This window comes from Cornus florida, unplaced genomic scaffold (assembly GCF_030987335.1).
Source record: "Cornus florida cultivar Cherokee Brave unplaced genomic scaffold, ASM3098733v1 CherokeeBrave_3.0.0_Hap2_Chr11, whole genome shotgun sequence".
Taxonomy (NCBI): domain Eukaryota; kingdom Viridiplantae; phylum Streptophyta; class Magnoliopsida; order Cornales; family Cornaceae; genus Cornus; species Cornus florida.
In genome coordinates this window covers 86,347,937-86,420,025 of record NW_026775581.1, presented here as the reverse complement: position 1 = coordinate 86,420,025, position 72,089 = coordinate 86,347,937, and the positions used below count along the sequence as shown (strand labels likewise).

At 32.7% G+C, this 72,089-nt stretch overlaps 2 protein-coding genes across 2 annotated transcripts; one reads left to right on the top strand and one right to left on the bottom strand.

The window, feature by feature from the left end:
• The first annotated feature begins 32,133 nt into the window (after nucleotides 1–32,133).
• Nucleotides 32,134–33,022, top strand: LOC132281477 (transcriptional regulator SUPERMAN-like). The gene has a single exon (XM_059783176.1). The coding sequence runs from the start codon at nucleotides 32,300–32,302 to the stop codon at nucleotides 33,020–33,022; it is 723 nt and encodes a 240-aa protein (XP_059639159.1). The 5' UTR covers nucleotides 32,134–32,299.
• Nucleotides 33,023–54,306: 21,284 nt separating this feature from the next.
• LOC132287198 (uncharacterized) lies at nucleotides 54,307–58,994 on the bottom strand. Its single transcript, XM_059789732.1, has 9 exons — nucleotides 58,470–58,994; nucleotides 57,449–57,600; nucleotides 57,091–57,186; nucleotides 56,916–56,978; nucleotides 56,121–56,189; nucleotides 55,924–56,026; nucleotides 55,756–55,827; nucleotides 54,789–54,877; nucleotides 54,307–54,674 (listed from the first exon to the last, which is right to left on the bottom strand). Exons 1-9 carry the CDS (start codon nucleotides 58,801–58,803, stop codon nucleotides 54,522–54,524), a joined length of 1,131 nt encoding a protein of 376 aa, XP_059645715.1. The 5' UTR covers nucleotides 58,804–58,994; the 3' UTR covers nucleotides 54,307–54,521.
• Between the last annotated feature and the right edge of the window lie 13,095 nt (nucleotides 58,995–72,089).

Genomic DNA, 72,089 nt, shown 5'->3' with positions numbered 1-72,089 from the left:
ATCCATAAAAGAGCAGACTCAATTTTTTTAGAGCCTGCTCTAGTCCAGAACTCTCATAGTATGTTGTTTTTTTTTATTTTTCTGTGCGTAGTTTGAGTTGTATAGTGTATAGCATCTCTTTTAAACTATTTTAATTGATGTGTTGAGACTATAATAGACTTAATCTAATATGGAAAACATTAATCCATGATTGAGCTAAGGAATGGAGCAAAATAAATCTAAAGAAAAACGGTAGATTGCAAACTGGGTTTTTGTGCGTCGTTTTGATTATTCTAGTTATTTCTATTGTGTTTAAACTGTTTTAAATATTGGATGGAACTGTTTTAGACCTAAACCTAGTATGGAAGAGCATTAATCTATAACGGGGTTAATTGAAGGAGCAATATAAAGTTTAAGGAAAACTTAGACGATGCACACCGTTTTGCTAGTTTATGTTCTGGAACTTTGCAAAGTTTTTATTATATGATTTAATGATATATATAAATCATGTTCTTACAGTGTTTTAAGTATGGTGACTTAATTAAACTCAATTATACTTAGATTGTATTTATTGGTACTTAAATTGTTATGAAATTGTATCAATTCATGGACAAAGTCGGAGGATCTGCTAGGTTTATATACTGGAGTTTAGCTAGATTGTTATATATGGTTTAACTATAAATATAAATCATATTTCCATAGTATTATAAGTATAGTGAATTAACTAAAATTTCCTATGCTTAGCTTGGATGTAACTGATACTTATAATCCTATTAACGGTATCAATTCCTGGACTATGTTGGTGAATGTGATTGCTTAAATTTATTGTAGCAGTTTACATTATTGGATTTGGATTTTGGGCTCTATAATGAATGCCTAATATTTATGTACATGCATTAAATTTATCTTGCGCATATTCTGGAGTGTGGTTGATGACTATTTAATATTGTTTTATCAACTGTGTTTACTGGAGGATTGTATGTACCGGTATGGGACGGTGACATACTAGGTATGGATTAGTTCAAACACTAAGTTCTACCTAATTTGGATTAAGGTATGGATTAGTCATAAAGGTTAAGTCCATCACCTACATGTGTCATATCAATTGTGAATTGAATGACCTACTATGGTTTCAAAATGGAGTGTTTACATATATTAGACCACTATACAGATGGCTGATATTTTGTAATAGGAGTACAGACTTTATATATTTATTTTATGTGCCATGGTTTGGGCTTGAGTCTCAGGACCATGGTTAGGGTGCGTATATCGCCTAGGATGGATAACTAGACATAGGTGTTGTTCCATGGTAGGTCTAGGTATTCATGCCCACCTTGGTGTGCGATTTGCATGGTATCTCTACTCAGGCTGAGACAGACCTACTAGACTAGTGAACATCCTATAGTGTGCACTATATATACATATATGAATTATTCTAAATATTGTTGAGTCCTTCTAGGATATATTTGCGTATCGGATTATTGTTTGGATCGTAGTAGAATAGGACTTGCATGTGGGCCTGACCCACTCTTTATTTTTCAGGTGTTCGTCAATTCCAGGGTTAGAGCTTGGACGTGCAGAGCAGATACAGATATTCATTCCTCCGACTACGAAGGAATCTTCTCTATGTTAGCTTTAGATTTTATTTCAGTTATTTCAGTTTCGGTTTGAGAATTTTTAATAAGGGGTCCAATGAATGGATTCTCGAGTTGTAAACTTATGGAGGTTTTTGGAACATCGGATTTGATTAATTATGATACAAGGATTTTCTTTTAGTTTCTTTCCGCTTATTATATTATTTCTTATTTCACCTTATATTCCGTGTTCGTTCTAAAATATTAATTGTTTGATATCCCTCGGGTTTGGGCCTGGGCCTGATCAACCCGTGTCTCGGATCCGAAGGGTATCACAGTACCACCCTACCTACCACATTTGTCTCTTTCTCAAAAATATCTTCAAAATATCTTAGATTTGTCTTTATCCAAAAAGGTGCCGCCATAGAGAATCGATCCAGCTTAAGTTCGATAGATCTCAGCCATGTTCGATCGATTTCACCACAAGTTCGATCGATCGAACTTCCCAAAGCCTGAGAAAATCCAATTTCCAGCTTATTAAAAGTTGTCTCATATCTAATCATTGGAAGGAATATTGGTGTACGAGCCCAGCTCATTGGGGGTGATATTTAACCTACCTATAAAAGGAATATGAGTCATTCTTGACATAGACTTGAAATATACGCTATAGACACAAATTTCCATATTCTTAGAGAGGAAGAAAAGAAGAGAGGAGGTTAGAGACACAAGCTTGGAGTTCTTCCATCAACCAAAGAGAAGCAATCTCTACCATGGAGTTAGCACTTGAGGGTTGGAGGATGCCATCCATGAGTGGCTAGACATCCTCTTGGGGCTAGAGTTAGCTCTAAGCATGCTTTCTACATCTTGATTTATGTATTTTTGAGGGGATTTGTATTGTGATAGATGTTTTGACATATTTATATACATAGATCTTATTTATTCAATGATTTGTGTGGTTTAATACTTCCAATTGATCATTTCATTCTATTCATATGTCTATGTATGCTAGAATAGATGTTCATGTGTTTGTCTTAATTTCTTGTGTTATTGATGCATGTCTATGTGTATTAATTGTCAAGACATAGTGTCTAATAGAATGCTCTTGTGGTTTATTTGATGGTTCATACTCATTTCTTGTCGGTGCCTCTCCCTTAATTTAATTAGTTTAATTTCATGTCATTAGCTTAATTGTAGTGCAGTTGTAATTTAAATGTTAAATGGGAAAACAATCCATGCTTGTTGTTTCATGTTCCATACTTATGAAAGCAAGTAACATATTTCTCTAACCTTGTGATGTGTTTGGATTGTGAGCTTAAATAAATGATTAATGGCTTAGTTTGATATATTATGCTATCCACCATGTTGCTTAGACAATATATGCTTAATTTGTCATCCATACTTGTTGAAACAACCACATACACACACTATTATTGCAATACATGTTTATCCCCTCATTAATCATTCATTAAGGATATAGAAAATCTATACTTAGTGGTGATCTCTAAACCCCAAGATCTCTCTCATGTTTTCTCTCCATTACATTTAATCGTTTACTTTAGTTTAAATTGCATCTTAGTGTAATTCAACCACTAACCAATCTTTTAATCACTCGACCTACTAACCCTAATTCGATTCCACGACCTAATACGACTCACCAATCCCTTGGAACGATCCCTACTCGCCCTAACTATATTTTTAGTGAAAGGTATTAGTGACAATTTATAAATGTAAAACTTGGCCACATTCATCATAGCCCTACACCACTATCTTTTGGTTCAAGCTTTGGTGGGCTGCGACAAGCCCCACCAGCTACCGTGCAAAATGGACCGGTTCAAATATTATGGACCGGTCTACTTGGGTGTGTTGTAAATTATTTAGTCAAAATGAACCTGTACAACTTTTTTAGACCAATTCATTTTTGACAGTGATTTCATCAAGATGGACCGGTCCAACGTTTTTGGACTAGCAAGTTGCAAAAATTAGTTTTCTAAGTTGATTTTTTTACTCTCCAAAGGACTTAGACTTGTGGGGCAAGTTGTGACCAACCCTAATAAGACTTTAGGGGATGTGAAACATATGGTAATTTGTGTGCAAAAGTGATTAAAAGTTTTGTAAGAGACAATTGAGGGACAATTGTTTGAGAATTGTACCTTAATTGTTGAGAAATTTTGTGTCTAGAGAGAGCATTTGAACATTTAATATAATATCTATTTTTTTCAATCATCGTTTGTCTTTTCAACTTTAATGGTACTAGTTATCGGATTTCTCACCTTGCTCTTTACCCCCAAGTAACTTTCCAGTTATACAAAGTACTCAAAACTTCCATTATTTTACATAAAAACCTTTGCTAAAAAGGAGTTATACCAGTAATAGGTTGAACACTGTGTTATCTAACACTTCTCATTTTCTTTTATTTTGCATCTCCCTATTTCTACTCCTTGTATATATATTGTCAAAATCTAAGTTACACAAAGAGGGAGAGAGAGCACAAGAACGATAAAATCTTTTTTTTTACCCACCACTCACTCTTTTTTTTTTTTTTTTGATTTTATTTAACTGCATTAAATACTAAAACGAGGCCTCTAATTTTGAGATGAGGCCTTTGATTTTTTTCTTTTGAAATGTTTTTGCATTTGGAATACATATAATAATATGGTAGTTATTTATCAATTGTCTACTTAAATTGATTTTGGTGAAAAAAATAAAATAAAATAAAACAACAATAACAACAACTTGTACAATGATTTTTTTATAAAATAAGATAAATAAAGAGATATATATATGAGATACAAAAAATCAGTACCATGATTTTTCATAAAATTTAAAAGTAGAAGGCGTCCACCATAATACCAAAACAAACCCCCCCCCCCCCCCCCCCCAAAAAAAAAAAAAAAAAAAAGAAAAAAAAAACATATTTCACACTTGTTTTTTTATTTTTTATTTATTTATAGTCAAAAGATATTTCACTTAAATAACAAATATTTGTTTGGATTATTCAACATCATAAATTTTAATCCCAATATTTTTTTTATTAAATTGTGATATGCTACACAGTACACACACACACACATGCATACATTTATATATATATAATGAAAAAAGCCATTTCCTCCGCGATTCTAATTATTAGATGATTTCGTCACATAGTTTGATAAATTTTTACTTTTAAATTTTATAAAAAATCAAGGTACTGATATTTTTGGATCTCTCGTATATATATCTCTTTCTTTATCTTATTTTATAAAAAATCATGGTAAAAGTTTGTTTATTTTATTTTATTTTATTTACCAAAATCAATTTAAGTTGATATTTTATAAATAACTATCATATTACTATATATATTCCAAATGCAAGAACATTTGGAAAGAAAAAATCAAAGGCCTCGTTTCAAAATCAGATGCCTCATTTTAGTGTTTTATGCAATTAAAAAATAATAATAATAATAATAATGCGTGGCGGGTACTTTAGTTTTAAGGGTAATTTCGTCTAAAAATTTTATCACACAATCACTCAAACGTATGTTTCATATTAAGGGTAATTTTGTCATAAAATTTTTCTCACATAATCACTGTAACATAGGTTAGTTAAAATGACCTCATGATAATTGAGGGGGGTTAATTGTTAAAGATATTTATAAGGGATGTTTTTTGCAAACGGGTAAAAGTCGAATGGGGTTTTTTGCAATTCGCCCTAAATCTAATTAGACAAAGATATATTTATAAAAAATAAAATAATTTCTATAAAACTCTATCACAAATTACCAATTTTATTTTCAATAAAACTCTATCACACTAGACAAAGATATATTTAAAGAGTTTCTATTAAACTCTGACACAAATTACATATTTATCTATTTATTATGAGTTTTTTAATAAAAGGAAATTTATTTATCTATTTATTATGAATTTTTTAATAAAAAATATTTATTAATTGATATGGATATAATTCAATGTTTATTTAATAAATTGTTGAAAAATTCGAGGGAAAAAAAAAACGAAAAGGAAAAATTGCAAATATAGATATATTAGTATATGATATGTTATTTTTGTTAAAAATTCGGCACTAAATATGATTGTATATGTATCATTTCTCATTTTATCAATGAAAAGGGTTTAGGAAGATGATGAAATAAATTTTGTCATATTAATAGTTTTTATAAAAATAGTTTCTATAAAACTCTAAAAATTCCCTAATAAAATCAATCACAAAAAAATATTTATTAATTGATATAAAAAGAATAGTTATTTTTTATTAATAATTATCACAATATAACCGACTCGGCCCAATTATGATTATGTCATTATTAGGAAATGACACATGTCATCATCCTATTAATCCAAGAAGCCTATAAATAGAGGCATGGAGGAAGGAGAAAGCAGTACAGAAATCGAGAAATTCTAGAAACCCTGAATTTCAGAGTAAAATATGTAAGCTCTGTCAAATAGTTTATGTATTTATTTCTTTATATATAAAAATATTTATTAATTGATATAAAAAGAGTTTTTATCTATATAATTATTAAATGTGCAAATAGTTTAAGTATTTTAATTGATATAAAAAGAGTTTTATAAAAATAACAAAAAAAAATACTCTACAAAACTCTAAAATCTAACTAATAAAATTTAAATTAACCTATTTATCTATTTATTTTTTGAATTACTTAATAAAAGAAAATCTAATTAGACAAGAAATATTAAAATAAAAAATATTTATTAATTGATATATAAAATAAAATAATTTTTCTAAAACTCTATCACAGATTAGCTTTTATTATGAGTTTCTTAATAAAATTAAATTTAATTAGATAATGAAACTCTATCATACTAGACAAAGATATATTTAAAGAATTTCTATAAAACTCTAACACAAATTACATATTTATCTATTTATTATGAGTTTTTTAATAAAATAAAATCTAATTAGACAAGTATTATTAATTTAAAAAATTATTTATTAAATAATATAAAAAGAGCTTTTAAAAGAGTTTCTATAAAACTCTAACACAAATTACTTATTTATCTATTATTATGAGTTTTTCAATAAAAGGAAATTTAATTAGACAAGAATTATTAATATGAAAATATTTATTAATTAACATAAAAAGAGTTCCTAAAGGAGTTTCCATTAAACTCTATCACAAATTAACTATTTATTTATTTTTCATAAGTTTTTTAATAAAATCATATCTAATTAGACAAGAATTATTAATATAAAAAGTATTTTTTAATTAACATAAAAAAAATAAAATAATTTTTCTAAAATTCTACCACAAATTACCTTTTATTATGAGTTTTTTTTAATAAAAGGTAATCTATTTAGATAAGAATAATTAATATACAAAAATATTTATTACATCATATATAAAAAAAAATTTAAAGATTTTCTATAAAACTCTAACACACATATTACCTATTTATCTATTTATTATGAGTTGTTTTAATAAAAGAAAATATATTTAAGCAAGAATACATTTAAAGAAAATAAAAATTTTCTAAAAAATCTACCTCAAATTAGCTAACTCTAAAATCTACCTAATAAAATTCAAATTAACTTATTTATCTATTTATTATTATGAATTTTTTAAAAAAGGAAAATCTAATTAGACAAAAATTATTAATATAAAAAAAAATTATTAATTGATATATAAAATAAAATAATTTTTCTAAAACTCTACCAAAAATTAACTTTTATTATGAGTTTCTTAATAAAATGAAATCTAATTAGATAAGGATATATTTAAATAAAATAAAATAATTTCTATGAAACTCTATCACAAATTACTTATTATTTCTAAAACTCCACCACAAATTAATTTTATTATGAGTTTTTAAAAAATGGAAATCTAATTAGACAACTATTATTAATATAAAAAATTATTTATTAATTGATATAAAAAGAGATTTTTAAAGAGTTTTTACAAAACTCTAACACAAATTACCTATTTATCTATTTATTATGAGTTTTTTTTAAAAAAAGAAAATATAATTAGACAACAATTATTAATTCATAATATAGAAAATAAAATAATTTTTCTAAGACTCTACCACAAATTACCTTTTATTATAAGGTTTTAATAAAAGAAAATCTAATTAGATAAGGATATATATATTTAAAGAAAATAAATAATTTATATAAAATTCTACCACAAATTACCTATTTCATTTTCAATGAAACTCTATCACATTAGACAATGATATATTTAACGAGTTTCTATAAAACTCTAAATAAAGTCTACCACAAATTAATTATTTTATTTTCTTTAAAACTCTATCACATATAACCTGTATTTATCTATTTATTATGAGATTATTATTAAAAGGAAATATAATTAGAAAATGATATATTTAATGAAAATAAAATAATTTCTATAAAACTCTATCACATATTACCTATTTTATTTTCAATAAAACTCTATCACACTATAAATATTTCAGTATTAATATAAAAAGTTAAAAGAATTTATTACTTTATAAAACTCAAACTCTACCACCAATTTCAAAATATTTCAGTATTTATTTATTAATGTAAAAAAATATTCATTAATTAATATAAAAAGAGTTACAAAAAATTGTAATTTTTTATAAGGTTTATTGTTACAAGTTTCAAATCAACAATTGGAAAATATATATATATATATGAAAAAAAAATTCTTTAAGTTACAAAACATTCAACACATGCATCGCGCCTTTTATTATATGTATATATATATATATATATATATATATATATATATATATATATAATTACATTGCAATATTAAATGAGGAGGTAAAGAATATCTTACTTCTCGAGATTAATTTATCATTTATATAATGAATGGTATTAAATTGTGGTCGATCATCTGAAATTCTTCTAAGAGAAAGCTCGCACATATATATATATATATAGTGAAGAGGAAAAGTTGTCTTTGAAGGGGTTCAGCTAATAGGACTGTAAGAAAGTAACAAGAAAGCGAATTTAAGATAAACATCCTTATCAAATGGAAATAACATATATATCTATATCTATACTATTATTAAATGTGCAAAGAGCTTCAGTATTCAGTAGTTTAATATTTCAGTATTAATTTGTTAATATAAAAAAATATTTATTAATTGATTCATTAGTTCGATCAGTATTTATTTATTAATATAGAAAATATATTTATTAATTTATATAAAAAGAGCTTTTATAAAACTCTAATACAAATATAAAATTACAGTTACCTATTTTATTTTCTATAAAACTCTATCACATATAACCTATATATATATATATATATATATATATATATATATATATATATATATATATATATATATAAATTGCTTTAGGTTTTTTGTGCAGTATAATGAAGAATTCGACTAAAAAAAAAAAATTGTATATCTAATATCATAATATTAATAAACATGTTTATGTCATTTTTATGTTGTGTTAAATACTTAATCAAGTGACTTTAATAATTAAAGATATATTGAGTACCACTCATTGTGAAAAATATGGTACAAGAAAGAAAAAAAGATTGGTAAATTAGGCTCAATTGAATAATACCAAAGTTGCACTACTATAACTGTAATACCCGTATTTTTTTTTTTAATTAGGAACATATATATATATATATATATATATATATATATATATATATATATATATATATATATTTATCTAGCTGACTTTTTGAGGAATATTAATAATAATAGGTTTCCTTTTAAAAAGTTTGAAATTTTAAAAAAAGAATCCTAAATTATCTCACCTACCGGTTATTCTTACTCTTTATAAGTTTAAGTTGCTCTGTATATTAAATTACAATATTTTTTTTTAAATCGAAAGAGAGAAAAGATAAGAGGGTTATACAGAGTACGTGAGATCTGACGTCGCGTACCTGCCTGCAGTTTCTGGAAAGAAAGTCAGTAGTCGGAGATTCGTTTAGCAGAAGGGATTAGCGTTTTCAGGCAAGTTAATCTTGCTTTATATTTTTATATATGTTTACAACTTGATTTATAAAAAATTTCTTAAAGAATTAATCTAGCATGTTCTAGCGAATTTTAGCCAATTATTTGACTAAAATCTATGATCAGTGGATGTATGAAATTGATGAGCAGATTATTAGGTGAGTGTTAATTCACTGTTTGATATTTAAAATAATAATAAAAAATAAATAAATAAAATGCAATACAAAATTGTAGATGTAATTGTGGTGTATCTATATATATGTTCATGTAGGTTCTAATAAATGTAAACCCTGCACTGGATTGGAGCACTTGAGATATTTGTTGTCTAGGATAAATTATTCTGATTAATTAAATATTGATAGTAAGTATTTACATGTGTTGAATTGGTACTGGATTATGAAATTACTGCCCTTGAATAATGGAACCATTATTTGTGAATTGATTTATAATAGTTTAAGATCACTTGTATACAGGTTATATATATAGGTGCGGGTATTCATGTTTCCTTGGATGGAATTGTGTTGCTATATGCATCAAGATATATTCATTTATTATGAGTTTTGGCTTGGTGAGTAGTATTAATTTAAAGGACTCTTGCTTAATTAATTGGTTAAGGCATTTAATTAATGGAATTGGACTAGACAGAGACTGTATCTTCAATTCTTAAATTTTATTTGTATATATAAGAACTGGAAACCTTTTATGTACCAGCAAGCACTTGAATTAAATATTTAATTCACATATATATATATATATATATACACACACACCCACACATATATTTTAATATTAAATAACATAAATTAAAAATGTCTTAGCTTGGATTAAGTAATTGATTTACTAAAAAGATGGATATGTGGGTAATTATGTATCAGTAGTATAATCTCTTAATCCATGTATGAGCTTGTGATCTATATATATATTTTTCTTCATCAGTAAGCTTAGATAGATGTCATAAGGAAAGTGGGATTTTCTGTTATGATTGCATTAATTGGTCGATTACTGCATTCCTTTTAATTAGTTCAGTAGTTGATTTCTGCATGCCTTTTTAATTAGTTTAATTGCTAAATGATTAAGGGTTAGTCTAAAGTATGAGGTTATGAGTTGGAATTATTGAATATTAATGATCTTTATTAATTCGGTATATTTAGAGATTTATTTAATGGATAAGTTGGATTAGTCGGAGGGATAGTCAGGGACTGACCCTATGATGACTTTATGGGTATGGTCAGGGACCTGCCTAATTGGGAGTGCACTATCCTTTTATTATGGTCATGGGTCTAATGAGCCCTTATTGTGTGGACGTGATCAGGGATCATCTGGAGAGTAGACGTACAATCCAGCTATACGTGTGTTTTTGGTAGTCTGGGACTATACAATTCACACCACTTTATTGGATGGGAGCCCGGGGCTCATATGAGATATGCAGATTTATTAAAAATAAATGATGGTTATTTATTGAGTTTTTAATTAACTGGATTATGCATATTTAACTAATGCATTTATTGACTTGCTTTTATATATGGGAATATAAGGTAAGATTAGCTTGCTAAACGATGATTGTGTTTAGCATTTCTTGCTGAGCTTGTGAGCTCACCCCATTATCACATTTTAGGTGCTCGTAGAGTAGGAACGTGATGGAGACATATGACGGGAACGGATTTTTAGCTCGTTACATATTTATTTATTTGTTACTCAGTTTTCCTTATTATGATCATTGTAATGAAGATGGTGATTTGTGAGACCTTATTTAGTTGACTGAGTGGTTATTGGATTTTTATTATGTTAGAGGCAATTTTACCTCTATTCATTATTTGTATATGTTTGTCAGACACTCATGTTAACAAATTGGATGATGGATATTCATTATAGTTCTATTTATAATGGATGTATGTTGAGATTGGGTGGTAAAGCCAATCTATATGCCACTTCCCCAATTCTCTCTGTGATCTCAAAAGGTCCAATGAATCGAGGAGCTAGCTTCCCTTTCTTTCTACCAAATCTCGTAACCCCCTTCATTGGTGATACTTTTAAGAACACTAAGTCTCCCACACTAAACTCCAAAGCTCGACGGCGTTGATCTGCATAACTCTTCTGTCGACTCTGAGCTGGGCGAAGTCGATCTCAAATGATGGCAACCTTCTCCGTAGTCTCTTGCACCAACTCTGGCCCCAAAAAACTACTATCACCAACCTCGGCCCAACATACAGGTGAACGACAAGGTCTACCATAAAGTGCCTCATATGGTGCCATACCGATACTAGCCTGATAGCTGTTATTATAAGGAAACTCAACCAGTGGAATGTGATCCTCCCAACTGCCCCGAAAATCTAGTGTACAAGCATGAAGCATATTCTCTAACACCTGAATAACCCTCTCGGATTGGCCATCGGTCTGAGGATGAAAAGCAGTACTCAAACTCAAAGGAGTACCAAAAGCTGCATAGAAACTACCCCAAAACCGAGATGAAAAACGAGGATCACGATTTGAAACAATAGACACTGGCACTCCATGGAGCTTAACTATGTCTCTGATGTAGACCTTACACAATTCCTTTACAGTATCAGTAGCTCGAATGGGTAGAAAATGAGCTGATTTAGTCAATCGGTCCACTATCACCCACACTATGTCATGGTTATGTATCGACCTCGGTAACCCCACAACAAAATCCATCGTCACATGCTCCCATTTCCACTCAGGCACGGGCAAAGGCTGTAATAGTCCTGCTGGTCTCTGGTGCTCAACTTTCACTCGCTGACAAGTGAGATATCTAGACACAAACTCTGCCACATCACGTTTCATGCCTTCCCACCAGAACTGCCTCTTAAGATCATGATACATCTTAGTGCCACCTGGGTGCATTGTGTACCTAGAGTGGTGTGCCTCTTTTAAAATCTCTCTTTTGAGGTCTGTTAAGTCTGGAACACATACCCTACCTCGAAATCTTATACCACTATCAGCTCCATACGTCCAATCGACATTACTTTCATCATTAACCACGTCACCTGCTTGGTTCTGTAACATGTCATCCTGAGTCTGAGCATGAATGATCCGGCTAATCAAAGTAGGTTGTACTGTCAAACTACAAAGAAGAGCCCTTGTATTTTGAGAACTTGGCATGATAGAGAACTCTGCTAATGCCTCTAACATCATCCACTCTTGAATCATCATAAAGGCAACTAATCCTCTCGGTTTCCGACTCAAGGCATCTGCTACCACATTCGCATTTCCAGGATGATACTGAAGGGTCATATCAAAATCCTTCATCTTCTCCATCCACCTCCGTTGCCTCATATTCAACTCCTTATGAGTGTAGAGGTACTTGAGGCTCTTGTGATAAGAGAATAATTCAAATTTCTCGCCATACAAATAATGCCTCCACACCTTCAATGCAAGAACTACTGTTGCCAACTCCAGGTCATGTGTTGGGTAATTCTGCTCATGTGGCTTAAGTTGCCTAGAGGCATACACTACCACCTTATCATCTTGCATCAAAACACAGCCAAGACCCTGATGTGATGCATCTGTGTAGATAACAAATCTCTCACCACTAACAGGAATGGTAAGAACTGGTGCCGAAGTCAATCTCGTCTTCAGCTCCTCAAATGTCTGCTCACAGCGGTGATCCCAAACAAACTTCACATCCTTCCGCTTCAAACGAGTCAAAGGTGCAGCAATCTTGGAGAAACCCTCAATGAAACGCCTGTAGTATCCTGCAAGTCCCAAGAAGCTACGAATCTCAGTAACAGTAGTAGGCCATTTCCAACTCATCACAGCCTCCACCTTGGCAGAATCTACTGAAACTCCATCCTTAGAGATCACATGCCCCAAAAACTGAACCTGCTCCTGCCAAAATTCATACTTCTCAAACTTAACATAAAGTTGATGCTCACGTAGAGTTTAAAGTGTAATGCTCAAGTGTCTCTCATGCTCTTCCTTAGTCTTGGAATATATTAGAATGTCATCAACAAGTACCACAACATACTAATCCAAGTAAGGTCGAAACACTCGATTCATCAAATCCATAAAAGCTGCCGGGGCGTTAGTCAACCCAAAAGGCATGACTAAGAACTCATAAAGGCCCTAACGATTCCTGAAGGCAGTCTTAGGAATATCCTCCTCCCTAATCCTCAACTGATGGTAGCCAGTCCTCAAGTCAATCTTAGAGAACAACTGCGCCCCTCTGAGTTGATCAAACAAGTCATCAATGCGTGGCAATGGGTACTTGTTCTTAATAGTGACCTTATTCAGCGCACGGTAGTCAACACATAAGCGGAGTGACCCATCCTTCTTCTTGACAAATAGAACTGGTGCTCCCCAAGGTGATGTGCTAGGTGGAATAAACCCCCGATCTTGCAACTCTTGAGTCTGCTTCTTCAACTCACTCAATTCAACCGGCGTCATTCTATAAGGTGCCCTAGAGATAGGTGAAATACCAGGAGTGAGGTCGATGCAGAAATCCACTGCCCTCCTAGGAGGCAAACTTGAAATATCCTGAAATACATCTGCATATTCTGACACTGTAGGCAATTGCTCTATAGTCACACATTGCTCAACTACCTCAATATGGGCGAGAAATCCCATAGTCATAGTGCCATCGAACTCTCCACACTTATATCGAGAAGGTGACTGTCCCGGAATTGAGAATTGATAAGCACTGAAAAGTGCGCATTTAAACCCGTTAAGCTTAAGCATTCTAGTACCTTTATCTATCTTACTTTGCTGTTTTAGACTTAGTACGTGTTATTTATATTTTCAGGCACTAATCCCAAAATTGAGCTAACTCAACCAAATAAGAGCTTAATTGAAGCAATCCTAAGATAAACCAAAGGAGGGAGCAAAGTGGAGAAAGAAAGGAGCAAAAAGGAATCAAGTTGTGCAGCTGAAAAGTTCGATCGATCCAACTTAGAGTTCGATCGATCGAACATCTATGATCGATCACAGTACTTCTCGATAGATCCAACCTTGGCCTTTGCTGAAATTCCAAGTTCGATCGATCCAACATCACCTTCGATCGATCGAACCCTATTTTATCCTATTCAAATGATTGATCTTATCCACAGCTGTACGCCTACCAACCACTTTTGTCCTTTTCCCCATAAATATCTTCGAAATATCTCAGCCTTGTCCTTATCCGGAGGAGTCAGACCACTTCGATCGATCCAAGATGCAGTTCGATCGATCGAACCCACCTTCGATCGATCCAAATAAAGGTTCGATCGATCGAACTTCCTCCAGCGAGAAAAAGTTAAAGTCCAGCTCATTTATTCCGTCCTTCATCCAATCATTGGAGAATATGCCTTGCACGACCACAGCTCATCATGGGGTGTATTTGACCTACCTCTATAAGGAATATGATACACTTTTTGGAAAGGTCTCTAGAGTCTTTTGTCACACATTGAAAATCATCTTGGAGGCTATTCTTGGAGAGGAAGAAGGGAGGAAGCTAGAGCAACCATCGGAGGAGATCTTCACCAACAAGGAGCAACCATGGAGTTAGCCCTTGAGGGTTGGATCATCACTACCATGAGTGGCTAGACATCTTCTTGGGGCTAGAGTTAGCCCCAAGCATGTTTTCTATACTCTAATCTTGTGTATTATTGAGGGATTAGTGTTGTATGATACATCTTGATATTCATGTATATATAAATCTTGATTATTTCATGGTTTGTATGGTTTAATACTTCCAATTGACTATTCTATTCTATCCATATGTCTATGTATGCTAGAGTAGGATATTCATGTGCTTATCTCTAGATTTAGTGTTTTTGATGTATGTCTATGTGTATTGATGCTATAGATCTAGAGATTATCAAGATGATATGCTTAATGAATGCTATTTTAGTTCATTTGATGGTTTATGCCTATTCTTGATGCTTTGTGCATCTCCCCTAGTCTAGATAGCTTTATTTTCATGCTAGTAGTGTAGATTTAGTGTAGTGTAGTGTAATGCTAAATGGGAGGACAATCTACTCTTGATGTTTGATGTTCCATGCTTGTGAATGCAAGAAGCATATGCTCTAATATTGTGGTGTAATGGAATTTTGAGCTTAATGAAGGATTAATGATTAGTTATGATATGTTGTATCTTTCACATGTGTTTAGACAATTTATTCCTCTCCCAATAGATATTTTGTACCTCTCACATGATGTTTAGATAATGCATGTTTAACTAAGTCATCCTTATGGATTGCTTGGACTATGAGCTTAATGAAAAGTTCAATGACTTGAATTGTTATTTTGTTATCTCCACATGATGTTTAGACAATATATTCCTCTACCAATAGATGTATTGTGGCCTCACACATGTTGATTGAGACAATTTGTACTTGTTGAGTCACCCTTACCAATTGAATGTCTTTTACACACACAACATTGTTGTAACACATTCATTACCCTCATTAGTCACTTGTTAGTGGTTTGGAAAAATATTGCTTGGTGGTGATCTTTACACCCCAAGACCTTTCCTTCTCATCTCTTAAATCCCTATCTCTACTTAGTTTTATTTTTATTGCATTTTAATTAATTCTTTTCTAGAAGTAATCAACCAACCCAACTCTCTTTTGCAATCATTTGGTACGCTAGAGTCGAAGTTCAAATTCCAACACGTATAATCCCTTGGGACGATCCCTACTCACTCTTGCTACGTTAGTAGTGGTGTTGGTTTTTATAAATTTAAATTTGACATAAAAGGCTTTTCTTGAACCACACATTCACTACATTTAGTTTGGCGTATTGGAACGGCCGTCGTCAAGAATACAATAGTCCTCTCATGACAGGTCAACTGAGCATGACATTGAGCCAACCAATCCATACCCAGTATAGCATCAAAGTCTCTCATACGCAATACTATCAAATCAATAGGATACTCTAACTCCCCAAGTGTAATAGGACAAGCATAACATATTCTATCAAGTGTCGTCGCGCTCCCGAGTGGAGTTACAATAGATAAGGAATTACTCATATGTCCAAGTTCTAATCCTAGTGTCGCCACAAATGATAATGCAATAAAAGAATATGAAGAACCTAAATCAAATAGTGCTCTAACTACACTGCCATAAATAGTAAGTGTACCTTCCACTGCTGGTGGTGCACGGTCCTGTCTCCCATCTGGAACAACTGCATTAAACCTTGCACCTCCGTGCTGCTGTGGTGCCTGACCTCTTTGCTGGTTATTCTTGTGAGGCTTGGGACAATTACGAGCCAAATGTCCTTGCTCACAACAATTGTAGCAATGCTGTAATACCCCTAATTTTAAAAAGGATATTCCTTGTATTTAATGGTATTTAATTTATTATTTAAGTGCATTTTATTTGATTATGTGTCATTTTTTTTTTTATTAGGTGCTTAATTGTCTTCTTTTGTGGTGATTTAATTTATTTCTTTTGTGGTGATTTAATTTATTTAAATGATATTTATTTTTAGTTATTTGATTGGAATTACTTGTTAGTGTTTTAATTATTTAATTGGCATTAATGGTTTAAGTGTAATTGGTTTAGTTATTTGATTGGAATTACTAGTTAGTGTTTTAATTATTTAATTGGCATTAATGGTTTAAGTGTAATTGGTTTAATTATTTTATGTGTGTCTTATTTTATATGTGTCTTATTTGGTTTAATTGGGTTTACTAATTATTATTTTGTTCAATTAGATTATTTGTTAAGTATTTAATGGTGAATAGGGTAATTAGGTAAATACATCTAACTAGGGTTTTAATTACAGTATAAATTAGGGTTTTATATTATAGCCGTCGTAGGTTTCTACGTTAATTGGATGGGCCGGTTAGGATTGTGAGTTGGACTTAAATGAACCTAGGGTTTAGGAAAACTCTATAAGTATAAGGTAGACGTCTGTGTAGGGTTTTTTTTTAAACAAAGCACACGTTTTGTGGAAGTGGAGAAGGAAAAACGCAGTTTTTCACATTCTGCCAAGGTTTGATCAAAACTCCGATCCCGCTTCGTCCGTGGTCCGATCGAGCTGAATTTTGGAAGAGAGGTTCACGACTCAGTGACGCACAAATTGAACGGTGCAGATCAGAGTTGGACCTCGGGAACAGTGATTCGTACTCGTGAACAGTAACTGGGTCGCACAGGTTTTTTTCCATTCTGCCCAGATTTCATCAAACATCCGATCCCGCTTCGTCCATGGTCCGATCGAGTTGAATTTTGGAGGAGAGGTTCAAGACTCAGTGACGCATAATCTGAACGGTGAAGATCAGAGTTTGACCTCGGGAACAGTAATTCGTACTCGTGAACAGTAACTGGGTCGCACAGGTTTTTTTCCATTCTGCCTAGATTTCATCAAACGTCCGATCCTGCTTCGTCAGTTGTCCGATCGAGCTGAAATTTGGAGGATAGGTTCATGACTCAGTGTCGCATAATCTGAACGGTGGAGATCAGATTTTGAGTTCAGGAATAGTGTTTCGTACCCGTGAACAGTAACCGGGTTTTGGAACTCGCCGGGATTTTTTAAGAAGACGACGTTGAAACTTTGAACAAAAGTTTCTGAGGCAAGATTCTATCCTTACTCTTTCCCTTAGGCTTCATACTCTTTGCACTCTTAAATGATTTCAGGATTAATGAAGATTAAACCAAACTAAAATGATATCTGTTTTGCTATGAAACTGGTAGTTACAGTAGTGTTGTATGCTTGTTCAACCTAGACTAAGCATGTTTGTGGATGCATTGTGGTTCTGTGGTTCACGTTTTTCCTTACCACTGCTAGTATAAATTATTGGAAAGATGGGTCTAGATGATAGCTATCTTAACTTCTGTAATAACAACTGTTGGAACTTAAATACTAGGGGGATTTGAGTTTAACACTAGATCGGTTTTGTAGAACACTATAATTTGAGCATGTCTACATATATACTGTGAATATTGTTTTGATGCTTACATTATCACAGTTAGTATCAATTGTGGAGGTTAGGATTTTGTGATACATACCCTACATATCTGTATGTCATTTGTAAAGTGTTAAATGGAAGTTTTAATTAATTCTGTCTTTATATCAAACTAAAGGGAACAACTTAAATTGGGCATGTATATGTTGTTGTTGTGACCCTGTTTATCAATGCTTATTTTATCACTGCTAACATTGAATGTTGGATGTTAGAATTTAGTTGATATATACTTGATTTATTGGTATTATTGACTACTGGAGGATTGGAAAGTAGGCACCGGTATGGGACGGTGGCATACTAAGGATGGGTTTGGTTTTTTAAACAATACCATTACCCACCTACTTGGAATAAGGATGGAATTAACTAAAAGTTAAGTCCTGTGGATTTGTATTGTCATGGCAACTACTTGTTGAGCGACAATACCAGGGATTTTGGATGGATTTTATATATGTACTGTTATGGTACCTCGGTATGAGCTTGAGCCTTAGGACCGATGGCTAGGGAGCGTATATGCATCGGGACGTGTAGCTGGCTACGATGGTTGGAGGTGTACCCTGTTTAGGTATAGGTACATATGCCCACTTCGTGTGCATTTTAGCATGTTACCTTTATTCAGGTTGAGACCGGCCTGTAGTTCAGTAAGAGTCCTTTAGTGTGACTATATATATATTTACGAACTATTAGCTATTGTTGAATTGTTTAGGATGTACAAGCGTATCGGGCCTCTGTTTGGATTGTAGTAGTATAGAACTTGCGCGTGGGCCTGACCCACTTCTATTTTTCAGGTACACGACAGTTCCAGGCTTAGACGTATTCGTGCTGAGCAGAGGTCTCTATTCACTCTTCCGACGATGTAGGGCTCTCTATATAGTTTTATTTCTGGACGTTTATTACAGTTGTTCTATCTTCCGTTTGAATGTTTAATAGGGGTCCATTAGAGATGGATTCCCAAGTTGTAAACTGATGGAGTTTTGGAGTTTGGGTTTGATGGATTTTAATAATTATAATTTTTTGCGGATTCTATTTTTAGTTCCTTCCAGCTTTAATTTCATTTCTTAGTTTATTTTGTATTCCGTGTTCATTATAAAATATTAATTGTTTGATATTCCCTCGGGTTTGGGCCTGGTCCTGATCAACCCGTGTCTCGGATCCGAGGGGTATCACAAATGCCCACTGAACTGATATGGCTGTGCATCATGAGGTGTGGCTGGTACTAAAGCTGTGGATTGCTCACCTTCACCAACTCTCTGACGTTTCCCAGCTCGCCAATCTTGTCTACCTCTCTGCCAAGACTGACCCTGCCGGTTTCTTTGAGTCTGTTGCTGCTGACCCCTCTGATTCTGTTGAGAGCTGCTCTGATGCTGTTGAGAGCTGCTCTGATTCTGTTGAGAGCTGCTAGCCCCCTTACTTTTGTGTTCTGCTCTACGCTCCTTCTGTTTCTGAAAGGCAATGATATTATTCTTCTCTACCGCCATGGCACATTCCACCACTTTAGCATATGTATCACAATGATGACCTACCACAAACTTCTTCACATGAGAGATCAACCCTCGCTCAAACTTTCTAACCTTGTGCAACTCATTTGCAACAATGTGAGGAGCGAATCGGGATAGCTCTGTAAACTTCCTCTCGTACTCACTGACTGACATCTCATTATTCTGTTCCAACTGCATAAACTCAGTTGCCTTCTTCTCCCTCACTGATAGTGGAAAGTATTTGTCGTTGAACCGAGTTTTAAAATCATCCCAGGTCATAGCTGTAATGTCCACAACCATCCTAGTCTCTGACTGCCACCACTGGCGCGCCTCACCAGATAAAAGAAAAGCACCAATCTTCCTTTTCTACACCTCAATGCAGTCCATCATCTCAAAATACTTTTCCATATCTTCAATCCACTTCTCTGCATCAAGTGGATCGGTAGGTCCGACAAATTCAACAGCTCCCAATTTGCGTATATCTCTGATAAATCCAATCATAGGATTCGGCGCATAAGGTGCATCCTCTAATAGAACATTGTCATGGTCAACACTACCACGACCAGCACCTCCCTAACCTCTGCCTCTAGCAGGTCGTCCTCTGCCTCTTCTAGCTCCTAACATCCTATTTCCAATAAAGAATGTCAATGATAAGTCTCACAAGTAACTTATACTTTAAACTGGAGCATGGTAAGAGAGCAAATAATTCGTATAAATGTATGCTAGTATTCTTACTATCACTTTATTTAGCCAGGTAATTCTTAACCTAGGCTCTGATACCATTTGCAACGACCCACTCCACCACATGGTATGATATTGTCCGCTTTGGGCCTGAGCCCGCAAGGTTTTGCTCTTGGGCTTCACCCCAAAAGGCCTCATACCAATTGGAGATGACACACTTACATATAAGCATTTCACCTTTCTTCTACCCAGGCGATGTGGTACTATGCACCCGTAGCTCGCCAATGTGGTAGCCTGACAGTGTCTCTCGCACCTGCCCACGGCACACCCACCACAAGTTCATCACAATCCACCCCCCTTGGAGGCCTGACGTCCCCGTCGGCACACTTCCGGCTGAGTCAGGCTCTAATACCAAACTGTCACACCCCAAATTTTAATACAAAACTACTTGTTCTGCAAATAACTTTTAAAGTACCACTTCCACCCAATCTCAACATATATCCATTATAAATAGAACTATAATGAATCTCCATCATCCAATTTGTTAACATGAGTGTCTGACAAACATATACAAATAATGAATAGAGGTAAAATTGCCTCTAACATAATAAAAATTCAATAACCACTCAGTCAACTAAATAAGGTCTCACAAATCACCATCTTTATTACAATGATCATAATAAGGAAAACTGAGTAACAAATAAATAAATATGTAACGAGCTAAAATCCATTCCCGTCATATGTCTCTATCACGTTCCTATTCTACGAGAACCTGAAATGTGATAATGGGGTGAGCTCACAAGCTCAGCAAGAAATGCTAAACACAATCATCGTTCAGCAAGCTAACCTTACCTTGTATTCCCATATATATAAGCAAGTCAATAAATGCATTAGTTAAATATGCATAATCCAGTTAATTAAAAACTCAATAAATAACCATCATTTATTTTTAATTAATCTGCATATCTCATATGAGCCCCGGGCTCCCATCCAATAAAGTGGTGTGAATCGTATAGTTCCTAACTACCAAAAACACACGTGTGGCTGGATTGTACGTCTACTCTCCAGATGATCCCTGATCACGTCTACACAATAAGGGCTCATTAGACCCATGGCCATAATAAAAGGGTAGTGCACTCCCAATTAGGCAGGTCCCTGACCATACCCATAAAGTCATCATAGGGTCAGTCCCTGACTACCCCTCCGACTAATCCAACTTATCCATTAAATAAATCTCTAAATATACTGAATTAATAAAGATCATTAATATTCAATAATTCCAACTCATAACCTCATACTTTAGACTAACCCTTAATCATTTAGCAATTAAACTAATTAAAAAGGCATGCAGTAATCAACTACTGAACTAATTAAAAGGAATGCAGTAATCGACCAATTAAAGCAATCATAACAGAAAATCCCACTTTCCTTATGACATCTATCTAAGTTTACTGATGAAGAAAAATATATATATAGATTCCAAGCTCATACATGGATTAAGAGATTATACTACTGATACATAACTACCCACATCTCTTCGAATAAGGTACGCAAATTTCGAGGACGAAATTTTTTTTTAGGAGGGTAGAATGTAATACTCGTATTTTTTTTATTATTAGGAATATATATATATATATTAATTTATCTAGTTGACTTTTTGAGGAATATTAGTAATAATAGGTTTCCTTTTAAAAAGTTTGAAATTTTTTTTAAAAAATCCTAAATTATATCACCTACCGGTTATTGTTACTCTTTATAAGTTTATCTTGCTCTGTATATCAAATTACGATATTTTTTTTTAAATCGAAAGAGAGAAAAGATAAGAGGGTTATACAGAGTAAGTGAGATCTGACGTCGCGTACCTGCCTGCAGTTTCTAGAAAGAAAGTCGGTAGTCGGAGATTCGTTTAGTAGAAGGGATTAGCGTTTTCAGGCAAGTTAATCTTGCTTTATATTTTTATATATGTTTACAACTTGATTTATAAAAAATTTCTTAAAGAATTAATCTAGCATGTTCTAGCGAATTTTAGCCAATTATTTGACTAAAATCTATGATCAGTGGATGTATGAAATTGATGAGCAGATTATTAGGTGAGTGTTAATTCACTGTTTGATATTTAAAATAATAATAATAAATAAATAAATAAAATGCAATACAAAATTGTAGATGTAATTGTGGTGTATCTATATATATATTCATGTAGGTTCTAATAAATGTAAACCCTACACTGGATTGGAGCACTTGAGATATTTGTTGTCTAGGATATATTATTCTGATTAATTAAATATTGATAGTAAGTATTTACATGTATTGAATTGGTACTGGATTATGAAATTACTGCCCATGAATAATGGGAACCATTATTTGTGACTTGATTTATTATAGTTTAAGATCACTTGTATACAGGCTATATATATAGGTGCGGGTATTCATGTTTCCTTGGATGGAATTGTGTTGCTATATACATCAAGATATATTCATTTATTATGAGTTTTGGCTTGGTGAGTAGTATTAATTTAAAGGACTCTTGCTTAATTAATTGGTTAAGGTATTCAACTAATGGAATTAAACTAGACAGAGACTGTATCTTCAATTCTTAAATTTTATTTGTATATATAAGAACTGGAAACCTTTTATGTACCAGCAAGCACTTGAATTAAATATTTAATTCATATATATCTATATATATATATATATATATATATATATATATATATATATATATATATACACCCACACATATATTTTAATATTAAATAACATAAATTAAAAATGTCTTAGCTTGGATTAAGTAATTGATTTACTAAAAAGATGGATATGTGGGTAGTTATGTATCAGTAGTATAATCTCTTAATCTATGTATGAGCTTGTGATCTATATATATATTTTTCTTCATCAGTAAGCTTAGATAGATATCATAAGGAAAGTGGGATTTTCTGTTATGATTGCATTAATTGGTCGATTACTACATTCCTTTTAATTAGTTCAGTAGTTGATTACCGCATGCCTTTTTAATTAGTTTAATTGCTAAATGATTAAGGGTTAGTCTAAAGTATGAGGTTATGAGTTGGAATTATTGAATATTAATGATCTTTATTAATTCGGTATATTTAGAGATTTATTTAATGGATAAGTTGGATTAGTCGGAGGGGTAGTCAGGGACTGACCCTGTGATGACTTTATGGGTATGGTCAGGGACCTGCCTAATTGGGAGTGCACTACCCTTTTATTATGGCCATGGGTCTAATGAGCCCTTATTGTGTGGATGTGATCAGGGATCATCTGGAGAGTAAATGTACAATCCAGCCACACGTGTGTTTTTGGTAGTCAGGGACTATACGATTCACACCACTTTATTGGATGGGAGCCCGGGGCTCATATGAGATATGCAGATTTATTAAAAATAAATGATGGTTATTTATTGAGTTTTTAATTAACTGGATTATGCATATTTAACTAATGCATTTATTGACTTGCTTATATATATGGGAATACAAGGTAAGGTTAGCTTGCTGAACGATGATTGTGTTTAGCATTTCTTGCTGAGCTTGTGAGCTCACTCCATTATCACATTTCAGGTGCTCGTAGAATAGAAACGTGATGGAGACATATGACGGGAACGGATTTTAGCTCGTTGCATATTTATTTTTTTGTTACTCAATTTTCCTTATTATGATCATTGTAATAAAGATGGTGATTTGTGAGACCTTATTTAGTTGACTGAGTGGTTATTGGATTTTTATTGTGTTAGAGGCAATTTTACCTCTATTCATTATTTGTATATGTTTGTCAGACACTCATGTTAACAAATTGGATGATGGATATTCATTATAGTTCTATTTATAATGGATGTATGTTGAGATTGGGTGGAAGTTATACTTTAAATTTTATTTGCAGAACAAGTAGTTTTGTATTAAAATTTGGGGTGTGACAATAACTCCTCTACAAAGTTAGATTAAGAAAAAGAGGATAAATCATCAATAATGACTTCAAGGAGCCACGAAGGTCTTACCTAACTCATGCCACTTTATAGCATAATCTGAGACACCAAACCAACTAAAGACCCAAATTAACTTTCAACATAAATTTTATGTTTTCAACAACAATGGATCACATGTCTTGAGGTAACTTCTCTGTTTTTTATCACCTTTGCAATAAACCAACTAATAATTGAAATTTTTTTTCATTTTTTTATAAAGAAATGCTATCAAATTCAAACCACAAATTCTATTACAAACTTTAGATAATAAAGTTAAAAGGTATCTCCATAAACACCAGCATTAGAAAACTTGAATTACTCACCCTAAAAGTTTTTGATATAATTATGTACATGAATTATGATGTAAGGTGTGCCGGCTAATTGTAAAAAACCTATATACGCTTGAAATCCTTCTAATTACATGCATGTGAATCTAGCCCTTTAGTCATATCTAAATCTATGTCACTTCACAGCATGTGAATTTTCTTTTCTTTTCTTTTCTTTTTTTCTTTTTTCTTTTTTTCATAATCCTAATTTTTGGTATAAGAGGTGCTTGAATGTGAATGTAACTCCCTAATTGTTAAAACTTGGTATGAAACTTACATAGGTTTGAAGTTTTTCATTTATTATAATTAATTACACATGCCATGTCCAAAATTGTAAAATATGCTAACAATTTATATATACGGATAAAAATGGCACAACTATTGACTTTGATAATGAAAGATATATTATTGAATTGGTTATATCTACTATCATTTATTTTTATTGAAAAATAAAATTTCAATTCTAATTTCATTAGAGAGGTGATTTAATTAATTTAATTACGTAACCATCAATGTGAAGAACGAAGGAGAATAGGAATTTGGTTTAAAAGGTGTTTAAATGTAAAAGTGATTCTTTATCAACAATAATCTATCCAGTTTTAAAAAATATTAGGAATTTGTTTAGTTTACAAGGGTGTTAAAATGTATATAATACTTTCTCAAGTCCAATAGAAAGAGATATACAGGTGTGTGTGTGATAGTAAAAGAAAAAGAAGAAAAAAAAACCTGAAACTCATTGGGTGATGCATCATTGAGGCCCACCATCCATACTGTGTTAAATAACCCTAAAATTACAGACATTTAGTACAATAAGGAATACAGAGTTAGAGTTTTATATGAAGATTTCTAATGGTATTTTTGTGAAAGACGTCAATGATTGGATAATGTTTAATAGTGACGATCAAGGAGTGTTCTGCTCTTTTTTTTCTTTCTTTCTGAATGAATTCTGCAGCTCTTCATCAACAAGATTCAATCAACAATTCCCAAACTTCTCCTCTTTGTTAACAACCATCTCCAAACCTTGTTTTGTCTTTCTTCTATGTCAATGTTTTCGTGCCAAAACTTCCTATTGAATAAGTCATTTCCTAACTTATATATAATCGTAACACAATTCACTGATCGATGTGCAACTTTTGCTAAATATTTGTGTCCCTTAAAACAGGGGAACCATGAACGTATGTGACTTGAAAAAAGGAAGCAATGTGTAGTTAGATTAGTATAACGAAACGTTGCATGTTTCCAAATTAAATTATTAATAACAAAAATTTAATTCAAAATGTATTAATTCATTATTTTATTTGAAATACAAAGTAATATAAAATTGTTAAAAATATATATAAATAATAAAATATGTTTAAATTTGGTATCAAATATTTATCTTATTATAGAACCAATAGATGTAATAGTTTTGTCAAAATTTGTGTCCCTTGGTAAAAGGGAAGCGAAGAACAATTGTGTGCCTAAAAAAAAAAGGAAATAATGGTACGTGAAACCCATAATTTTTTTTTTTTATTAGTAGTATAGATATATATTAGGTTAGGCTTGTGGTGCGCATATTTTTTCTTTTCTCTTTATAATTGGTCTTGTCAGTTTTATCTTTATTTTTTTTTTTTTTATAAGCATTATTATTATGTTATTATTATTTTTTCTCTTTCTAATTGATGTTTATGTTTAGAAGTAGTTGATTTGTTTTATTTTTATTTTCTCTTTCTAATTGATGTTTCTAAATGATGTTTAGAAGTGGTTGATTTTTTTTCTTCATTTTCTTATTTTATTATTTTTGGTTCATTCTTACTTTATTGTTATTTTGAGTCATTATTGTTTTTTTTTTTTCTTTTTCAAAAGTATCAATCTTCTTTTTTCTTTAGTTTTTATTTTTATTTTACTCTTTGTAATTATACTTTGGATGGTTCAAAATTTATTATTCTTAATTTGTTGTATTGAGAAGATTGGATTGTTAATTTTTTTTCTTTACTTTTTCCTTTTAGAAGCATTATTATTATTATTATTTTCTTTTCTTTTCTTTTTATTTTTCTCTTTCTAATCGATGTTTAGAAGTAGTTGATTTGTTTTATTTTATTTTTCTGGTTCTAATTGATGTTTAGAAGTGGTTGATTTGGAAAGTTTACTTTGGATTGTGATTTTTTTTTCTTTTTTATTTTTGGTTCATTCATAATTTTTTATTATTTTGAGTCATTATTGTTATTTTTTTTTCTTTACTTTTTATTTTTCAGAAGTATCATTATTCTTTTTATTTTTATTTTACACTTTATAAGTTTACTTTGAATTATAATTTTTTTCTCAATTTCTATTTTTTATTTTTTGTTCATTTTTAATAGAGGTTTCAATGTTTTTTGGTTTTCGGTTGGACCTAATTTTGAATTTGATTTTGTATTGAATTTGCTGCTAAAATTTTTTACATGTTTTTCTTTTTCAATTTTTATTATTTTTTATTTTTTATCTTAGTTTTATTATTTGTTATTTTCAATAAAACTCTATCACATAATTCACATTAGAAAATAATATATTTAAAGAGTTTTTATAAAACTCAAACACAAATTACCTATTAATCTATTTATTATTAGTTTTTAAAGAAAGAAAATTTATTTTAAAAAAAATTATAAATATAAAAAGAGATTTTAAAAGGGTTTCTATAAAACTCTAACAGAAATTACTGATTTATCAATTTATGAGTTTTTAATAAAAAGAAATCTAATTAGACAAGAATTATTAATATAAAAAAATATTTATTAATTGAAATAAAAAGAGTTTTTAGAAGAGTTTCTATAAAACTCTAACACATATTACCTATTTATCTATTTATTATAAGATTTTTCAATAAAATGTAATCTAATTAGAAAATAATATATTTAAAGAAAATAAAATAATTTCTACAAAATTTACCACAAATTAGAAATTTTATTTTCTATAAAACTCTATCACATTATCTATTTATTATGAGTTTATTCAGAAAAAAAAATTATTATGAGTTTTATAGTAAAATAGAATCTAATTTGGCATAAATATATTAAAATAAAATAAAATAAAATAATTTCTATAAACTTTACCACAAATTAACTATTTTAAAATCTATAAAACTCTATTACATATGACCTGTGTTTACCTATTTATTATGAAAATATTTAAAGAAAATAAGATAATTTATATAAAACTCTACTACAAATTACCTATTTTATTTTCTTTAAAACTTTATCACATATAACTATATTTATCCATTTATTATGAGTTTTTTAATAAAAGGAAATCTAATTAGACAAGAATATATTTAAATAAAATAAAATAATTTGTTAAAAGAGTTTCAATAAAATTCAAAGAAAAATTACCTATTTATCTATTTATTATGAGTTTTTTAATAAAAGAAAATCTAATTAGACAAAAATTAATAATATAAAAAATATTTATTACCTAATAAAATTCAAATATGTGTTTCAGTATTTATTTATTAATGTAAAAAAAATATTTATTAATTGAAAAAAATATTACCTAATAAAATTCAAATTACCTAAAAAATTATTTCAAATTACCTAATAAAATACAAATTACAAATTACCTAATACTTTAATAAAAGAATTTTCATAAAATTTAAATTACAAATTACCTAAAAAAAATTCAAATAACCTAAAAATTTATTTCAAATTACATAATAAACTTCAAATTTAAAATTACCTAATAAAATTCAAATTATCTAAAAAATTATTTCAAAATATAAATAAATAAATATTCATTAATTAATATAAATGGAGTTTTTAAAAAAATTTCAATAAAATTCTAAAACAAATTACCTTTTTATCTATTTATTATAAGTTTTTTAATAAAATGAAATCTAATTATACAAAAATTACGAATATCAAAAAATATTTATTAATTGATATAAAAAATAATATAATTTCTCTAATACTCTACCACAAATTACCTTTTATTACGATTTTTTTTAATAAAAGGAAATCTAAACATACTAGGATATATTTAAAGAAATAAAATAATTTGTATAAAACTCTTTCACAAAGTAGCTATTTTATTTTCAATAAACTCTATCATATGATACAATAATATATATACAGAGTTTTTATAAAACTCTAACATAAATTAACTATTTATGTATTTATTATGAGTTTTTTAATTAAAGCAAATCTAATTAGATAAAAATTAATAATATAAAAAATATATTTATTAATTGATATAAAAAGAGATTTTAAAAGCGTTTCTATAAACTCTACCACAAATTACCAATTTATCAATTTATTATGTGTTTTCTAATAAAAGAAAGTCTAAATAGACAAGAATTATTAATATCAAAAATATTTACCAATTAATATATAAAATAAAATAATTTTATTAAAACTCTACCACAAATTACCATTTATTATGCGTTTTTTAATAAAAGAAAATCTAATTAGAGAATAATTACTAATATAAAAAATATTTATTAATTGATATCAAAAGAGTTTTTTAAAAAGTTTCTATAAAACTGTAACACATTTTACCTATTTATCAATTTATTATGAGTTTTTTTTTAATAAAAGAAAATCTAATTAGACAAAATTATATTTAAAGAAAATACAAAAATTTTTATAAAATTTAGCACAAATTATTTTCTATAAAACTCAATGACATTATCTATTTACTATTAGTTTTTTAACAAAATAAAATCCAATTAAACAAGAACATATTTAAAAATAATAATAATAATTTATATAAAACTCTACTGCAAATTAGCTATTTTATTTTCTATAAAACTTTATCACATATGACCTGTATTTACATATTTATTATAGATAACATTTAAAGAAAATAAAATAATTTCTATAAAAGTCCACCTCAAATTACCTATTTTATTTTCCTTAAAACTCTATCACATGTAACCTGTGTTTATTTATTTATTTGGAGTTTTTTTGTAAAAGAAAATCAAATTAAACAGGATATATCTTTAAAAAATAAAATAATTTTTTAACAGAGTTTCTATAAAACTCTAACACAAATTCATATTCATAATTTTTTTATAAAAGAAAATCTAATTAGATAAGAATTATAAATATAAAAAATTAAATAATTTCTCTAAAACTCTACCACAAATTACCTTTTATTATGTATTTTTTAATAAACGAAAATCTAATTAGACAATGATATACTTAAAGAAAATAAAATATTTTTTATAAAACTGTACCACAAATTACCTGTTTTATTTTCAATAAAACTGTATCACATTAGACAATGATATATTTTAAGAGTTTCAAAAAATTCTAACACAAATTACCTATTTATCTCTTTATTATGAGTTTTTTAATGAAAGGAAATATAATTAGACGAGAATTATTAATATAAAAATATTTATTAATTGAAATAAAAAGAGATTTTAAAAGAGTTTTTATAAAACTCTAACATAAATTATCTATATATCAATTTATTATAAGTTTTTTAATAAAAAAATCTAATTAGACAAGAATTATTAGTATAAAAAATATTTATTAATTGAAATAAAAAATAAAATAATTTTTCTAAAACTTTATCACATATAACCTATATATTATGAATCTATTTAAAGAAAATAAAATAATTTTTATAAAACTCTACCACAAATTACCTATTTTATTTTCCTTAAAACTTTATCACATATAACCTATATTTATCTACTTATTATGAGTTTTTAATAAAGAAAATATAATTTGACAAGGATATATTTTTAAAAAATAAAATAATTTTTTAAAAGTGTTTCTATAAAACTTTAACACAAATTACCTATTTATCTATTTATTATGAGTTTTTTAATAAAAGAAAATCTAATTAGACAATAATTATTTATTTAAAAAATATTTATTAATTGATATAAAAAATAAAATAATTTCTATAAACTCTAACACAAATTACCTATTTTATTTTTAATAAAACTCTATCACATTAGACAATGATATGTTTAAAGAGTTTCTATAAAATTGTAACACAAATTACATATTTATCTATTTATTATGAGTTTTTTAATTTCTAATTAGACAAAAATTATTAATATAAAAAAATATTTATTAATTGATATAAAAAATAGTTTTTAAAAAAGTTTCGGTAAAACTCGAACACAAATTAACTATTTATTTATTTATTATGAGTTTTTAATAAAAGGAAATCTAATTAGATAAGAATTATTAATATAAAAAATATTTATTAATTAATATAAAAAATTAAATAATTTTTCTAAAACTCTATCACAAATTACCTTTTATTATAAAATGAAATCTAATTAGAGAAGAATTATTAATATAAAAAATACTATATAAAACTCTATTACAAATACTCTATAAAAATACTCTATAAAAAATACTCTATAAAACTCTACCACAAAGCCGGGGTACATTTTACTTTCCTTCAAATGAAAACAAGAAGTTACTGAGTAAGAATTCCACAATAAGTCATTTTCCTTCATAATTGCATTGCATAATATATGTGTGTGTGTGTGTGTGTGTGAAGGGTTTTTCTTTAATTTAATATGTGGCATTATAATAAGATCGACCATAAGCACGCCTTGTATGTGAGATGAATTCAAGTTATATATATAGTTTTATGACATGAACAGATGAAATATTAATTATAGAACTTCAATAAACAAAAGTACGTACTTCAATTATTTCAAAGTTGTAACTCACTTTATAGTCCTACAGTGACATTTTCAGAAGTAGCAATTCAGTAAAGAGCCAGATAGAAAGTAGCAAATGCAAGAAAAGAACCATTAATAGGAACAACCCAAGGACACCTTCATAAATGCAATTACCCTGCCCTAGCTTTCTCATCTCTCTCACTCCCCACTTTTTCTGTGAAAAATAAAAATAAAAATAAAAATAAAATTTTTGAAGTAGTAGTCATGACACATAACTAGAGTATGGCAATGAAGGTCAGATATATAGCAAATTATAATAAACTTATTGCCTGAATTGAAGCAACCAGTACTTCACTATTTGTCTTCCAATGATTTTGAAATCATGCATATATTGACAATACTACTTTTGGGACTTCATTTTCAATTTTCTCGATCTAACCTTTTTTCACTCTATTTTCTTAATTAACATTCTCAATTTAATTATATCTAAATTTTTGCATTAAATTTCTTTATCACTTGTTTAATGTTTCCCTAGAAGATGCATGAGAGAGATATTTAATCAGTTACTAAGATGGGCGTTGAAGCCAATGTAGGTTATGGTTGTCTTTATATATAGATAACTAATTGGGTGGACAAGTACTTATTATATTATCAATCTCTCTTTCCTCTCTCTCTCTCCACTGCTAAAATCCAACTGCTTGCTTCAAAATTTTGGTGATATACACGGTGCTAGGGTTTTTTTTTTTGTCTCCATTTCCATTGCAAGCCCATCCCCTATTTAACCCTCTTCATCATTTCACTCCACATGCATCATCTTTATCACACCTATCTTAAATGTTATTAGTACCATGGGTGCTGAGCTTGGTTTTCTCTCCTTGACTCAGCTCCAAAAATTATCTGATCAATCTCTTCAACAACAACAATTGAATCCTAATTTGACCTCCACCGGCTCGTGGATGTGGAACCCAAAGCAAGAAACCAAAGAAGATGATGATTCATGGGAGGTGAGAGCCTTTGCAGAAGACACTGGCAACGTCATGGGGACCACTTGGCCGCCCCGGTCATATACTTGCACCTTCTGCAGAAGGGAGTTTCGGTCTGCCCAAGCCCTAGGCGGCCACATGAACGTGCACCGCCGCGACCGTGCCAGGCTCCACCAAACGCCGCCCGGTTCAACTAACCACCCCACCTCCTCCTCCTCCACCACTACTTCTTCCACTCTCATATTCCCAACCCAAGAATTCGTCGCCAATGGTGGTGGACTGTGCCTTCTCTACTCATTACCTAACCCTAACGGCGCGTGTATCGAATCACCCTCCACTCTTCTCTCTATCTCACCCTACCCTCCCAACGGATTGATGAATCCTTGCCCACCACCATCTATTAATTACCCGGTGGCGCCGCCTCCAACCATCAATTCCTCTCTCTATCACACTAGCAGCACTGAACCTACAGTGTCAGTTGAAAATGTTACTTATTATCAAAATAATAACGGCATCAAGAAGGAGTCATCAGCCATTGAAGATCTTGACCTAGAGCTTCGACTAGGACGCGGGTCCTCACCACCGTGACAGCTAGTCAAGATAACATAGTGTGTGTGTGTGTGTTTGATTTGTTTGTGCTTTTCGTTTGAGCAAGAGAGTGACAATTTAGTGTGTAACATACAGTCTAGCTAGTTTGATAGACTTGTGTGAGATTTGTTTTTTGTCTTTTTTGTTACATGCATGCTTTGATTTTTTCATTGGTGTGAGATAAAAGCTGCAATGGCACAAGAATGGAGGCTAAAAAACGCAGCTTGTAAATTAAAAGATAAAGAAGGATTAAGTTTGAGAAACAAAAATGAAAGAAAGAGACATTAGGGTTTGAGTGAAACAGTGGTAAAAGCCTGCAGTGCAGTGTCATTTCCGTGGGGATTATTATATCTATCTCATATGCTAGGGCATTTACACCTCCTGTCACTCCAAAACTACAAAAATACCATTCATCTCTAGAAAACTAAATAACTAGAATAATTGAAGTTGTGTTTGGTCGAGTTTTCTAAAACTCATAAAATAAAAAATTATTTTTAGATAATTATAAATATGTTTAGTTTAAATTTTTATCATAGTGGGTTTTTTTTTTTTTTTTTGAGAAATGAAAAATTAAAAACTTTAAAAATTATTTGGTTGATTGTTTTGTTTTTGAAAACTCGATAAAAAAAAAAAAAAAAAAAAAAAAAAAAAAAAAAAAAACATGTTATTATGATCCCCTCTTGTGTTGGAGGACGGGTACATTTGTGCAATGTACCTACTTTAGGGCAATATCCTTATATCACAATGCAACAGATGCGTATGACAAAATGCAATACTCATGCAAACACTTTTAAAAATTAAGTTGTGCAACACATTTACATTAAAAATACAACATATTAAATCAAGAATTTAACATATTTATATAGTTATAACATTCACAATTTAAAATTTTTGCATCCATGATGTAAAATTATTGCACCCGGCATAGGATGCACATAATATATTTGACATAAGAAATGATTGTGGTTCTTTTTTAGTTCTTTGAAAACAGTCCTTTTGTTTTTTTAAGTTATTGATAATTATTTTCAAAGAACTAATCAACTAAACAAACTCTAATATTTTATTTTGTTGGAAGATGGATTGAGGAAGGATGGGAGAAAGAAGGGCTGAATGAGCTTCTCATGTTTGGTTGGAAGGACCCTTCTTGCTTAAGTTTTCTTATAAAATTGAGTGGAATAGATTAGGAAATGATTGAATAACTACCTAAATATATAAAATACTAATTATTTTGACCTTTTAAAAATATATTTTGCGATAAGTGCTCAAAAGTTTAGCTAGCCTTCAAACATAAAGTTCTTTCATACGTGCTTAAATTTTGCTATAAGTGCTGAAAATTTTAGATAGCCTTTTAAGTGCATTAGGTGTGGAGTTTCCACAATTTTAGGTAACTTACTTTTGATGGACAAAGTAACAGGCTTTTGTATAACCAAACAAATAAAAGGACATAATTTCTGGAAAAAATGAATAAAATAAAAGGACATTATTGTAAAGTTACCAACAATATTCCTCTAATAAACAGACAACTTTTCTTCTTTTTTCTTTTAACAACTCTATATTAAACTTTATTCAGATAATGGCAAATACACACTTAGGTGTTGTTTATTAAAATTGAAAATTAAGTATTGAAAGTTTTAATAATTGAATATTAAGTATTGAAGTTTTCAAGTGATAATTAAAAAAAAAAAAAAATTGATATCTTTTTTTTAATTTTCAGAGTTCAGCATTGCGTGATAAGTGATGTCTCTGTCATTTAAAATTTTACTTCATTTTAAGTGGCGCTTACCGTTTTCAGTAATATTTAAATTGCATTATTAAATGCGCTTAATTGAATAAGCGTTAAATTTATTCAGCATTAAGCGATAAATTCAGTTATCAAATAGCAGCTTAATTCATATGCTAATATTTACAGAGGAGGAAAGACCAAGAAGAAAAAGTTTCTTTAGTCTTCATATTTCATTGTGAATAAGTAGGCCCGTGTAATTGTTTTATCTGATTTGGCTAATCCATGCGCTAATATTTATAATGGTTGCTCTCCAAAACCCTAAATTCTGGTGCAAACCCACGAATTTCCAACTCACACCGCAAGTCCAAAACCATAAAATTTTAGCAGCATGGTTTACTGGAACTACTATATTTATATTTTTTAGTTAATTAACAAATACTGGCCACCATTTTGGGGGGAAAAAAAGTAGTAATTTATTTTGAAGTGAATCCTGCCACTAGGGCTGTTCATGAACGAGTTGTTCATGAACAGTTCCGGCTCGGCTCATTCGTTAAAAAAATAAGTCGAACTCGATTTCTAAACTCATTTAGTAAACGAGCCAATCCCGAACATTGTTGGGTTCGGCTCGTGTAGGCTTGTGAACATGAGCTCGTGTAGGCTCGTTTATTTTCATGAACTTGAACTCGTGTATGCTCATTTGTATTCGTTAAATGTACACTCTTTTATAGGGCTCGTTTACATTTATTTTTATTTTTAATGAAATTCTTTAATTTTTGAAATTATAAGATAAATATACAATAATTTACTAAACAAGCTGGTCAATTTTATTTTCTTAAATGAGTCGAGCCCGAGCTTTTTAACACCATGACGAGCCCGAGCTCTGTTTTTTGTGCGTGTCACAAACTAACCCGAGCCCGAACAACCTAAGACTCGACTTGGCTCGGTTCGGTTCATTTGTAGCCCTACCTACCACTAATATCAATTCACGATATTGAATGTTTGGGATGCAAATTGATTGAATACAAGCAAATCGATCCTAATGTATCTAGGTACCACATATACAATACCTTGAATATATGATAGCAAACTCTATTTTTTTTATAAAAAAAAAGTCACCAGCTTGCAAATCTTCTATTTTGAAACACGAAAATTACCACCGGATTATAGCTTTTGGTATACAACAGTGAGACTAGTTTCACGAAACTTTCGATCTTGTTTCTATACTTGGGGCATTCGGAGTGCATACTTCAACAGCCAATTTGAATGTAAAGTGGAGAGAGAATCAGTTAGCATGCATATTAGATGGTCCTTAACACTTAGTGGACCAATTTAATCCCCACTATTCTATTGAGAAAATGACCCTACAAGAGTGTATTATTTTATTTTAAAAAAATTTGTACAATGGTCTGTGTTAAATTGGTCCACTAAATGTTAAATGGCTCAGGATTATCTAATAATTCTAATAATTTTTCAGCAAAATCAAGTGCAAGTGGCCCAGCGGTACCAGACTCCTACTTTCCAAATGATGGTCAGGGTTCGAGCCTCCGTGGAGGTATGTGTCACGCCCCGAATTTTCCAAATAAGATCTTCGATTTATTCAAATCAAAATACTCCAATTTACACCCAGGATCTCAAAAGAAAATACTCCTTTATTGATACAAATCAATTTCCTCAAAATAAAAATACATCTCTAAAATAATTTAAATAAATCCTCAAACACCAATTCTTCCACCTATGCCCGCAACTAACAATCCACAATACTTGAAACTGGAAGGGGGTGAGACGGGGAAAATCTCAGTAGAAAAAACCATAACAAGAATCTCAAAGAGTTTCATGAAAATTAGCTTCACAAAACAATACATATGTTTTTAAACAAAAATATATAATTTAATTTTAACAATATAGCATTTACAAAATATTGAAATAAAATCACCCAGACAATTCAAGGTATAAAAAACCCACACTGTAAAACAATAATTCATCTGTGCATCAAACGTTGGCCCTCTCTCTGTCATCTAACAATCTCGGCCTTCTCACTGTGAACCCTCGGTTCTCTCTATAATTTTTTTCTATCTGTGATTCCTCCAATTCCTTATTTGCTTCCTTACGAAACAGATACTGATATATATAAAGGCAAATTCTACAGACACCAAGAAAATATCAAGGAAAAGTCATGGACCCGTCACCAATTTTCTTTCCATCCTTATCATTTCATTCCATCAGATGCCAACAAACCTATGTGCAAAAAAAATCAAAGTCATGAAGGTTATGCCCAAATATCCTCCTAGTGGGTCCCACGAGTCATTTCAACTTTCTCTCTCCTTTCCCACTTTCAGTGGACCAGCCTACCTTTCCTATTTTTTTTTTCCTTTAATTCGGCTGCCCTTTTTCTTTTCCATCACATAAAACAGACATTAAATATATAAATATATCTCATATATATACAACAAAATCAAAATCCATTTTAAATATCTAAAGTGGGTCCCACACCAAAACACATTACCATAAAAAAAAAAAACAACTTTTCATTCTTTTTATCTTTTTCTTTTATCCTCGTTCGGCTGGTGCATCTCTTCCATCAATACACTTTATATATATATATATTGAAAGTATAAAGAATTTTCCCCCAATTGTAGAGAGAGAAATTTTACACTCCCAATAATCTCTAACCCCTTTTCCCTCTCCATTTTCTTTTTTTATAGACGGTTATAACCACCTCTGAGCTGGGCCTTACTTGTTCTCTTTTGTTTGGACTCGACTTCTTTCATCTTAACATGGGCTTCCGCAATGATTTCTTGGATCTAAGCCCATTCAGCGTAGACTTGCTCCATCCTAGCTATCTATACCCGACCCGTTCTTAACAATACGGATCATACCAAGCTCGGGTCATTTTTGGTGTCTTCATCTGCCCCCAATAATCTCTCCCCTCATTAATAAGGGTGAGATTATTGAAAAGACACAATCTTGGTTTGACAGCTCGGAGCGATGACACGAGGAATCGAACGGCTGGCACAAAAACCCAAACTTCGAGATCTGCTGCGCCACTTTTTGCCTTGACCTTTTGAATTCTGTGTCGCCTTCACCTCTTCTCTTTAAAAACCCCGATCCTTTCAACTTTTATCTTCCTTTAACATAACCTGTTTTTATTCTCCGTTGCCTTCCTGCACTTTCAGGTGATCCTTCTTCCATTTCTCCGGTGAGTTTTTCCTTCACGATTTTGGCTACTGTGATGTTGCTGTGTACATCACAAACTTTCAAGGTCAGTTTTTTTTTACTTCTCTCTTTGAAGAAGACACCTTTACTGCCAAGGACTCCTCCTCTTCTCTATGGCTCCCCCAAATCTAAACGCCATTAACTTCAAGAATAGCATTCCCAATGACGTCTCTCTCAAGGTCTATCCAACAAACTTAGATGGGAGACCTGGTGAGGGTCTCCTTCCTGAGGAGGTTTTATTCTCTGTCGTCCATTTGAACATCGTTAGGTTCCCCTTACACCCAATCTTTTGTTACGCTTTTAACAAATTGGGGCTCTGCCCTCTGCAAGTTAACCCTAACTTCGTTAGGGTAATTTCAGTCCTCCTGCTCTTGAATCATGACAGGGGTCTCAACATTGACATCATCGACCTTCTCTTCTGCTACCGAATTAATAAAATTAAACAAAATGATCTGCACTATCATTTCTTCCCTATTGACAAACGGTCGATCTGCACAGATAAGAACTCGTTTGAAAAAGGTTTAAGACAAAACTTGATTGTGGTTAGTGGGAATTGGCGGACTCCGCTCGGCCAATCTTTCTCTATCCCTTCTTTCTTTGGAGTATGCTCTGTCTTTGGCTACAAAAAACTGAAAACACATCCTACTGAATGCCATTGTGAAAGTTGCCTTCCCGTTTTTGTACTTTTCTTTGTAGATGCCTTCAAATTCCTCATGATGAACTGGTTTATAGCGCTTGCAGGGCCAGGCTAGACATCTTGCAAGAGAGTGTGTTGAACAACGTCCCTTCAGCTACAGATTTGCTTACATTTGACAATCTCTCTGACATTTCTCTTTTAGGGTCTGCAATGGAGAGCATTCAGATTCCATCTTTCAGCAGGAGAAGGCGTTCTTCTCCCACCCCTTGTAACGCTCCTGCTACTATACCATCCTCTACACCTGCTACCACATCATCCACCTCTGTTGTCTCTGCCCCAGAACAAGTTGTGATTACTCTAACTGTGACTCAAGTCACAAACTGTTATGCTGTTGGTCCCTCTAAGCTCACCCATGCTGAGAACCCTGCTGTGGATAATTCTATTGAAGTCCGTTCTGTTACTCCCATCATTACGCCTTCAAACATCTTGTCTGACACTTCTTCAGAGAGCACTCAGGATGCTGGAGATTCCTAGAACAATGGAGGACCAGCTAGTGTTAGTCTATCAGAAAAAAATTTAGGAAAAAGGCTAATACCCGAGGGCGGTCATGATCGGAGTGACGTCCCGCCAGCCCAGAAGGCCAGGATGGCTTCTTTCAGGATTACCGAACCATTGCCCCCAGCTCGATTTTTTATTCCAGAGGGTGAATCAGCCAGAACCTCTAGTCCAACATCATCAGTTCTTCCATGGTGACCTTTGCTCAGTCGTGAAGATGGCTCACCCATTGGCCCCACCAACTCCATGTACAAGGACCCCCTCACCTCTTTTGCTTTCTACAAGGGTTTTTGGACTCCCAAGGACCTTGAAATTCAGAACAAGCTGTCCTTTGGTGAGATATTCCAGCAGTTCCCAATTGCTGCCACGGAGGTAACTTTTCTTCTTACTGAAATATGTCTCTTTTTTACTTTAACTCTTTAGTGGCTAGACTGACCAGAATCTCCCTCCCTTTGTGCAGACTCTATTCAGGATGTTTACCTTCCAGAAGACCATTGAGGTTCTGAACAAGAAACTCAAGTCTTTCTCTGCAGGTCTTAAAAGATCCGTTGAAGCAGAAAACCGCCTTGAGGTCAAAGTTGCTGAGCTTGAGTCCAAGCTGAGCGAATCAGAGAAAGGGGTTGCCGCCTTAAAGGCAAAGAAAGACAGTTTGGCAAATGAGAGGGACACCCTCAGAGCCGAACGGGATTCCCTGAAGGCTGAACGGGACTCTCTTCAGGATGAAGTTGATGTTCAGAAGACTGAGAAGAACGTTACACTGACTGAAAGAGACTCACTGAAGGCTGAAAAGGGAGACCTTCAGCGTTCACTTATTGCTGACCGGTTGTCTCATGCCAACTTACAGGAAAAGCTCTTAAGCGAATGTTCTTCTTTGCTAAATATGATTGGCAAAGTTGAAGGGGGTATGAAAGCTCTCCTTGCTCGCTTCACCAGAACGTGCCCTCCGGTATGCTGAAGGGTATAGAGACGGCTTTATTGACCGTTCTCCCCCTAAAGGTGAATCAAGTTCTTGTGCTGGTCCGGATGAGTTGGACGCTTCTTTGGATATCTACCCACCAAATAATTACCAAAATCCACCCTGCGACCCTGCTGAGAATATCTTTATCGAGTGCAAAGAGGTTGTATCCTCAAGAGTTGTTCCACCCTTCCACCCTCTGAATATTCCTCACATTACTACTATCGTGCCCTCTTCTTCAGGTGAGGGGGTGATTCACCTTGATTCTCCCTCCACGAATGATAATGCAACTGAGAATGAAGAAGACCTCAATGGTTCAGAGGGTAATGATGGGGAGAACAACGAGTCACAGCCTGGAAAAGACCATGAGAACTGATATTCTGCTCTCTCTTTTTTTGTTAAAAAAAAAATGTACCTTCATGTATCCTCAGATCATCAAGCTATGTACCTCAGGATCATTTTGTAATGAATGACAATGCTTACTTTCAACACAACTTCCATTCTTCAAGTTTTCAATTTTCAACCTTGTTGTCAATTTTCATAAGTGTCTAGCGTTCGGCTTGATTGCCATTTTGCTTTATTTTATTTTGAGCAAGTGTTTGGCGTTCGGCTCATAGTGCTAGTTGTCACTGACTTTGTTGAATGTCTGGCGCTCGGCTTGAATGCCACTTGCCACTGAGCTTTATTTTATTTTGAGCAAGTGTTTGGCGTTCGGCTCATAGTGCCAGCTGCCACTGACTTTGCTGAATGCTTGGCACTCGGCTTGAACTCCACTTGCTATTTGGCTTTATTTTATTTTGAGCAAGTGTTTGGCGTTCGGCTCATAGTGCCAGCTGCCACTGACTTTTCTGAATGCCTGGCGCTCGGCTTGAACGCCACTTGCCACTTTGGCTTTATTTTATTTTGAGCAAGTGTTTGGCGTTCGGCTCATAGTGCCAGTTGCTACTGACTTTGCTGAATGCCTGGCGCTCGGCTTGAACGCCACTTGCCACTTGGCTTTATTTTATTTTGAGTAAGTGTTTGGCGTTCGGCTCATAGTGCCAACTGCCACTGACTTTGCTGAATGCCTGGCACTCGACTTGAACGCCACTTGCCACTTGGCTTTATTTTATTTTGAGCAAGTGTTTGGCGTTCGGCTCATAGTGCCAGCTGCCACTGACTTTGCTGAATGTCTGGCGCTCGGCTTGAACGCCACTTTCCACTTGGCTTTATTTTATTTTGAGCAAGTGTTTGGTATTCGGCTCATAGTACCGGCTGCCACTGACTTTGCTGAATGCTTGGGCTTGAACGCCACTTGCCACTTTGGCTTTATTTTATTTTAAGCAAGTGTTTAGCGTTGGGCTCATAATGCCAACTGCCACTGACTTTACTGAATGCCTGGCGCTCGGCTTGAACACCACTTGCCACTTGCCTTTATTTTATTTTGAGCAAGTGTTTAGCGTTCGGCTCATAGTGCCAGTTGCCACTGACTTTGCTGAATACTTAGCGCTCGGCTTGAACGCCACTTGCCACTTGGTTTTATTTTATTTTGAGTAAGTGTTTAGCGTTCGGCTCATAGTGCCAGCTACCACTGACTTTGCTGAATGCCTGGCGCTCGGCTTGAACGCCACTTGCCACTTTGGCTTTATTTTATTTTGAGCAAGTGTTTGGCGTTCGGCTCATAGTGCCAGCTACCACTGACTTTGCTGAATGTCTGGCGCTCGACTTGAACGCCACTTGCCACTTAGCTTTATTTTATTTTGAGCAAGTGTTTGACGTTCGGCTCATACTGCCAGCTGCCACTGACTTTGCTGAATGTCTGGCGTTCGGCTTGAACGCCACTTGCCACTTGACTTTATTTTATTTTGAGTAAGTGTTTGGCATTCGGCTCATAGTGCCAGCTGCCACTGACTTTGCTAAGTGGGAAGGATGTCAATTAATTTTTGAGCAAAGTAAACATCTTTCATAAAACTTGGAAATTTCATACACTTGCAAGTATGCAATTTAAAACGTGCATATTATTTGAAATTAAACTCTACTTCTACTGGTAGTACCTTTTCAGAGACGTAGCATTCCATGGCTTACTGACCACCCTTCCTGCCATGGTTTCCAGGACGTATGCCCCCTTTCCTATGACCTCTGCGATTCTGTACAAAACTTCTCACCGGGAAAACATCTTTTTGACTATCCCTACCTTTCTTTCAGAACCAGATCGCCACGGGCGAAGTCTCTGTGCTTTACCTTCTTGTATGGCTATTTACGAGTGTCTATTGATAAGAAGCAAGCCTTATTGCAGCTGCATCCCTTTTCTCCTCCAGCAAATCAAGATTAAACCTTAGCATTCTATCATTCTGCTCTTGATTCCACGCCAAACTTCTAACGGTTGGAACCAAGTGCTCGATTGGTATCACTGCCTTGGTGCCGTACGCCATAGCGAATGGGCTCTCCCCGGTCGGCCGTCTTGGGGTTGTTTTGTAAGCCCACAAGACGTTCGGAAGCTCATCTAACCATTTTCCTTTTTTATTTTCCAGCTTTTTCTTGATGCAGGCAAATATTGTCCTGTTTGTGATTTCAGCTTGACCATTAGCCTGGGGATGACTGACTGCTGCTAACTTTTGATTGATTCCATATTCTTCCAGCAGCTCTTTCACTTGCTTACTATCGAGATTGGTTCCATTATCCATAACGATTGACCTTGTTACACCAAAACGACAGATAATATTATTCCAGATGAAGCGTCTTACTTGAGTTTGGGTGACACTAGGGTACGGCTCTGCTTCCACCCATTTGGTGAAGTAATCAGTTGCTAGCAAAACGTACTTGTTCTGCGATCTTGCGGTCGGCAGAGGGCCAACCATATCCATCCCCCACTGCGCGAAAGGCCATGACGTAGCCATTACGTGCAAGTCTTCAGGTGGTTGGTGTATCAATGGCCCGAACCTCTAGCATTTATCGCATCTTCTAGAGAATTCTTCTGCATCTCGTGCCATGTTTGGCCAAAAGTACCCTTGTGTCATTATTTTGTGTGCCAAAGATCTTCCTCCTGAATGATTTCCGCATACATCTTCATGAATGGTTCGCATAATATGTCTAGCCTCTATTGGGGTAACACACTTCAAGTATAGACCCGAGAAGGACCGTCTATACAACTGATCACGCACAATGACATACTTTGCGGCGTTGGACCTGATTTTTCTTGTCTCATCTTTCTGTTCGGGTAGTACACCATTACGTATAAAAGCTATAATCGGATCAATCTAGCTCGGCTCATATGGTATAACATTAATGTGTTGAGCGCTCGGATCTGGCAGCTCGTCAAAAATGGATGGCTGGACCAACACGTCAATCGGGATGACCCTAGCCAAAGTCTCTCCAGAACTGGATGCACTATAATCCAAGCGATCGGCATCTTCGTTATACTCCCTCTGCAATTGGATGAACCTGATCTGATCAAAGCCTTTCGCCTCACGCAGAACCGTAGTTCAGTATGCTTCCATGGTCTTATCCTTGGTTCCATATTCCCCAGTGACTTACTGAATGATTAGTTGTGAATCACTATAAGCAATTAGATTCTTGATCTTCAGCTCTTTAGCCAACTTCAGCCCAGTTATTAACGCCTCGTATTCTGGCTCATTGTTGGTTGCGTTGAACTCAAGTCTTATTGCTTGGTTCAGCGTGGTGCCTTCTGGTGTTTACAATTGGATTCCAATCCCTGCCGCCATTTGATTTGAGGAGCCATCTACAAAGAGCTTCCATAACGAACAATTATAATCTTCCACCAAGTCTTCAACATCACACTCAAGTAGGAAGTCCGCCACCACTTGACCTTTGATTGCCGTCCTGGGTTCGTATGCAATATCAATTGAGCTCAATTCAATGGCCCATTTTGTCATTCTTCCTGATAGGTCCGGCTTGTGCAAGATCATTCTTAAAGGAAAGGTTGTTAAAACGACAATCGGATGGGATTCGAAATAATGTCTGAGCTTCCTTTTTGCATTGACCAACGACAAGATCATCCGTTCGGCCTTTGAGTACCTTCTTTCCGGCTCAGATATTGTTTTGATGACATAAAACACTGGGAATTGCTTTCCGTCTTTGCAACATATCAGAACGGCACTAGTCGCGATGCTGGATACCCCAAGATACAGAAAGAGCTTCTCATTTGGCTTGGGAGTAAATAGAACCGAAGGGTTGCGCATGTATTCTTTCAGGCTGATTAGTGTCTGTCGTTGTTCATCCCCCCAAGCTTACCTTCCATGGCCTCGAAATGTATCAAAGAATGGTTTACAACGGTCCGAAAGCTTGGAAATGAATCGGCTCAGCGCAGCTATTCGACCTGTGAGTGCCTGCACCTCCTTAGTTGTCTTTGGTTCTGCATTTCTGATCAGAGCTTCTGCCTGCGCTGGGCTAGCCTCAATTCCTCTATGATTGACCACATGTCCCAGAAATAAACCAGAGCTTACGCCGAATGAACATTTGGCCGGATTAAGCTTCATCCCATATTGCCTCAACACATCCAACAGATCCTGTAGGTGCGCTAAGTGATCATTCTTCTTCTTACTCTTGACCACCATATCATCAATGTAAGCCTCGACAGTTCTCCCAATTTGGCTTTTAAAAATCTTGCTGATCAGCCTCTGATAAGTAGCTCCAGCATTTTTTAATCCAAATGGCATGTCTTTGTAGCAGTAAGTCCCTCGTTCAGTAACAAAAGAAGTTTTCGCTTCATCGATTGGGTCCATGGGGATTTGATTATAACCGAAATAAGCATCCAGGAAGGTTAATCACTCGTATCTTGTGGTGGCATCCACCATTTGATCAATCCTTGGCAATGGGAAGCTATCCTTTGGGCAAGCTTTATTCAGATTAGTGAAGTTGATACATACTCTCCATTTCCTATTCTTTTTCTGCAGCACAACGACATTGGAGAGCTAGGCCGGGTACTGAACTTCTCTAATGAATCCTGCCTCGAGCAACCGATCAATCTCCTCAGCTATAATCCGATTTCGTTCTAGAGCAAATCTTCTCTGCTTCTGCTTCACTGGTTTTGTGTTCGGATCTACATTGAAGGAATAGCAGGACACAAAAGGATTTATCACTGGCATATCTAAATGGCTCCATGCGAATACTTCTGCGTTCCGAGTCAAGAAATCAGTCAACTCTAGTTTTTCCTCTTCAGTAAATCTAGATCCCACCCTTGTTGTTCGGTCCGGTTTCTTATGGTCGATCACTTTATGAAGAGGTTCTGTGGTTAGAATTGGTGGCTCCTCCTCCCCACCTTTGCTGAGTGGAGGCTCCTGTAATTGCTATCTTGGACTGACAGAACAGACGGGATTTTTTCCTTTTCCAGCAGATTTCAAAGTCACTGAATAACAATCTTTAGCTGCAACCTAGTCCCCCTGAATGTCAATCACCTTGGTCCCATCTGGACCCAAGCATCGCATCACTTGATGCAGGGTTGATGGGACACCCTGAACTCTGTGAATCCACCCTCTTCCCATCAAGAAGTTGTAGGATGGATGAATTTCCACGACCACAAAACTCTCAGTCAAAACTCGCTCAGCAGCTTGTACTGTCAATTCTACCATGCCAATGGGCTCCACCCGCTTCCCATCAAATCCGAGCAATGGATTTCCTATGGGTTTAAGTTTCTCAGGTTCGATCTCAAGTCGGTCGAACGTCACTCTGGGCATGACATTCGCACTACTTCCTGGATCAATCAAAACTCTTCGAACTAGGCATTCTGCAACTGTTAGACTGATGACTAGTGGATCTTCATGAGGAATCTGAATGCGTAGCAGGTCTGTTCTATCAAACTTTATCGGCACAGATGCGTTCTGCTAGTGCAAAGCATGTATACTGCCAATCTTTCTTTTCAACTGGGCCTGGCGTAACAGCGTTCTGAGCAACTCCTCTGACTCCGTTGTTTATTCAGGTCGGCCATGAATTGCATTTATAATCTGAACAGGCTGAGTGTTGTGGTGGCTCGACCTCTGATTTCGCTTGATCTGTTCAGTCGGTCGGTTCTACTCTTGTACCGGATCTTGAACATAGCCTGTAAATTCCCCTTTTGCGATTAGCATTTCCACTTGCCTCCTTAGGTTCCTGCATTCATTAGTCTGATGTCCAAAATCACTATGGAAAGCACAATGTTTAGTTTGATCCGTCTGTTCAAGAGGTTGTCTGATTGGTAAAGGAGGGCGAAACTTATCTTTGTTTTCTTGGTATAGCCTTGCCAAGGTGACTCTGAGTGGAGTTACTGATTCCTCTTCCCTAGGCTTTTTCTCTGCCTTCCATGAGGTATGATGTTGTGGCTGAGCTTGTTTTTACCGGATCTTGGCTTTGGACTTCTCTTCTGTCGAAATAATTGACATCTTCTTTGAATTAGCTGCCTCTTCTTTCTCAAGAAGAACAAAACCATCAGCTCTCTCATTCAGCTCGTCCATGGTCTTCGGCGTATTGACCACCAAGCTTGTGTGGAACGGTGTCCCCGGTTCATTGCGAGTTTAAATGCTTGGATCGTTGTGGATGGGTGACATTCTATTACCATGCTTTTAACCAGGTTGAACCGAGTAAGGAAAGCTTGGAGTCGTTCATCCTCGTGCTGCCTCATTGTGAAAAGGCTTGTTACATCCTTAGCCGGACGTTTATTCCCATAGTACTGGCTTATGAACTTATCACACAAGTCCTGGAAACTAGCAATTGAGCCCTGAGCCAGATTCTTGAACCAATTGAGGGCTGGTCCAGCCAAGCTTGTAGGGAAGCATTTGCACATCAAAGGATTATTGTTAGTATTCAAAGCCATTTTCAACTGAATGTGGTAGATGTGGTCGACCGGGTCAGTTGTTCCATCAATCAGAATGAAGATTGGCATGGAGAACTTCTTCGGATTCAGCGCGTTCAGAATTTCATCAGTGAACGGAGATGCAACCGTCCTTACTGATAAGCACAATGCTTCGTTCTCCCTTGAAAACCGTGACGGAACTCCCCGATTGGCGGATCTCCTTTCTGAACTACGGTAGTCAAATGTTGCCATTGAAGGTCGGTAAGGTGGATTGAACGATCTGTCCTCTGTAAACTCACTTCGCCATGGTGATGCAACCCTATGATCACACGCCGGTGCTTCCTCTCTCATGATCTGTTCGCGATGTGGCTCCAAATGAATAGATCATTCTCGATCCTCTACTTGACGAACATTCGGAGGCAAATCGCCTATTATAACTTCATCACGACGTGGATCAATACGATTAACACTTTCTGGATCACCTTGACGATCAGCATGGGACGGTAAGACTCCCTCTCCTTCAGGAGGTGGCCTCGGAATTGTAGGAGCCTTACGACGCTCTATTCTAACACATAACTCTGCATTTTCTTTCCTCAAGGCGTCGATCATGTTCATCAGCTCATCGAGCTTCGTCTGCTGGCCATTCTCCAAAGGATTTGAGCTCTCCTCTCCTATCATCATTCCAGATCGGAGCAAAGTCATCAACCGCAGATTTCTTGATTAGATCGGAGCTTCGCTAACGCATACGCACCAGATCTGGACTCACACTTGTTGAATTCTGTTCGCTACTGGCCGGATTCAGTAATCTCAACAAATCACAACTGTGCAGTTCGTCGGATCAAGCACAGATCAAATCTGCATGGATCGGACGCCAATTTCTCGAAATCAACCGGAGCCAAGACTCATCAAGACAGATCGCATTGTCACCAATGTTGATTCAGCTTTCAGAGATTAATCGTCTTCCTCGCAGAGTGCTTTGAATCGAATCGGTCTGGATCAACATCAATCAATCCTTCCTGTTCTTCCCACAGACGACGCCAATTGAAGGTACAAAGAATTTTTCCCTAATTGTAGAGAGAGAAATTTTACACTCAAAATCTCTAACCCCTTTTCCCTCTCCATTTTCCTTTTTTATAGACAGTTATAACCACCTCTGAGCTGGGCCTTACTTGTTCTCTTTTGTCTAGACTCAACTTCTTTCATTTTAACATGGCTTCCGCAATGACTTCTTGGATCTGAGCCCATTCAGCGTAGACTTGCTCCATCCTGGCCATCCATACCCGACCCGTTCTTAACAATACGGATCATACCAAGCCCGGGTCATTTTTGGTGTCTTCATATATAAAATAAAAGCTTTACACCCTCCCTTCCTTTTTATCTCCACAGCATAATACATACATACATATATATACATACATACATATATACCACCATCGCATATCTTCCTTTTTATCATCACCAAACAGCACCATCAACATTATACATATATAATATGAAATAAAAAAAATCAATTCAACCCATTAAAGAATTCTCCAATATGTAACGCAGAAATATAAACCATAAGTCTCAAATTGAATCAATAACCCAATCTCTAATTGTCAATTAAAAATCATGGAATAAATATAAATTAAACTCTTAAAAATTCGAATTGTCACCGTATGGGTGTGTGAGTACCAACTAAGATAAAAATTTTAAAAAAAAATTAAATAAATTTCTCAGTAGGTGGCCCCTCTCTCTCTCCTAAAATAAATTTTTAAAAAAATAAAATAATGAACTATATAACTGAACTAAACATGTTCCTAATGTTGGTTGCAGATTTTTTTTTTTTTCTCTCTTTCAAAAGAGGGATGAGATAAATCGCGAACCAAGAACGCAATAAAAAAGCTGATAGAAAAGTATACACGCACTACACAAGGATACAAAAATTAAAGTGATTTGAGCATAATTTAACTCTACTTTCACGGGATGAAAATATGAGATTACATATTTAAATTGTAACAATGGAAACAGTTTTCTGTTCTCAATACAAAACTGTACAAAAAAAAACCCTGCTTAGTTCATTTTTTTGAAAACTCGGTTATAAAAATATATATTTTTCAGATAATTATAAAAGATTATTATCTGAGAACAATATTTTGTTTTCTGAATTTTTGAAAACTGTTTTTAGAATTATAAACCAAACAGGCCCAAGTTTTATTTCCTACCATAATTTTTCAAACCCTAAATGCTCTTGTATATTGATAGCAATGTAAGTTCTATATATAATTGAGTTCACTACCTGTAAAATCAAAAAAAAAAAATTGTTGAAGCAAAATTCAAACCACAACTTCAGAGTTACTCTAATTTATTCAAGAAATTCATATCTAATCAAGGAAGGCAACTACTTTTTATTTTCACAAGTGGTTTGAAGTAATGGACATTCTGATTTACCATATTGTGAGCCCCCACCAGATTGAAGCCAGACAGAGATCCAGCTAAGACCCCAAATAGGCCTGCATAATTTATAAGGAAAAAAAAAAAACAGAGCTGCCAGTGCCAGCAAAGCTCTACAAAGAACCGGCAAGAAAAAAACTAGTACATAAGACCACCTCAAAAGAGACCATACCAGAAACAACGAACCTATTACAACCAATACCTTAAAAGAACACTAAATTGTGAATCACTCCCATAATGTGTTTCATCCCATGGGAAACTCTTAAAGCATCTGTTTTTCCATCAACATGCTAAAAGTAGATTGTACTGGAGAAATTAATAAAGAGTTTTTCAGTTGATTGAGTGTTCTGTTTTTGAGTTATTGTTACAACATAAATCGCGAACCAAGAACGCAAAAAAAAACAAAAAAAAAAACAAAAAAAAAAAAAACTAAAAAAGACAGAGCTGCCAGTGTCAGTGCCAGACAGAGATCCAGCTAAGACCCCAAATAGGCTTGCATAATTTATAAGGAAAAAAAAAAAAAAACAGAGCTGCCAGTGCCAGCAAAGCTCTACAAAGAACCAGCAAGAAAAAAACTAGTACATAAAACCACCTCAAAAGAGAGCATACAAGAAACAACGAACCTATTACAACCAATACCTTAAAAGAACATTAAATTGTGAATTACTCCCATAATGTGTTTAGGACCCCAAATAGGCCTGCATAAGAAGTGCTTTAATTTGGTCCCCTCCTCTGTTTCAAGGACAAGCTATTTGCAACCATGAATTCAGTGTCCACTGCACCTATGCCTAATACTTGTTCTGTTTTAAACTAAGACCTTCGTGGTAAAAACATTAAAATGAAAAAATAAAAAAAATAATAAAAAGAAAAAAGAAAAAGAGGTAGCCATAAAAGCTTGTGCTAGTTAAACCCCATCTAAACCCTTTCCAAGGACAAACAAAAAGTTAACTAAAAACAAATAGTGATGTTTTGGCTGACAGATCTCAGTAATATCGACCAAGATTGAGTGAGATCGACAAAGATTCGTATGGTAAAAAGTTTTTGTCATATATAGATATGGGTGTGTGTATAATATGAATGTATATGTGTGTGTATACTTATGGGGATCGTAAGTGGTTTTTGAGGTTTAGTCTTTTTCAGTGCATGGGCTTTGTTTCCCAGTCAGGCCCTTTACTTACAGTAATCATTGCCTTTCTCTTATCCTCATCTGCATGGACGACTGTCCCTGTTTCTCACCCTTCTATGAACAATGACTGTTACTACAATGACACTCCTTCTCTGCACTCCGATCATAGCTTTTTACACATTTTTGGATAATTTGCAAAATTCAATTTCTCAACTTTCAAACATTTTCAAATATGTTGATACAAACTAACTCCTCTATTATCTAAAAATTGTCACTTACCTTCCATTTTATTCAGGTATGTCCTAATTTACCATTAATTTTGCCCATTTTTTATTTTTTTTTTGAAAAAAAGAAAAAAAAACCCTCAACTTTCAAAGATTTGTAAGGGGTAATTTGCAACATTTCTCAATTCTTTAAGGAAGTTAGGTACAAAAAGGAATGTTAAAGAAGAATAATCTACAAAAGTGTTAAAGTTTGGGGAGTTTTTTTGTTGTTTACCAAAAGGGTGTTACATGAATTTTACAACTTAAAATCACATGTTTGTATGCAAGTGGATACTATTTTATCCATTCCCTATCCGTCAACAAACTGCAGGGGATGATTTATAGAATATCTTAATTAATGCTCCTATTTTACTACTGATGTGTTGGGCTAAATCTATGAAATTGTGGAAGTTTAGGGGTATTTTGTGCAGTGTACTCTTACTTTTATGTCTACTTTGAGTAGGTGCTGGTGGCAGCGGAAGGTGGCGGTGGTGGTAGTGGTAGTATAAGTAAGCCACTACAACAGAAAAGGGCAACCTCAAAATAACGGTGCCTAAATTGTAAAGAAAGAGGCAGCAAGTGGCATTGTTTTGATTTCTTTTTTTTAGGAGTCTAGAAACAAAACATGGTTTATTGTTGAGGTTATGTTGAGGTTGCGGATGCTATTCCACTCAGAAGGATTACAAAATGATTTGGACTGGTTCATAATTTTTCGACCAATCCAACTGCTGCTGTGGATGAAGATTTTGGCTACTGATGAGCGCTGAAAAGTGCGCATGTAAACCCCTTAAGCTTAGGTATTTTAGAACATTTATCTATCTTATTTTCTGCTTTAAATTGATTTTATATTATTTCTATTTTCAGGTACTTATCCCTAAAATAAGCTAACTTAGTTAAATAAGAGCATAATTGAAGCAATCTTAAGATGAATCAAAGAAAGGAGCAAAGTGTGAGCAAAATAAAGCAAGTGGTGGAAATTCAGCAAGTTCGATCGATCTCAGAAAATATTCGATCAATCGAAATTTCATCGATCTCAACATTTCAAGATGGATCCAAGCTCTTTTGTCCTTATCCAAAGATCCCACAAAGTTCGATCGATCCAACTTTCTTCCTATCGATCGAAAAGATTCCATCTTATCCAGTTATACCACCCTACCTACCACATTTGTCTCTTTCCCAAAAATATCTTCAAAATATCTCATATTTGTCTTTATCCAAAAAGGCGCCGCCATAGAGAATCGATCCAGCTTAAGTTCGATAGATCTCAAGTTCGATCGATCGAACTTCCCAAAGCTCGAGAAAATCCAATTTCCAACTCATTAAAAGTTGTCTCATATCCAATCATTGGAAGGAATATTGGTGTACGAGCCCAACTCATTGGGGGTGATATTTAATCTACCTATATAAGAAATATGAGTCATTCTTGACATAGACTGGATATATACACTAGAGACACAAATTTCCATATTCTTAAAGAGGAAGAAAATAAGAGAGGAGGCTAGAGACACAAGCTTGGAATTCTTCCATCAACCAAGAAGAGAAGCAATCTCTACCATGGAGTTAGCCCTTAAGGATTAGAGGACACCATCCATGAGTGGCTAGACATCCTCTTGGGGCTAAAGTTAGCCCTAAGCATGCTTTCTACATCTTGATTTATGTATTTTTGAGGGGATTTGTATTGTGATAGATGTTTTGATATATTTATATATATAGATCTTATTTATTCAATGATTTGTGTGGCTTAATGCTTCCAATTGATCTCTATCCATATGTCTATGTATGCTAGAATAGTTGTTCATGTGTTTATCTCTATTTCTTGTGTTATTGATGCATGTCTATGTGTATTAATGCTATAGATCTAGAGATTGTTAAGACATAGTGCCTAATGAAATGCTCTTGTGGTTTATTTGATGGTTCATACTCATTTCTTGATGGATTGTGCATCTCCCTTAGTTTAATTAGTTTAATTTCATGCCATTAGCTTAATTGTAGTATAGTTGTAGTTTATATATTAAATGGGAGGACAATCCATAATTGTTGTTTGATGTTCCATACTTATGACAGCAAGTAGCATATTTCTCTAACCTTGTGATGTGTTTGGATTGTGAGCTTAAAAAAAGGATTAATAGCTTTGTTTGATATATTGTGTTATCCACCATATTGCTTAGACAATATATACTTAATTTGTCATTCATACTTATTGAAACAACCACACACACACTATTATTGCAATACATGTTTTCCCCCTCATTAATCATTCATTAAGGGTGTAAAAAAGTTATACTTAGTGGTAATCTCTAAACCCTAAGATCTCTCTCTTATTTTCTCTCCATTACATTTAATCGTTTACTTTAGTTTAAATTACATCTTAGTATAATTCAACCACCAACCAATATTTTAATCACTCAACCTACTAACCCTAATCTCGATTCCACAACCTAATACGACCCACCAATCCCTTGGGACGATCCCTACTCACCCTAACTATATTTTTAGTGAAAGGTAGTAGTGACAATTTCTAAATGTAAAACTTGGCCACATTCATCATAGCCGCACTATCTTTTGGTTCAAGCTTTGGTGGGCCGCCACAAGCCCCACCAGCTACCGTGCAAAATGGACTGGTTCAAATATTATGGACCAGTCTACTTGGGTGTGTTGTAAATTATTTAGTCAAAATGAACCTGTACAACTTTTTTAGACCAATTCATTTTTGACACTGATTTCATCAAGATGGACCGGTCCAACGTTTTTGGACTGGCAAGTTGCGAAAATTAGTTTTCTAAGTTGATTTTTTTACTCTCCAAAGGACTTAGACTTGTGGGGCAAGTTGTGACCAACCCTAATCAGACTTTAGGGGATGTGAAACATATGGTAATTTGTGTGCAAAAGTGATTAAAAGTTTTGTAAGAGACAATTGAGGGACAATTGTTTGAGAATTGTACCTTAATTGTTGAGAAATTTTGTGTCTAGAGAGAGCATTTGAACATTTAATATAATATCTATTTTTTTCAATATTAGTTGAACATTTAATATAATATCTATTTTTTTCAATCATCGTTTGTCTTTTCAACTTTAATGGTACTAGTTATCGGATTTCTCACCTTGCTCTTTACCCCCAAGTAACTTCCCAGTTATACAAAGTACTCAAAACTTCCATTATTCTACATAAAAACCTTTGCTAAAAAGGAGTTATACCAGTAATAGGTTGAAGACTGTGTTATCTAACACTTCCCTTTTCTTTTATTTTGCATCTCCCTGCTTCTACTCCTTGTATATATATTGTCAAAATCTAAGTTACAAAAAGAGGGAGCGAGAGCACAAGAACGATAAAATCTAAGTCACGAAGGTAGCACTCTTGCAGAAGAATTGTGTGACTTGGCTCATAATATTAGGTCACACTGCCACAGCGTACACAGGATGAAGAAGGTCTCAATGTGTGCATCACATACATGTAAAACACTAAAATTTGATCTAATACTCTATTTCATGGTTTCATAGAATCATTAGCAGTATGTACTACAGTGTTATATAAAGTTTTAAGGCATCGAAATTCAGACATGACCCTAGGCTTCTTAATAAGAAATTGACTTGTTACAGAATATCATCCTCTCCTGAATAAAAAGGTCAAAATCTACAAATTCATGTCATTATTGGTGTATACAACTTAAAATTCTTCGTTTTAGCTTATAAATTTATTGTTTGTTTACCATACACTTCTCTATTAATACATATATTGTACAGTAAAATTACCCGCTATGAATAATCTTGCTCTGCTATGTAGTATATACAATTTCCCTACACTTCAAGCTACATCCTTGTTACATTGCTCCTTCACAATTTATGCAAGTTTTTTCCTTCTAGTTTGAGTTGCTGGATTCTCTGGCGTAGTCTCCGCCGGTGGTCATGAATCTTCCAAAGACCATGTCCCAATATAACAGCAGAATATATGCCATGTGTAATGATGGGCGCAAGAATATTATTCGTCTGTTTTACATGCATCAGTACATAACCAAAACGATCCATCAATTCTCAGCCTCTTGAATTTCATAAAAGAAAATCAGATCAAAGACAGTAACTACAACATAAATTGAGTTATACCTGAATCCATTCGAATCCGAGGTAAAGGGCTAAAAGCCCTTCCAGCAGGGGAGAGTATATCTTTTTCATTTGTCTCCTCTCGTACCATGCTGCAAAATATTCATGAAAAATATGAGAATATAATTCAAATGGCGAGTAGGACATCTTAAGCAGCATGGTACGAGAGGAGACATAGAAATTGAATATTAAAAAACAGGATGATTAAGGAAACGAACTACAAAAAATCAGATCGTATACGATATTTTTCAGCTTCTAGAAAACGAGTATGCATTGTTTGACAAAAGTGAGGCGAAAGTGAGAGACGATTCACTAATTAGTTCTAAATGTTTGAAAATGCATTAAAATAATTGTTGAATGCCATTTGGCGTTTGCTTGGAAGTCCTGTAGATAATGAAATCATTCTACCATGTTTAATTACAATTGAAATTTGCGACTGCCTTAGATGAAGTCCATCACCATTATCACTAAAATCACAGTAAGGAGACAGAGATCAATATCTTTTTTAATCTTTTTTATGATCAACAGTGAACTAAACAATTCAGGTTAACCCTGCACAACCCACCAAAACCAAACACTCCTCCCCTTCCCAAATGTTCCCAGCCAGGGTCTTTAACCCACCAATTCCCTCAAAGAGCATAAAGGAACTCTTATTAGCACTTCCCTTTAGCTTCTCATGCTACACTTGTTTTCAATTTTTGTGCACTTTGTAATTAGCTTCCATATTGCACTTGTTTATTTTCAATTTTCATGAGCTTACTGCAAGAAACTAAAATTGGAATGCCACAAGAAAAACAATTCCATTCAGTGCCATGAGAGCGGGAAAAGAAATGTGTTTCAAATGTCATGTGAAATAAGAACAGATATGACAGCATATATAATTGCAAGGAGCAGGTGAACCTGTTTGAAATGTCATTTAAAACAAGATACGTATGAAAACATCTATAATTTCAGGGGAACAGGGTGGAACCTGCAAAAAGCTTTTTTAGGTCTTGACGACCAGAGTGAGATTGTAAAACTGGCGCAACGACATAAGTAGGATCTGAAATAAAAAAAGAAAATTGCATATAAATAACCGTCTTGCAAACCAAACTGGAGATAAGGAGAAACATATCAAAGAGAACTATGAGAAATCAACCTTTTGGAGAGGCAGCCATGTAATAAAGGGATCCTGTAAGAGCGGCTGTGATCACAGCTGCAAATGCCTGAGCAAATGGGACAAATGGAGGCAGAACGCCAGTCTACATTTTGAAGTTACAAAGAAGATTTTAGAAGTGTGTTACAATATTTAGCATATATTATAGGTAGAAACAGATCAATGAGAAGAGGCCATACCAGAGATGCCATTCCATGTGCATCTGTGATCAAACCATTGCTCCGTAGAAATATGTCTGCCAGTGCTCCCTAAAGAATTGAAAAAGAAAAGACAACCCCAAAAAATAAAAAATAAAAAAACAGAAGATTAAATTTCTAGTTCTAGATTGGTTCTTAACACAAACTGTAGCACTTTTTCAAGGTTTTTAAGCTGTAGAAAATGAAAAGGAGATATAATTTTTGAAAGAAAAAAATAACAAAATTGAAGTTTCAGAAAATGGAAACATTTTTTTTTAAAATACACAAATTATTGGAGCAGAGGTTTAGACGTAGGTCATTGTTAGAGAAGCAGAAAAGCTGATGAAAAAACCAAGAAATCGAAACCATTTTCACGTATACAAAGTAACAATGTCCACTGGATAAATACAATAGCCAGATATCCTAACAACATAGGGCCGCCGAAAAAAATTTCGATTGAAAGAACAGCTTAGAAAAGAAAGAAGAAAGTGTCAAAAAGAGTCACTCTCTGTTAGGTGACTTAAATTCAGGTTCAAGGTTCTGCAAATACGAGGGTCGAATCAAAACGGACGTGGGTTAAGGTAGTAAAAGAAGACAGACTAGAACATGATTTTACAGCAAATATGGCCTTAAATACATAGAGCGAAAAATACAGGATTCAAATTTCAATTGCAACTCAATTTAGTTAAAAGTTAAAATAAGGTTTTATGGCACTGAGTAAGTAGAAAATCACAGGATTGTGATTTATTGATATCAACCAGCCTAGTTTTAGTAACGATTGAAGCCATAGACACTGACCTGAACAGCAGCACGGTAGAAAAGCTCCTCACCAACAGAGCTTGCAGCAACGATGAGGATAAACTGTAACATTATATTTAAAAATGAATCAATTCTTCAAACTCTTCCTTCTGCTATTAAAGATACAGACTATGCATGAATTATCTAACTGTATGCAGTTTCCAACGTTTTCTACCTGCCATGGTGACATTCCATAAAAGAAGCTTCGTAGCTCCTCATCCTCTACATCTCTGATGGCACGAGCATGAGGCGATAGCTTCACAACTTCATCCTGTAAACATTAAGTTAATTTCCTTCGACAATATATTATACAATTCTAAAAAATAATTAAAACCAAAAAAAAAAATCATAAATTTGACAAAAAATATAAAACAGCACAATTTTTTTGTCCGTTCAGTTCTAATTTAAACAGTGACTCTTTAGGGTTCAGAAAGCAAAACAATTTATACTCAACAGGGACAAAGAAGGTATTAGATGAAACAAGAACAAAATATTAAAATTCATATAAAGAAATATATAATCGGTCCACATACATCTAGTATGAAGAGAAGAGCCATTATTGGTGGAGATGCATATCCCAGTCCTTGTACAATTGCATTTAATGATGGTTCGAATCCCCCCGCGCAATCAATTCCTGTCATTGAGCATATGAACCTCCCTGCTACAGCCATCGCACCATATATGCCTGATTTTCCAAAATAAAAATGAAAATAAATGAATCAGAGCCTGACATACATTCTTTTATTCTATTCCCAGTAAGTATTAGACAATGGACTATAAAAAGTGAAGAAAGAAAACATGAAATTTTATGGCATGACAGATAACTGTTTTAGATGGAAATTAAATTAGATAAAAAGTAAGAAATACAAATAAAACAGAAAAATTGTAAAAGCTCAGCATTTGCACAAAACAATCTTTATAACTAAGGTACCATTTGATAATGATATTGATTGTGGAATTGGATATGAGCAAGTACAGAAAATTAGGAAAAGAAAAGGAAAAAAATTAAGTACAAATAAAACAGAATATAAACTCGGAATTTGCACAAAACAACTTGTATAACTAAGATACCATTTGATTGTGGTATTGGGTATAAGCAAGGTACAGACAAAGTCATATTACCCAAACAAAAATATAAAGTTAAATTCATTTCTTTTAAATGAAAAGCGAATTATATCAAATTTACATCTCCAAAACCGTACAATTAAAATTAAACCCAAAAAAAAAAGTTTCTTAAGTTGTGTTTGAATGCATGAATTCGAGCCTCAGAATTGTAACCCGAACAAAATTAGTTCAAACAACCAAACTCGAATTCCAAAAGACCAATTCCACCTACCAAACATAGTGTTAATGTTTGAAAAAATAAATATATAAATAATAATAATAATAGTTCTAATGTGGGTTTGCGATTCGAAGTGCCTATATAACAATATGATTATTATAGAGCGAAGAGTAACTCATGTTACTAGAATTCATTGAAGCATGTCACATTTCTTTTCATTTTCCTACATTTTCTGACAAACCAAACATACTCAAAACGAATCAATAACTCACCGATTCCGTAGCTAAGTCTCACAACAGCTCCTATCTTATCCCAAACTGGGAACTCGGTTTCGCCGAAGCTCTGATTGAATGTGGTCACCTCCATAGCCGAACTCGTGTACCCTCCTCCCCCACTCTCTCTCTCCCCTCCTCTTCCATCAATCCCCTCACTTCTCCTATCCGCCGACGCCCTCACACTCCTCTTCGAAACCCTTACTCCGCCGGCAACACACCCCCTCTTCTTCTTCCCGCTCAGCGCCGGCAATTCACAGAGACCCACCCTACAGCCGGACGCAAACGACGTCGTTGGAGGGTTAGAAGCTCGAGAGATTAACGGGAACTCCATTTTTTCGTACGGTCGAGTTTAATGGTGGTTGAGAAGCAATTGCTTGTTTTGGCTGAGTGTGTCGTCCTCGTCTTCTTCGACGAGCATGGTCTGATTTGATGAGTGGTGTGCTCTGTTTTTGGAGGGACACGAATGAATTTGGTCCGTTAGTTTTGTTGTGATATTGGGTTAAGGAAGAAGTCAATATGATTCTTGAGTTGGGTTGGTGTGAGAGGGGTTCGGGCCCACTAAACGATGACAGAATCCAGATGTTAGGTTCTTTTTATCTTTTGGGACTAAAGGCTTGGGAATATCTGAAGGGCCAGTTACTGTATGCCACGTGGAGATAACACATGCCAAAATCATAAAAGAGTTTATCGTGTTATATATGCAGGTATTTATATATAAATAGAACTTTCTACGGTTTATATCCTTTTAGGGTCCATTTGGTCAGACGAAAATTTATAATGAAAAGTGAAGTGAAAGAAAGAAAAATCAAGTTTCCCACGTGCATTTGGTTAGTAAGAAAAATTTTTAAGAAAGTTGTCAAAAAATATTATTTTATTTGTTTGGATAGCATGAAAGGGAAAAGAAAATGATTTATTTACCAAAACTACCCTCATGATTTTAAATATAAAAAAATAAATTAATTTTGTATTGGATGAATCATCTTTATACCCAATTATTTATATTAATTTTTAACAATTAAATAGTAAAATAATGGATTAATAATTATTATTATTATTATTTATATTCATATTTAAATTAGACAAACTAAGGAGGACTATATTTTAGTTGTCAAATTCTTTTTATTTTCTGTTTTCAATAATAATTATTTATATTTATATGTAGAATATAATTCATTTATCATAACATACTCATGTTTTATCATAAAATAGTGGATTATTAATAATAATTCTTATTATTATTCATATTTAAATTAGAAAAACTAGGAGGACTTCATTTTAGTTGCCAGATTTTTTTATTTTGTGTTTTCAATAATAATTATTTATATTTATATGTAGAATATAATTCATTTATGATAACTCATACTCATATTTTATTGAATTATTAAATTTTTTTTTTTAAGCCCTCTCGAAGAAACATTAAATGCAACTCTAGGATAAAAATTGTCATGCAAAAGTAACATATTTTATAATTCACGCATAATAATTTTATGGTTCATGCATAATTAATCAGTCCCCTTTCATATTTTTTATGAATATGAACCACTTCTATGCAAATTTTTCTAATCACACAGTATAAAACTCAATTCAGTTCAAAACTGTATAGATAGTAAAAAATAAATATTATATGGATTTCCATCCATGTGAAATTGTTATGTCATATAAATAGTATGATGACTCAAATTAACCTCTTCCCATATTTCTATTGAGATATTAATAAAAATTAAAAGTTATATTATTTAATATTCTACCATTCCACTGTTAATTTATTTCCAAAAATTTTAGGTAACGATGTATCGGATATAATCAAATTATGTGTTCCAATATATAATAGTGGTTGGAATATTTTCTAAGTATGAATTTAATAATAAGTGAAAAAATAAAAAATAAAAATAGAGAAACAACTTGGCATAATAGGAATTTTGGAAATAAAATGATAGTTTGGTGCGAGAAAGTAAACTTTCTTGTGTTTTATGCGGAAAAATATTTTGAAAAAATTTATCAATACGAGAATCTCACTTTTCCAAAAATTTTCCCTTTCCAGGTAACCAAACTCCCAAAAATTAATTTTCTTTTCCGTTTTTTTTCCTTTCTACCTACTTCACGCTAACCAAATAAACCCTTATGAAATTGAATATATATATTTTTTTTAATTTAGATTTCATATGAAAGTTTTTTATTGCTTAAAAATAAATTATTGACCACAAAAGACTATAACTAATAAACCAATGGTACTTTATCACCGGGTTCAATTATCGCAAAATCCAAAAAAAAAATTAATAATAATAATATTGACCTTTTTAATTTCATAATTTCTGAAAATAAAATTTTATTTTAAAAAAGTTAAAATAAATATGCCTAATTTCTAAGGGCCCTTTTGCCTTTTCAATTTCTTATCAAGTGGACGCAAATGATTTTTTTTTTGTTGTGCTGTGATTGATATCTAAAGTAGCTAATTTTATCCCACATAGAGAGATTGCGTGAATCACATTTTAAAATTAGGCAGAGTACGATAAGGAGTAAATGCTAAAAACAAATACAGTATTTAATTTATATACACGTAGGTACCAGGTAAATGCTACAAGGGAATTTTAATTTATATGCATGTACCACAACAACTCTTCCATCAACTTTTAATTAATTCAAACATTTTACTTGGAAAATAAAAGAAGCATTCAAAAGATCAAAATAAAAAATAGATGTCGCGTGTATTACATAAATGCGGATTGTATTAAAATTGTGTATCACACAATTTTTTGGTCTTCAGCCAATCACGGATTTAGGAATTATTAATAGTCGGGTTAATATTAGTAATAATTTTTTTATTCTGAGCTAAATTGGGTAGAGCTTGAGCTCACTCTGATCCGCTAATATATTCGGCAAAGGTATAGGTCAAGTCCAATAAGTGTGGCGTGTAAAATAATTTTTCAAAATTAATGAATAAATTATTCTTAGATCTTAATATTTTTTTTTGTAAATATTTTATGACAATCAAATAATAAAAAATATATATTTTTTTAAAAATATTTTACATTCAAATAAATAGCAGCTAAATGTCAAAAGTCAAAAGAACACTGAAACTCCAATGCATTTAACAAAAGTTAATTGCTCTTTCAAGAATAGTGATTCATCTTTAAGAAGATGGCACATCACATCGGATGAAGTTGTGTTTGTGTTGTATTGATTAGCATCAAATAAGATCAAAACAGAACTACACAACTTGGTAACTAAATCAAAATCCAAAAAATATATAATACGTTAAAAAAAAAAAAAAATCAAAATAAAAAAATTGTGTTTATGAAGTGTGTATCAGCCCTGAAAATAGAAAAATGTAATGTAGTCATGTTTTTCAAAGGCAACACAGAAGAAGTACACGACTTGGTAGAGGAAATGGGAATATTCGATATCACATCCCATTAGGAATCACAACGTGAATAGCATAACACCTTGTTTTCCTCTCTCTTACTGTCATGTTCGCATATATATATATATATATATATATATATATATAAGTACGTACAACAATAGTAAGGAGTTCAGATTAGCATCGGTAATGTACATAAGGTTGACAAATCCACAACATTTTTTTTTAAATCCCAGTAGTAACGTGGTGAATGCTTGACCTATTAATTTAAAATTTTGAAAATCCAAACTCCAAAGTAGAGAAATTATAGGTGAGTCGCATTTTAAAATTAGGTAGGGTGTGATAGCGATTTTGACTTTGTATGCATGTACCACAACAACTCTTCCTTCAGTTCATGAACTTTTAATTAATTGTCTGTCATTTTGGGAAAGGAAATAAGCATTCAAAACTAAAATTAGATGTCTCAAGTATCAAGCAAATGCTTATTTAATTTACAAATCATATCATATACGGTAATTTTGAAATTATGTATTACAAGGACATGACTTTCACGTTTCTTTTTTTTTTCCGCTTTATAAATTTCAATACAATAAACGAGAAATTATTAGTTGCTTTGGAGTATCGACTTTGTAATATTTCTGATCAATTAATATGAACTATTGTTTATGGTCTGTATTGATTCACATCAAAGGTGATTTGATTTTTCAAGTAGAGAGATTTTATTATGGTCTGTGTTTATGGTCTGTTATGAATTGTATTACACCCATAAAAAGAAAATATTCGATTGACATAAAAATGAAAAATCCAAGCAGAGATATTTTATTATTGTTGTTAATATTAGGTAATGTATGACTTCATTATATGCATGTACACACTCTTCTGTCAGTCAATGAACTTTCAAATAATTCAATCATTTTACCTGGAAAATAAAAAGAAGAGTAATAAAATAAAAGAAGAATTCAAAACAATAAAATAGATATTTTAAGCATTACGTAAGTGCTTATTCAATTTATAATGTTGAAAACTTAAAATTGTGTATTGCAGTTTATGTGATTACCATGTTTAGGGATAGCTGTGTGAGTTTATTGTCCAGGTAAAAATTAAAAATTAATCTGATTACCATGTTTTATTTTTCCTCTTCCTCAAGAACATGAAAAAATAATAATTTGATCACCATTATTACCATAACAATATTATTACACTGATTTCAAAGCATTAATTACGACAGCCAATTGTCGAATGTCTCATAGGGTAATGGAGAGGGACAGCTTTATATATAAACTTTAATAATAAGTGTTAAGTCATTAATCACAAATTTCCATGAATCCCATATTTTAGAACTTTATGATTTTCACATATCTATAATGCATAAATAAATGGTTAGATATAAATATCTCAATTCATGATATCAAACTTTATTGAGATTAACTCCAACGTGTAGATCATTTAATCACGAACTAATCTGCAACTCTGATTAACAGACAAATGTGGAAACTGGTTTATCTTTCTTGACCTTTTGCACACATAAAACTTTTACGAGTTGTATCATTAATCGTACACAATTGATAGAGTATATGTACTTTTATAAAGGCAGAGAGAGGACCAGTTTTCCTTTTAGTAACATAATTCTACTTTCCATCAAAGAAAGGAAAACACTTCTCCAATAAGTAATTACCAAAAAGGTAATTATAAGTTGACCAAAAATAAATAATATTAATTGATATCTATTTACTTAGTCACCAAGTAATATGTCACATGTCCAAATCATGTGGGCCACAATTAAATAAATAATCTTAGATTCTCCCACTTGGCACATATGATAATTTCTGAGAGGATGAGAAGAGCTGGGTTTGTTAGAGAGGTGTATGTAGAAGACACCATTGACGGAGTTCGAGCTCTGTTGAGGAAGTATGATATTAGCTCCGTTTATACGCTTGACAGGACATAAATTAATTTGTTCTCAACATTACAATTAAATATAAAGTACACTCTCTCAGTCCTTCGGGTGAACTTGCTCTTACTCAAGAGTTTGAGGGTCTTTTCCTTTGACGGATGAGACGTTAGATTTGTCTTATTCCAAGAAGGAGCCGCCATGGATTGATCGATCTGGCCACAGTTCGATCGATCTCATCTGAATTCGGTAGTTTAGTAAAATAGTCATTAGTGTGCACCATAAATCAGATTAAAGTATTAACTTGGTCATCATAAATACCATGGTAAACAAACTACTAATGTAAGTCATGGCGGTTGTATGTCCCTAAATGACACAGTCCCTTCCATGTATCACAACACTAGTAACCTATTCAATATAGTCTATAAATGAGAAGTATCAATAATGATCTAACAATAATGTCTTTTCTAAAACTATTCCTGTTACCACTTATTAAAGCAATACGTACATGTACATTAACTAATAGGAAATATCATAAGCACATTTAATGAGTGCAAAATGTCAAATATATATAAGCATTATTAAACAATCCATAATTAAAAAATAATCATCATTGACTACATTCAAGACCCATTCTTTTAACATGTTCCATAAATGTCTTGGGTGGTAGTCCATTCGTTAATGGATTGCATATATTCAATAGACATTTGTTGTTTCTAAATATCTTCTTTAATGATAAAGTATTTCAACTTTAGAATACCTATCATTTTTCATACAAAAAGATTAACAATTGCAGTATAAATTTTTAGCAATCTGAAAATGGTACCCATAACTCCAAATCCTGAAATAAATTCAGCAATAATAAATTGTAGCCTCAAAGCATGCCACAAATTAAAATTTCATAATAGACAAAGTAATAAAAAATTATTTTATACTTTTTCATAATATTGTTCTTCCAGCCAAAAGAAACAAATAACCAATTAAAAAATGTCTTCCTAAGTATGAATATATAATCTTTTATCACATACCAACTTGTATATACATCAAACTCCACAATATATGCATAAGGAATATTTTTCGCTTCTTTACCTTCTAGCTAACTCATTCTTTGGGATTGCAATAAGCTGAATTTATCCCCTTTTATGTATAGAGCAATACTGGTTGAATAATGTTTCATACCAAATCTTTCTAGAACTCTTTCAATATATGCTTTCTGAGATAATCCTAAAAATTCACGTGATCTATTATGAATTATTTCTATTACTATCACATAGGATACCTCATCCATATCTTTCATTTCAAAGTTCTTAGATAAAACTTTTAGTTTCATATAATAAACTAGGATCACTACTAGCAAATAAAATATCATCAATATATAGAATCAGAAATATAAACTTACTCCCACTAACCTTCTGGTATATACACTGATTAACAGTGTTTTCCTTAAAATCAAAAGAAATAATGGTATCATTAAACTTAATATACCATTGTTAGAAAGCTTGTTTAAATCCATATAGTGGCATCTTAAATTTACAGACCATGAATTCTTTACCCTCTAATGTGAAACCTTCAGGTTGTTCCATATGAACTTTCTCTTATAAACTCCCATTCATAAAAGTTGTATTCACATTCATTTAATGTAACTCTAAATCATAATAAGTTACTAATGCCATGATATTTTAAAAAATTCCTTCTTAGATATTGGAGAGAAGATTTCTTTATAATCTCTTCATTCATAACACTAATCCATTTAGTAAAATCATTACTGTTAATGGCTTGTGAATATGTAACCGGATCCGTATATATCTCACTATATATCAAAATCAAATTATTGCAGATATATCACATAGTCATCCGGAATAGCAAATCTACCTTCTCTTTGAGATCGTCTTAATGTTATTCCTTATGATTCTTCTACAATCTATTCATTGGTGACAATCTCATTATAGAGTTGTTGATCATTCAATTGTTCTTCGTTGTTATACGGTTCAACAACTGAAGGAACAAATATTTCCTTAGAAGTTATGGGTAAAGAGATTTGTACCCTAACTTCTGGATTGATCAAATTCTTATTTTTATCACTCTTACTGATTTCACCATTCTTAATGAATCTGTCATTACCGGTTTCAATAATTATCGTATTATGTTTAGGATAGATAAACTTGTACCATTTAGATTACTTAATATCTACAACATTATGAGTAACGAGGGATTACTTAAAATACTCCTAACCAATTCCATAAGAGTACGATTACGCCTTACAGCTACACGTTTCTATTATGACATGTATAGCAAAGTGTATTGAGCACAAATGCCATATATTTCAAGGAGTATAACAAACGGTTTGAGTATTAACTCGTTTCATCATACTTTCCATAATATTAATCACCTCTATATGATCTTATGATTTTCATTTTTCTATCTAATTGTTTTTCAACCTCATTTATGTATACTTCAAGAGTACCCACTGCTTGAGATTTTTCATACAACAAAAATTCATATTGTGAAAAATCAACTATAAAGGCGATAAAATGCTTTTCTCCTCCAAAAGATGGAATATCAAAAGGTCTACAAATGTCTATATGAATAATTTCAAGAAGCTATTTACTTATTGTGGCTAATTTCTTTGTGTATTTGGTTTATTTACCCTTAATACAATCCACACACTCACCAAAATCAGTAAAGTTTAGATTCAGAAGAATCACATCATTTACTAATTTTCCTAACATTTCACTAAATATTGACCTAGTCTTTTATGCCACAAGAAAAATAAATTTTCTATTAATTGAGTTATACTTAATTCTAACATTATAATACAATGTCAAAAGGTTTTTTAATAAATAAACTATCAAGCTTGAATTTACAGAAATCATCAACAAAAATACTATAACTCACAAATTAAATTTTTTTGAATCAAATTTAAATGAAAAACCATTAACAAAAAGTTTTGAAATAAAATCAAATTATAGGAAATTAAATAAACATAAAAAGTTTAAAATAATTTAAATAAAATCCACTATCTAAATTAAACATAATGTCACAATGGTTTCAACAAAAAAATTTCCCAATTATCATAAATAAGAAATTCTTATTTGAATTTGTGATTTAGACCATAAGAAATTCTTGCATCTATTAGAAACATAAACATTAGTACTTAAGTCAACCTATCATGTATTAGAAAGAATTTCAATAAGTAATTCGAAATATACAAAAACTAAAAACTTACCATTCTTTTTCGAATCATTCTTTATATTTCATGTAATCTTTCTAAAAGTGTTCAATACATTAATGACACTTTTTCATTATTACATTCATTTCTTTTAGTAAATTGACCTAAATCTTTTAATTTTAGGTGTTACTCACTTAATGCCTTTTTTCAGACTTATTCCTAAAATTTATTTATAATTTCTTGAGTCATCAGATGAACATAATGATTACCTTAGTACTTAAGTCTTGTCTCCTCCTAAATTAACATAATAGTCAATTAAATCACTTTCTACTTGTCTTAATAATGTTAATTCTCTAAATGACCCATACTGAATAGACAAGAAATTGAGAATAAATTGAATAAGAAAATTCTCATTCATAATCATCCTTAAGGTTCTCAATTTTGCAACAACATTAGTCATCTAAAAAAAAAATACCCATACATGGTAAGCGTACCAACAAAATTGCATAGTAGTGATATAAATTAATAATTTTCGTTTTAGATATTTATCTACAATACGAAAACATTCTTCTAATCAAAATATTCCTTAGCACTATCACTATGGGAAACAATTATTCACATAACTATAATACTTAATCTGTTCGATCTCTTCCAAACTTTATGAAAAACTTTTCTCCCTCGTTGTCTTTATCAGTAATAACAATAGGTTTCTCAATTTAAAATGCTAAATCAAGATTTAACACATCTAAATTTTGAACTCAACTTACTCATTCCATTATGAGAAATTAGTCCTATTGAGAATCAGAACAAATGTAGCATGCGCATTAAAAGATATAATAAAACAAATATAATAAGATAAAATGCTCACAACAATAATGTTTTGATTTAACAACACGTTTATATAACTTAAAAATATAAATACAATGTATAACTATAGTACCCCTTTGGGTGGCAACTATAAAATACTAATAATGATGCTTATTTGTATTTATATGTATGCCTTCATTGGTGAAGTATTATTTAATTAAACAGATAAGTTACCTTTAGATATCCTATATCTACCTAATTAAAAAAATACACGCAATCTGTAATACCCCGATATTTTAAAAAGGATTTATTAATTAAATTAATTTATATTATATTATTATTATTATGATTTTTAAATGATTTGTTTTATTTAATTAGGTGCTTGATAGTTGTGATTTGTTTTATTTAATTAAGTGCGTAGGTAAATTGTATTGTTTTAATTAAATTATATTTTGTAATTTTATTTGTTAAATTTATACGGTGTTTGATTTGTGGAATGCTAGTTAGTGAATTGTTTATTTGATTTGCGTGATTTTATGTTGGTGTAACTTTATTTAATTTCATTATGTTAGGTATTTAAGTTATTTGGATTGGGATTAAAGGAAGTTGGACCAACGGATATGGTATTGGGCTTGAAGGAAGCCTTGTTGGGTTAATTGGTAAAGGCCCGTGGTTGTGAGGATATTTAATAATTATCTTTGCATAATTATACCTATATAATTACATGTGTATATTAATTCATTATTAAATCATGTGGAGGGGTATATATGTCAATATAATTATATATTGATATATATAGGTATATATAATTTATTTAACTAATGGTTATATATGGAAGGTAATATATATATATATATATATATTTACATTAAAATATATGTATGTATATATATTATTTAAAAGATAAATATTATTTGTTTTATATGATAATAATCCTAATGGGAAAAGGATTTAGGTTTTTGGATGTGTATAAATAGACACATAAGACTTTAGGGTTAGGAGTTTTTCCACGTTAGAAAAATAAGAGAATTAGAGAGAGAAGAAGGGCTAACGAAGAGGAGGCCGAATCAAAGAACGTAAGAGGAGACCGGATTTGGAAAAGAAAAGGCGAGTTCTTCTGTACTTCTCCTCTTAAAATTCATAAACTTATCACCTTGAGTATCAAAATTATATTTTTATTTTGTTAATTAACAATATTTTATTTTGTTAATTAAAAATAAATTATTAATCGGATTAGAAGAGCATGTTTATTCTTTACAAAATTTTAGATTTAAACATGTGAATATATGTATGCAATGTTCTGATAATTTAAAATCTTGTATGTGAGGTTAGTTTAATTAAACTTTATTTTGAAAATTTTTATAGATTGCTTTAGCCTGGTGTAGCATGATGAATTGAATTAAATAGATCTTAATTTAATTATATATGTTCAGTTAGGCTCAAAATAATTAAATCAAGCTTGGGGGATTTTTCTAGAATTTTCTGGGATTTTATGGAAATTTTCTGGAATTATTTTATGATTTTAGAAGTTATTATATATATATTCTATATATATATATATTTATATATGTATTGTTTATATATATATATATTTATATATGTATTGTTTATATATATATATATATATGTACTGAAGGTGTGTGTAATCGGCGCATCATTTAAGGGGTGGTGATTCGGTGCCGCGATGTACACAGAGCTATGGTGCGCCTCAAATTAAGACAATTAGATGGTCATGATGAAATAGGAATGCTCCAGTGTGTGTGTATACATAGGAGAATGGTGCACTCACTTATCTGGGTTGTTGGTAGTGATGATGATGGTGGATGATGATCTGGTGTGGCGCGATCTATGGGGAGTTGGTGTGCCTTCAAGATCTGGCTATTGGATGTACATTAAATGCTGGGAGATGACACGGTGTAGGCGAGCTCACCAAGAAACGGAGGGACAGCCAATGGGAAGCTGCCAACACGCGCCGAGAGTGGCTCAGGTGCGTGAGGGCGCGTGCAGGCGCGTGGACGCGCCTGCCGATAAGGGGAAGCTCGTGGAGGCGCGTGTGAGTAGTCTAGGAGTATGTGGCGGCGCGTGGAGGCGCCTGGGGATGCGTGTGATGTCCTGGAAAGTTGCGTGGGAGTCCGGTGAATTTTCAGTATTTATCTTAAGTTTGTTAGGGTTAAAATTAATCATTTAAGGGTGTGTTCTTGGTATTCTGAGAGCCTCAAAGTATTACTAAGATACTTAGTAGCAAGTAATTTGTATAAATACAATTAATTAAATATTTTTGCCATGAAAGAAGGTGTACGCATGTATATATATGTAGATATGATTTTAAATAGTCAACGATTGGTATGGAATGTATGATATACACATATGTATATATTATAAAATATATGTGTATATATATATTATTTAAGATTATTAAATATTATAAATCTTGTTTGGTATGACTTGATTCGTGTATGGTATGGTTGATTTAAAATCGTAATAGATACACGGTTATTAAATTAAGGACATGCTTATTATATGCATGTGAAGTCTATGTATAATTATACCTAGAGTTAAGTTTAAAGTTAGTACATGGTTGAATTGTAAGCATGGATGAGTTGCCAAAGGCTTTGATATACTGCCTTATTGGTTATGAATAAATTTCATATATGGGAAGCATGGTTGAATTGCTAATTAATTGTAAAAGTAAATATATTGAAGGAAGCATGGTTGAATTGCTAGTATATAAATAAATATAATTATAAATGGCATGGTTGATTTGCCGGTGCATATTTAAATTGCTATATGTGTAGATGACTAAATTACTGTTTAGGATGGAGTTAAGGTGAGTGGTGTTTACTTTATGAGAAAATTATAAAAGGGGGGGCTTGGTCTGGGTATGACAAATAATTAATTATTGGTTAGTGGTTTTGACAATTTAATGCCCTATTAACAGATAGGATTCTTGTACTATATATATAAGTATTTATATATATTGGTAGCATCGTATATTAAAGTTAAAGCTTAATTAGGGATGATTTTGGTAAAGATGATCTGTTTATTGGTTTTCAGAGGCTTGGTAGAGAGAACTTGCTCGTAGGGTTTAACCCGCGATTTATTTTTCAGGTTGTTAGAAGGTCAAATCTCAAGGTTGAGGATCCGCAGCTGGAGGACTTATCCATTCCTTCTATTTGCTTAAAAGTAGGATATTAGTTTTGTTTTAGTTGATATTAGTATTTATTTGGTTGAAATTCTAAATAGTAACTTTTGGTTAAGGGGTCTTTGAGTTACGGGATTCCCGAGTTGTAACCATTTGGAAGTTATTAATGGATTTACTAGTAATTGGATTTCTTCAGCGTTTTATTTTATTCTCTATTTCAGTTTGTAATCCGTGCTTGTTTAAATACTATAATTGTTTTGATATTCCCTAATTTTGTGCGCGGACTTGATCAACCCGTGTTCCGAAATTAGGGGGTATTACACAATCCCTTAATTTTCATTTAATCACTTGAAAATCAATTCCCTTTGTAGAATTATTTCTCATAATTAAATAAACTCAATATTCATGAATATCACAAAAAATAATAAGCATCATAATTCATGAAATTTTGCAATTATATTTACTACTAAAATTAATATTCATCAACCATTATGGTTAGGCCACTTTGGTAGCTACCAACCTTTACATAATATGAATATTAAATTAGATAGTAACTAATTTATGATTAATTATATTCATTACAAAAATTAATATTCATCAATCATTATGATTAGGCCATTTTGGTAGTTACCAATCTTCACATAATATGAATATTAAATTAAGCAGATATTAATTTATCATTAAATTATATTTACTACTAAAATTAATGTTCATCGACCATTATGGTTAGGCCACTTTGGTAGCTACTAACCCTTACATAATATAAATATTAAATTAGCTAGTAATTATTAATCATTAATTTACTCATTAACATTATACACACATACTTATACTGATCGATCCTAATATAAAAAAGTTCAATCCCAGAAACTTAATAATCCGAAAATTCAATAAAAATATCCTTTTACTTTATATATATAATAAAACATATTATTTTTATTTTCGGACTTGGAGATAATAATTGAATCAATCTAAAATTGATTCTTCATCATGTATATATGTTTGGGTACAAAACAATCATTTATTTGTATGTCCAATACGATCAAATTAAAATTTTAGACTCACATATTATTCTAGAAATTCAAATTTTCTAATAAAATAAATCAATTCATAAAATTATATAATCACGCACACAACAAACTTAACTTATATGACCATTGTCCATTAATTTTTCATATGCAATTAATGACCTATGATAACAAGTACTACGCATATAAGTCTGTATAAAAATAACATGTATTATTAAA

Bases quoted from the DNA above. Each gene is read 5' to 3' on its own strand.
- LOC132281477 (XM_059783176.1), top strand. From the start codon at position 32,300: ATGGGTGCTGAGCTTGGTTTTCTCTCCTTGACTCAGCTCCAAAAATTA.
- LOC132287198 (XM_059789732.1), bottom strand. From the start codon at position 58,803: ATGGAGTTCCCGTTAATCTCTCGAGCTTCTAACCCTCCAACGACGTCG. The intron at 55,828-55,923 runs GTTGATTTCTCA...TTTTTATTTCAG, and splicing joins CATGGCTGCCTCTCCAAAAG to ATCCTACTTATGTCGTTGCG. The intron at 54,675-54,788 runs GTATAACTCAAT...CATGTAAAACAG, and splicing joins TCGGATTCGAATGGATTCAG to ACGAATAATATTCTTGCGCC.